The sequence below is a fragment of the Octopus bimaculoides genome, chromosome 21 (assembly GCF_046866305.1).
Source record: "Octopus bimaculoides isolate indiv1 chromosome 21, ASM4686630v1, whole genome shotgun sequence".
Lineage (NCBI taxonomy): Eukaryota > Metazoa > Mollusca > Cephalopoda > Octopoda > Octopodidae > Octopus > Octopus bimaculoides.
This window is the reverse complement of record NC_142948.1, coordinates 31,702,641-31,763,588: the sequence shown is the minus strand read 5'-3', so window position 1 is coordinate 31,763,588 and position 60,948 is coordinate 31,702,641. Positions and strand designations below refer to the sequence as shown.

Here is a 60,948-nt window from a genome sequence, read left to right as displayed (position 1 = left end):
TTTGCCAGCCTGCTGTCTTACTCTGTATATATGTATATTGTTTTCAAATTTTGGTACAAGGCTAACAATTTCAGGGGAATGGACAAAATTACATCAGCCTCAATGCTCAACTGGTACTTATTTTATCAACCCCAAAAGGATGAAAAGCAAATTTAACCTTGGCAGGATTTGAACTCAGAACATGAAGATGGACAAACTGTCGTTAAGCATTTCACCCAGCATGCTAACAATTCTGCCAGCTTGCTGTCCTAGTTTGCATATATTAAAATGAATGAATCATTATCATATAAATGATAAAATAACATAAATCAAGAACAGAATCATTTCCTTGATAGGTTATTTATTATATAGATTTTACAGCGAAAATAATGTACATAAAATCCAGAATATACCATAATCATATTTACATATATGAATATGGTATATTGTTTATTACATATATGAATATGGTATATTGAAATACTTTTGCATGGTTTGTGCATTGATAACAGTTGCAATGATGGTTTATCAGAAAATATTTTTCAGCAATTTACCAACAATGTCAAATGAATGGTCAGCATTTTCTTCCCACTTCTGGAAATATGTTACATGAAATATAAATGAGAATTCTGAGTGAATGCTTCTATTAAAAAAAATTTGCATTGCTAAATTATCTCACCGATGAAGATATAGCTGTGAATGGCATCCCAACGATAGGCTGTGCCAGTCACATGATGAGGAATTTAATTTTGGGAAGTTGTTAACACATTGTTATATTTTCATAACTATGTAAATACATTTATGATCTTAACAGATACAAGTGGGGTGCTGAAAAGTTCCTGGTTTTGGGTAAAAGAAAATACAGAAGGATCAGTTAATTATGATTTTATTCAACATATTCCTGTCTCAGATTCACTCACTTATTGCAGTGGTCCTTCAGTTTTTCTTAGCCCTGTAAAAGAACTTGGAAGGTTGGGCCTCCAACCATGCCTTTTTGTGATACCTTGAAAGCCAGGAACTTTCCAGCACCCCCTCGTATGTATATATATATATGCACACACATAAATATATATATGAAAAAAACTTGCTATGCTGATAGTTATTTTCGTAAAGAATACTTAGGTATGTAGTTTCACGATTTTTTTAAAGAAAATTATTTTCCAAGACAATTGTAGCGTGGAAGGTGTTTATAAGCCATTTAAAATAACACACAAAAATCGTTAGATTCAATATCAATTATATGGCTTCTCTCCTGTATGTACATACTTGTGTCTCGTTAAGTTACCAGTGAGAGAGAATGATTTGCCACAGATATCACAGAGATATGGCTTCTCTCCTGTATGAGTACGTTTGTGTTTAATTACATGATGATTTTGAGTGAATGATTTGCCACAGATATCACAGTGATATGGCTTCTCTCCTGTATGAATGCGAATGTGAGTAATTAATTCACTATTTCGAGAGAATGCTTTATCACAGATATCACAGTCATATGGTTTCTCTCCTGTGTGAATGCGTACATGAGAAGTTAATTCACCATTTCTAGAAAATGATTTACCACAAATATCACATTCATACGGCTTCTCTCGTGTATGAATATGTCTGTGTTTAGTTAAGTCACAATTTCCAGAGAAAGATTTACCACAGATATCACAACAATAAGGTTTTTCCCCTGTATGAATGCGTATATGAGCAGTTAAGTTACTACTTTCAGAAAACGATTTATCACAGATATCACAGTGATATGGCCTTTCTCCAGTATGAATTCGTTTGTGTTTAGTTAAATTACAATTTTGTGAGAATGATTTACCACAGATATTACAGTGATATGGCTTCTCTCCTGTATGAATGCGTTTGTGTTTAGTTAAGACCCACATCTGAGAGAAGGATTTATCACAAATATTACAGTAATATGGTTTCTCTCCTGTATGGATCCGTTTGTGTTTAGTCAAGACCCCACTTTGAGTGAAGGATTTACCACAAATGTCACAGTTATATGGCTTTTCTCCTGTGTGAATACGTTTGTGAGTAGTTAGGTTACCATTTTGAGAAAATGACTTTTTACAGATATCACAGTGGTATAATGTTTTTCCTATCTCTTTGAATGTCTCATCAGGAAAATCAATCGTTTTAGATTCTGTTTTATACTTCACCTTCTCATTTATTTCATTTGCCATAATTTTTCTTCTCTCACCACATTATACAGATGATATTCCCTTTTACTTATTTTATATTTTTTGTTCCTAAAAAATATTCTTACGGCTATGTTTCCATTGTCTATGATCCTTGTTCATACCTGAAGGTGTAAGTTTGTCCAAAGGATGTAAAATCATCTTGTATATATTCCAGACAATGAAGCTGAAACACCTTGTAAATAATCTCACTTGAGAGGAAAATATTTCACAGTAACTCTACTCCTGATTTATATAAGCAGGGTTATATCTCTTCTGCATAATCTCCCTTTTGTGTTCCAAAGATGATAAATATTGATAATGCATCTCAAAAGTGATTTTTATGCCAATGACATTTGAGATTCTGAAATAAAAGTGAAATAATAAAGATATAGAGAATACTTAAAAAGTAGGAATTTAATAGTAGAAACTTTACTACATTTCTATACTGACAGACTTGAGAAAAACTGTTACAACTGAATTTTAGTTTTCTTAATTTACTAAAATTATATCAATCAAACTTGTGTGATATTTACGTATTCACAGACAGCATCTTCAGATTGAGCAAGATTATAAATGTCAAATAACAGAATGGTACATAATAATATTCTTTCCTCGAGATTTGTTATTATCCAGTCGTTGGCTGGCTCTAAAACAATCCTCACTGAGCAGATAAACAATCAACGGTATTCCAGCCATGATCAACCATACTCCTTTCAAGCACTACACACCTCTGATTATATTATTCAATATACGCCTCGAATTCATGATGAGAGAGTCAAGTTTCACGAAAACTTGGTTGTATTTTCTAGCAAGTCTGAGCTCCCCGAGTAGTTTATTATTACTTTAAAATTAACGTTTATGAAATGTTGTAGCTTCCTTATGTGCAGCTACTTAAGGGACACGTAGAGGTAAGGTGTGAAAGTGAAATATACTTCCCTAAAGAGGAAAATATTATAAGTAAAAGGAGAGTATTGTTTGTAAAGAATTAAAAGTTTTGAATGGTACAACAATGCACTATAATACAAAAAAATGGACTATATACCTGTTGTAATTTAATTATCTATAGTCCGATGATATTTCGGAATACAATTCCTTCTTCAGATATACTTAGATTGAGTCGTTGCAAACAGATTGCATGGAATGAAGTAAGCAATATAGACCTTCGAGTAATCATCGTACTTTGGATCTTTTCTGTTTAATTCACTGAGCCATTTTAAAAACAAAATCTACACAGATGTAGTTTTGATTGCTAATTACGAAAAACCTCGTTCTTTTCATACCTATAGGTTTGATCAAATAAGTACCAGCCTAGTAATGATGTGACCTCGTGTAAATGTTTGAAATTTCGTTTATATACTCAGGTAAAATTCGACCAAATGTTTACAGTCGACACAGCCTTTCGATCCATGGTTTTCAAAAATAACAGATCATAATTCCAGTTTGATAGTAGATCCTGTATGTAAACATCAACATGACGAGATACCTTTCGCCTAATGTTATTTACATGTTTCACTTTCGTTTAATTACTCTATCCTCGAACAGAAACATAATTCTGATTTACACAATTACAACCTTAAAGCAAATCTTCATCAACTTACCGAGTTGAGATGTAAACAGTGAACTAGAACTAGTTTAGTGTTTTACCTTTTTACCAAACCATCTCCTCGCTAAATTGAGATTTTCAGAGGTTTTAACAACTTTACACTTTGATATCAAGGTTTAAAGAATTTCAGATTTATTTCTTGTCAGGATGAAACAGTAAAGCTGGTATTATATCTTCAGCCTCAGTTTCGCTGACGAAATAATATGTGTGTATATGTAAAATACTAATTATCTCAAACAGTGCCCCACGACTGTTTTTTTTTGCATCAATTTCATGAAATACAATTTTTTCACGGACCAGGAGATCACGCAGAAAATAAAACACAATAACGTGCAAAATAGGCATATCTAAACAAATGGGCTTCTCCCGATTTTGTTTCCTCATAACTTTCAGAAAAAATTATATTTATATTTATATTTTTTAATGAAATTTTCTACAAATACTTTTCAGATGATGTAGAATACAATTATATCGGAATTTAATATGAAAAATAGAAAAAAAGGTGGACGCGCACAAATGTTTTCCACAATTTCAAGTTTCGTTTCATAGATATATAATGTTAGTGAGTATGTATGTGTGCGCGCCCACAAACTATTTTTTACACATTAAATTCCGATATAATCGTATTCTGCACCACCTGAAGCGTATATGTAGAAAATTTAATTAAAAAACATCCATTTTTCTGAAAATTATGAGGCAACAAAGTCGGGGATGGGAGCACAATTCTGTAGGTATGCCGCATAATATATAATATAATTATTGCTTATATAATTCAGTTCGCCACCTTACATTGCAATGTAATAATAGTAGAATTAAAGTGCAAAACATACAAGGTCTTAATTACTTGATATTGAGATGGTACGTCTGTAACAAGAAGGGCCCCTCAAACCAAAGAAATTAAACTATTGAAATCAAATCCTCAATACCGAAAATGCTTGTATTTGTTTTGCCAGTGGTCAAAACAATACTGTAACAGTTAGGGACTTAACCTCATTTAGAGATACCCCAGCAGTAGTTTAAAGTTGAGTATGAAGTGAGCACTCCAACTAAACGTGTCAAGATTCTTGGAAACTAGCTTAACTTGTCTACATTGGTTCCTGAGAAAGTCGCCTGATTAAACTAACAAAGCTTCTGTGGACTTGGTGTCACATCATTCTACTTCCATCAATCAAGACAAATTGAAATATACAGTTAGATTTTTAAAAAGATATATCCTGAGATATTACTATATTGACTAACTAGGTCATTAATGTTGTTCTTTTAATATTGTACTTATGAGGTTGTGTGGGAGAATCTTTAAGGGCATGGGAGAGGAGAATATAATGAGGGGGTGCTGAAAAGTTCCTGGCCTTGGGTAAAAGAAAACACAGGAGGATTAGTTGATTATGATGTGATTCAACATATTCCCCTTTCAGATTCACACATCTGTTGCAACACTCCTTCAGTTTTTCTAAGCCTTGTAAAAGAACTTGAAAGGTTGGACCTCCAACTAGGCCTTTTGTGATACCCTTAAAACCAAGAACTCTTTAGCACCCCCTCATATTTCATGTTATAATGACAATAAAAATAGCTGAATCATCAAGAGATTCTGATAATTTTATAACTCCTAAGTTCTGGGTTCAAACCTCACAGGAGACATCTTTACCTTTCACTCTACCAAGGTCAGTAAGTATCAGTCATGTACTGGGGTCGAATTAATATACTTAAAATGAAAGAAGCAGGCCTCACATTTTGACTGTACTCAGGACTAGAAAATATATTTCCTTAAGTTGGAATAATATAGTTCTTGCTTTACAGACTGGATTGTTATAGCTGCAACATCTTTTATAATACACATTCTCAATCAGGACTGCTAACTTGTTAAACAATATCAAAAACAACTCAGCCATGTCTCTTATATAGTTATGGTTTTTCATTTTGGTACAAGGCCTGAGATTAGTAATATAAAAACCTACATTTCCAACACTAGTCTGAACAGCTCAAACTGATAAAAACAATTGTTTCACTCTCTCTAATTTTGGACGTGTAATTAAACGCTCAAGGTTTCCACAAATACTAGGCATCACATTATCTAATCTTTCTTGACAATTCCACACATAGCTAAAACTTTTATTTCAAAGTCAGACAATAGTGAACCTCTAAGTAGTTGCTGACCTTTTACTATGTTGAAATTAGACTTCCAATGAATAGTCTGCTGCACAAAAAACAAGAGTGCATCCAACTGGTTGGGAAATACTCAGCAACAACTACAACAATTGGTTTACAGCTAAGCTGTCTTTTTATCTCTTCCTATTCTACCAATACTATATTGCCTCTGTTCTAATGATCACAATATATTACTGACACTTATTCCCCATACACACAATGAGAATGGAAGGCCAAGCTGATTCTGGTAGGACAATATTCTATAAAGTTTTTAATCATTCACAGCAAGAGATACCTAGTCAGACACAGATCAATGATATCATATCATATTGTAAAATTAGACATGTATGTCAGTAATACATCAGTGAATGTATTACTGTATTTATATATTTGGGTCCCATAGCCTATATTTTGATTCATGATGTGCATCATAGTTGGTTTTGTATCGTCTATAAAAATTAAGATAGTTTTCTTTCATTAGTTGAGGTTTGTTTAAACATTAGCTTTGTTTTCTGTGGTAAATCTAATTTTTGCTTCCCTCCTTGCTAAATATACTAGGTATCTAACTTCTCTTTCAGTTGTTTGATATTATTCCTTGCTCCTCTCTTTCTTCCATTCTTTCCCAAGCCTGTCTTCACTTACTATAGCTTTGTCTATTATACAACGCCAACGCTATATCAGCTTCTGCTTGACCATCTATAGATTTGAGATTTGGTCAACGGCACACATCAGGATGTCATGTAAAAATTCCCAGCAGGTCTTTTTCTCCTTCTCATACACATTACTTATACTTCTCTGAATCGAGATCTAGTTCTTACTCTAAATAAATCACTAGAATATGTTGAGTGATGTTCTTCATTGTAGAAGGTTTTAGTATCCACAAACATCCATCTAATTTTATGGTAAGGTGATCGGGGAATTGGCCAGTTTCCTCAAGTTAGTATTGCAAAACTTTAAGTCAACTGAACCATAGAACCCCAAGAAACTTAATCACTCTTGATTATATTTCTATAGTCATAACCTCCTTGGTCATTGGGAGAGCCATCATGGTGTTGCTAAACATTTCCATTAAAGTTGCAAAGCATGATTATGTGGTTATTGTCATCTATTATTGTGCTGTCTATAAGAAAGCCTTCTAGGAAGGTTTTTTTCCTCTTGTTCATCTATCAGTTCTGACTGTGGTGCATATGTGAAAATTACTATTGCTTATGACTGGTCTAAACCCAATAACTCTGAATGCATCAATTACTTTATCTACCTGTCTCTCTCTACCAACAATATATCTATGCTACAGTGATGTTACCCAGCCAGAATAATATGCATCTGTGTTTCTTCCTAACAAGAAGATTGACTGAAATTCATCTCCACTTTACCTCTTGTGTCTAGCATACATCAACTCACCACAGCACAAGAATCTCTACAATATTTCCAGACTGACTCTTAATTGTGCCAAAACTGATGATGTCAACCCCTAAAAATTTGCTTCTGAAAAGAAGAAGGGAGATTCTGAGGGTGCTTGAGTTGTTTCATGTCTATTTTCTATCTCTGAAAGGAAGAGAGATGGTGCAACCTTTTGATAAGAGTTGAGGAAATTTCACACATTGCCAGATGTTCACACCAAGCCACCATCCACTTTGCATTTATACACAACCAACTAAAACATAAAGAATCATGCTTCAAAAAAAAAATTATATAAAACTTAGCAATAGCAGAAACAGCTTTAATGGGATACACACACAGATAATCACACTATAATGTATACAAATGGATGCATATAACATCCAGGTTATATATAAGATAGAGTATTATTATGTTAAGATGAAATATTTTCTTTTATAGTTATATCTTTCTTCCATTTCATAATAGTGTTAGGAGTTTGTTATCACACAGTTATATCTCCTTCCTTGTATGAACAATTTACCACAGATATCAGTTATATGGCTTTTCTCTTTAGACAATGCATTTATGTCTACTGAAGCTACCTGCCTGAGAGAATGATTTACCACAGATATGACAGTAATATGGCTTCTCTCCTGTATGAATACGTTTGTGTTCAGTTAAAACTCCACTTCGAGAGAAAGACTTACCACAGATATTACAGTGATATGGCTTCTCTCCAGTATGAATCCGCTTGTGTTTAGTTAAGTCATCATTTCCAGAGAATGATTTACCACAGATATCACAGTGATAAGGCTTCTCTCCTGTATGAATGCGTTTGTGTTTAGTTAAAACCCCACTTTGAGAGAATGATCTATCACAAATATTACATTGATATGGTTTCTCACCAGTATGAATGCGTTTGTGTTCGGTTACATCACCACTTTGAGAGAATGATTTGCCACAGATATCACAGGGATATGGTTTCTCTCCTGTATGAATTCGTATGTGTCTAGTTAAGTCGCTTGTTTTAGCAAATGATTTACTACAAATATTACAAAGATAAGGCTTTTCTCCAGTATGAATGCGTTTATGTATAGTCAATTGGCTACTTACAGACAAGGATTTACCACAGATATCACAGTGATATGGCTTCTCTCCTGTATGAATACGTTTGTGTTTGGTTAAGTCGCTATTTCCAGAGAATGATTTACCACAAAAATCACAGTGATATCGTTTTTCACCTGTATGAATACGTTTGTGAGAAGTGAGGTTACCTTTTTGAGAGAATGACTTTTTACAGATTATACAGTGGTATAATGTTTTTCCTATACCTTTCAGTCTCTCATCAGAAAAATCAATCTTTTTAGACTCTACTTTAACCTCATTCTCATCTAAATCATTTTCCATAATTTTTCTTTTCTCACCATAATATTTGACTACACTCGTTTCTGTTTTGTCTTTTATTCTTAACAAATATTTCTGTTGCTATATATTCCCATGTACTGTTATAAATTTGATGAATTATCATAAATTATAAGTTAAATGGAGAATACTAAATCCTTTTGTACACATTCCAGACAATGAAATAGTGAAATTTTGCTATTAATTTCAGTTCATATGAAATATTTCACGGTAATTCTATGAGATTTATATAAACAGGGTTATATCTGTTCTGTATAATATTTTCCTTTCGTTTCTGGAAGACATAAATATTATTGATGACGCACGTGATGTTGAAACTCTTTCATGCCAATGTCATGGGATATTCTGAAACAAGAGAGAAACAACACAAGATGTAGGCAATACTTGAAAAGAAGAGATTCAATAGAGGAAATTCTACAATTTTATAATGAGAAAATATAGATGTAACCTTCAACTGAACAATCGAATTTCAGTTTTTAATCATTAAATTACATTATACAACCTTTAGTGGAGCTCATAATTTGCAGATTACAAATAATCGTTGAAATTGTTTGAAATTCTGTTAAAAGACACAACAGTGGATACTAAATTTCTTCTCTTTTCAAAAACGTCATTTGTCACTGCTCTGATGCTGTTCTTGTACTTTAGCCCAATCTTGACTGAGTGGAACTACAACCAACGTCATTCTAGCCAAGACCATTTCTTCCATCTGTCAGACAGTGTATATCTATGAATATATTATTCTATATATATCTCCCTTTTCAAAACGGCAAAGCATAGATTAAAGGGAATATGGCAGCTATTTCTAGCAGATAAACAACTACATAGGTGGTTTGCTAGTGATTAGTTCTATGACAGCCCCGACTGAGCAAACCTATGATCAAAAGCTGGTTGTTTTTCAAAGGTACTACGAATATTATGACATCAAACAAAAAGAAACGTTGATGAATAAAGAAAAGACAAGTGAATGAAAAAGCATTAACAAAAAAAGTCTACAAATGGCAGTTGAATTGATAGAAAAATGCCTTCATCTTATATAACCTTACAATTTCTTTACATGTAATCATTGTAGGCAGAAGTAATGCTAAAGGTATACCTGTCTGGTAAGACAGTTGCTCCCTAACCACATGGTTCGAGGAGTAGTCCCACTGTGTGGCACTTTGGGCAAGAAACCGATAAAAAGTATCAGGCTTCAAAAATAAATAAGTACTAGAATCGATTCATTCGACAAAATGTTTTCTAAGGTGGTGCCCCAGTGTGGCCAAAGTCTAATGATTGAAACAAGTAAAAGATAAAAGATTTAACAATTCTATTTTCCTGCTCCAATAATGACACAATTTCTTATATTTATTTACAATGCGAGTTATTCTTTGGGAATTACGAAGATTATAGACACACTTAAGACTATTTATATTATACATTTAAGACTTTACATTCATAAAAAATGTTACGAGCCTAGACATTACAATATAACAAATAAACATTTGAGTTCGATCGTTTTATCTTACGCTTAAATCTCATTAGATGTCTCAGCACAAGCATTGCTGTGTTTTCACTCCTATACAATTACTGTATCCTCGAATAGAGACCATGATTCTATAATTTACATCAATTATTTCGAGTTTGAAGCAAATTTTTGAAATCTTACTGTTTTCGGATGTAAACAGTGAATCAATGTTTTTCGTTTTTTAACAGACAACGTATGAAGTGACTTCGTTGTTAGGAAAAGGGTTTTCATCATCAATGCTCACGCAGCTTCTTCTGTATTCCATTACAAATTTGCATCCTGTCAGGATGAAGCAGTGAAGCTGACTTTTTGTTATTGGCCACAGTTTCGATACGTAATATTTGCTTCATATTGGAGCATTACAATCACTCCGCGCGTGCGGTCGTATGTGTGAGAGAGAGAGAGAGAGAGTGTGTGTGTGTATGCACTCCTTGTTTCCCAACAAGGAAACATTCCTCATAGTTGAACTTTTTTTTCACGAGACTAAAGAGAAAAAAATGATAGTGACACTTATTTAGAACTATCACATAGTGTTAAGTCAAGAGGATACAACTATCTCCATGTGCCTATACACACATACGTATGTATGAATGTATGTACGTACGTAGGTGTGAGTGTGTGCTGTGCATATATATACATATATATATATATATATATATATATATATATATATATATATATATATATATATATATATATACAAGAACACAGTGGGGTTCAAAATTCACAGCAGCTGTTTCAGCAGCATTATATTGATACATTCTTAGATAATATCATGGCAAAAACATGTCCGACGACGTCCTCGGGGAGGCTCTGGGATTCGATGGGAACCAGCTAGTTAACCTGTTCGGAAGGACATTCGGACCGACGTATCTGGATAACTTCCAGAAATCCTTGGCTTGGCTGTACTATCGATCGGCCTTACCAGTTCGAAAGAGTCACGGGTTTGACCCCATCCCCACATGCCATTCAGTAACAACTGTACACCTAAAACATAGATAGAACAACCATTTTTCGCTGCTTCCCTTGTTGAAGACCCTTTGCAGAATTCATAAAGCATGCAGTGTTTGATCTGGGTCTGATCCAAACTCATTTTAACTCAGGTTAAAAAGCAATACATATTAAGCAACTATGGTATAAAAGTAACCAGCAAAGAAAGAAGAAAAAACACGAGAATGAAAATTAATGCTTATTTTACCATAAATATTGGAAAAGTAACCACAGTGATTATGTCTGATATGTGACTGGAATTTCTTTACCAACCCAATACATGTACAGGGTTTGGACAAAATAATGGAAACACCTTAAAATTTCAAACAAATTTATTTTAATATGGGGTAGGACCGCCTTTGGCAGTAAATACAGCTTGAATTCTATGAGGTATGGACTCATACAAAGTTTGAATCGTTTCCAAAGGAATTTTAATCCATTCTTCAGCTAAAACAGTCTCCAGTTCTTGTAGTGATGATGGTGGAGGATATCGATTCCTTACTTGTTTTTCTAAAATGCACCATAAATATTCAATAATATTGAGATCTCAGGACTGTGGTGGCCAGATAAGATGTTCAACTTCACTAGAGTGTTCCTCATGCCAATCAGTAACAGCTTTAGTTGTGTGAATTGGTGCATTATCATCCTGAAAGATTATGTTGCCCTCCAGAAACAGTTCCACAACCATAGGATGAATTTGATCAGATAAAATGCTTAAAGACTCGACTATTAATTCTGCCATGAAGGGAAACCATTGGGCCGGCGGATTTCCAAGATATAGCCTCCCAGATCATCACAGATCCTCCTCCACGTTTAACAGTTGGAAGAAGGCAGTCTGGGTCAAATGCTTCTTTTGGCTTTCTCCACACGTATACTCAGCCAGTGGTGGGAAATAAGGTAAAGGATGACTAGTCTGAGAAAATAACATTCTTCCACTGTTCTAGGGACCAATTCTGTAGGTTTTTGCTCCACTCCAAATGCTTTGCAACGTTTGTTTTTTAAAAGTAGTGGTTTTCTGATTACATTTCAGAAAATGTACTAGAAAAGCTCACAGATAACTTTGAAGGTAAACATACTCGTTAGATCCAAAAATAACAACTTTTCTACATCCTCTAAAAAGATTCCTGAAGCTGTAGCACAGGCAATAAAATCCATGGAGTCAAATAGTATGACGGACGCAGTTGATGAATCAACTTGATTGGGTTAATAACCTGGTAGTTATGAAGAAACAAGATATAAGACTACACAAATATATCGATGCAATAGATTTTAACAAATCTGTTACGTACACACTATTGTCCACCTACAACTGAGAAGGCGACTGTCAAATTACTATTTGTTAAGTATTACACAGGCTTTTACCAAATAAATCTGTCCGAAGAGTGTAGTTGTTGTTGTTGGCACTCCGTCGCTTACGACGTCGAGGGGTTCCAGTTGATCCGATCAACGGAACAGCCTGATCGTGAAATTAACGTGCAAGTGGCTGAGCACTCCACAGACACGTGTACCCTTAACGTAGTTCTCGGGGAGATTCAGCGTGACACAGTGTGACAAGGCTGACCCTTTGAATTACAGGTACAACAGAAACAGGAAGAAAGAGTGGTAGTGAAAGAGTACAGCAGCGTCCGCCACCATCCCCTGCCGGAGCCTCGTAGAGCTGTAGGTGTTTTCGCTCAATAAACACTCACAACGCCCGGTCTGGGAACCGAAACCGCGAGTCCGCTGCCCTAACCACTGGACCATTGCGCCTCCACTTGAAGAGGGTAGTAAACTAATTACAATCCACAATCCTTTCTCATATAGGAAGAAGGGCTGGAATTGGTTGACAGGGTTTGTCAATTACTCAATTACATTGGCCCTGGTATTTTGACTGGCACTTTGTTTTATTGACTCCGAAAGTATGAAAGGCAATGAATTTGAACCCAGAATGTAAAGCTGACAATTCTATTAGTTTATCACCTTAACCATATTCCATTAAAAAATTTTCAAAATATTTACAAAAAAAAAAAAAGTCTGAAATTGAATCCTTAGAAAACAGTGTTGCTGAGTCTAATGAGGTCCCTGATCCTGGAAATTTTGTAACACAAAAAATGCGAGTCAATAACCTCTAAACCACCAGCTTGCTACTGAAACATCACATCGAACAGAACTAGTGAGTGAAACATTACTTTACCTGCCTCTAAACAGACACGCAACAGAACTGGCGAGTCAACAAATATTAATCCATCAGTTATGAAAACAGCAACACAGTGAAAGAATTAATCATAAGCCATTGTTTTCTAAACCGTGCAATGGAGCGGATATACTGTAAAAAGGGATGTAATGAGAGTTACTTTTCCTTACGCATGTTCGGACGTCACTTTTTTTTTCTTTTTTTTTTAAGTTGGTATGGATCTTCTAAGGATTGACAGAGAACATGTTTAATTATGACAAGCTGTTTTAAAATAATTTAACCTTGATCATCATTTTCACATCAGTAATGTGAAAAGGGACTAATATTTAAGAATTTTTTTTTTCTGTAGTATATGTACATGTGCATGGAGGCGCAATGGCCCAGACCGGGCGTTGTGAGTGTTTATTGAGCAAAAACACCTAAAGCTTCACGAGGCTCCGGCAGGGGATGGTGGCGAACCCTGTTGTACTCTTTCGCCACAACTTTCTCTCACTCTTACTTCCTGTTTCTGTTGTGCCTGTAATTCAAAGGGTCAGCCTTGTCACACTGTGTCACGCTGAATCTCCTCGAGAACTACGTTAAGGGTACACGTGTCTGTGGAGTGCTCAGCCACTTGCACGTTAATTTCACGAGCAGGCTGTTCCATTGATCGGATCAACTGGAACTCACGACGTCGTAAGCGACGGAGTGCCAACAACAAGTACATGTGCAACAAGCATATTATGTGCTTGTCTTGAGATCAAACTAGTGTGATTCTTGATAATCAGGCTTGCCAGTTTAGATAATTTCTTTCTAGCACATAATGGTTAATGAAATCAGTAAGCAAAACATCTATAAATCTAGTTAATTTCTAAAGTAATCCAGAAAATTTTAGCCAATTTTTCATTGTTCATATTTTTAAACAACCTAATCGCAGTCTCTGGTAAAATGACTGGCAAATTTAAGGGCTCACTACATTTTCCAATTTCGGAATGGCTATAATTGGTGTCAGTTACATTGTAGAAGAGCTATTTTAGTAATCTAATGCACACATGCTATCATATTGTTTTATTTTTATTTTTAAGGTCTCAGTATTTCTACTGCACCACTGACACCATCATCATCAGCATAATCTAACATACGTTTTTTACACGCTTGCATGATTCAGATGGACTTTGTTGAGCCAGTTTTTCTATGACCAGACACCCTTCTTGTTACCAACCCTCATCTTCTCCCAAGCAAGATATCATTCCCCATAGCCAGACATATTTGTTGTAGAAGACTGGAATACTTGTATGGTGATGATGGTTGTCAAAGACCATCTTCTGATGTGATGACAAGGCCACACATAAAATTATAAAGGCCTTACCAACAGAATCATTCACTCAATAAACTTTATCCCAGAAAATACATAAGATAGATAAATGAATAAATATGAGATAAAGAAGATATATATATAAGCTATCATACATGTGCCCTATCATAGCATGATGGGATATTTTCTTTATGGTTTGTATATTTACTTTTAGCTTACTTGCACTGTGACATTAATGATTGATGGGAACATATTTCTCAAAGATTCACCCACAATATCAAATACATCAAAAGTATATTTTCTTCCTTTTGGAATTATGTTAGACGGAATATATATTATATCAATAATAATAATAATAATAATAAAACACTTTCAATACAGTAAACATAAGAGCACCACAGCAAACCACAGCACATACCCAAGGCGCACAGAGCTGCGCTCGGTAGTGAAGTGAAAGCACGTTATAAAAATAAAACTACTGAACAATAATAATAATAATAATAATAATAATAATAATAACAATAAAAAAAAAAATAATAAAAATAGTCAAGACGAAGAGTGCAATTCGATTGAATAGATATTTTATTCGTTACTCTCGTTCATATGGATTTATGCAACAATCAACAAAGATAAAATACAAACAAGACATCTTACATCTTTAACAGTATTACAAGGGCGTGCTGAAAAGTTTTTGGCTTTAAGTAAAAGAAAATACAAGAGGATCAGTTAATTATGATTTTATTCAACATATTCTCCTCTCATATTCACACACTTATTGCAGCAATCCTTCAGTTTTTCTAAGCCCTGTAAAAGAACTTGGAAGGCTGTGCCTCCAACCAGGCCTTTCACAATACTTTTAAAGCCAGAAACTTTACAGCACCTCCTTGTAGAGATTAGTAAGTATATTTTGCTTGTTCTGCTTCTCAAATAACTGGCTAGATTACAAGATTACTAGATAACTATGTCATTATCATTTAATACACAAATTACACCTTTATTTCTTATTCACTGTATAATAATCTCCAATATCTAGAATTTAACTTCAAATTTTATTAAATTAGATAACTTCAATGTAAAAGATTTAATGAATAAGAGTTGGGTGAATGTGAAACTTTTACTAGACATTGATCAACTTTGGGAATTCTAGAGATAGAGATGCTGATGGGGTTAGCACATATTTAATTAGATATTCTTATTTCTTTATTGCCCACAAGGGGCTAAACATAGAGGGGACAAACAAGGACAGACAAATGGATTAAGTTGATTACATCGACCCCAGTGTGTAACTAGTACTTATTTTATCGACCCTGAAAGGATGAAAGGCAAAGTTGACTTCGGCGGAATTTGAACTCAGAATATAACGGCAGACGAAATACTGCAAAGCATTTTGCCTAGCACGCTAACGTTTCTGCCAGCTCGCCACCTTAATTAGATATTCTACATATAAAATGATATGAGAGTAATTTAAGTGGAAACCAGCTTTATTTAAATTTCAAGTTATGAATTTCCACAAAGTGTGGTGAGATCAGAACTGTAAACACTGGACTTCACAGATGAGATGATAAAAGATTGAACAAAACAAAGTGGTATCTTGTTGAGAGAAATGTTCAATCAATATCCCTTTAGCATTTAAACTGACCATGTCCGGCCCAAATATTCAGATTGTTTTATGGTGAAACTGACCAGATCTGGCCTCTCTCACTCCTATTCTACAATGTCATACTAAAAATAAACAATCACATCATTGAAATCTCAAAGCTATGAGATAATGTATGATTAATTTAAAACAATTTGAATAAATAAATATGACATTTGACAGAATAATATGAATGCTAAAGGGATGTACTATAACGCAGAATGGAGATTTAACTATTTATTATGATGATGATGCTGACAACAATGATTACAACATATTATATCACTCATTTAGAATTTATATTAAGTTTAAGGTTTCAAAGATGCTTGTAAATTAACATTCAGCTTAATCGCCAAGTCATAAATTATTTTATAAATGAAAAATATATATAAAATCTGACAGTATCATCCATTTCATAGAATTTCAAACAGAATATGCATAAGATACATGGAAGAACATATATCAGACCGAGTGTGTGTGTGTGTCCCCTAGTTATTGTATGTCGGAACTCCTGTCTTTAAATGGTTTGTGTATTTGCTCCTCACATAATAACTGTACAATGATGTAATTCATAATTTATGATAATAATATGTAAATATATTTTTGAGCATTTATACAAAATGTCAAATACGTCATAGAATGTGTAATGGAAAATGTATGAGTATTCAGAAAGCATCCAAAGTTTCCTCACCACTGCAGAGAGAGTCGTTGTCATACAAAATATAATGTTGAGAAGTTTTTATCACATCATTATATAATTTTGTTATGTAAATTTAATTATGGTTATACAAGATAGGAATGAATAAATATCTAGTTCAGAGACTTTTTGAGAGAATGAATCACAGCTGTCAATTATACGGTTTTTCTCCTAAAGAAATGCACTTGTGCCTACTTAAACTACCTGTCTGAGAGAATGATTTACCACAGATATTGCAGTGATATGGTTTCTCTCCTGTATGAATGCGTTTATGAGTAGTTAACTGACCTGTTACAGAGAATGATTTACCACAGATATCACAATGATAAGGCTTCTCTCCTGTGTGAATGAAATTATGAGTAGTTAGGTGACTTTTTTGAGAAAAAGATCTGTCACAGATATCACAGTGATATGGTTTTTCTCTTGAATGGATACGTCTGTGTTTTGTCAAGTTACCACTTATAGAGAAAGACTTACTACAAATATCACAATGATAAGGCTTTTCTCCTGTATGAATGCGTTTATGTATAGTTAAATCACTTGCTTTAGCAAATGATTTACCACAAATATCACAGTGATATGGCTTCTCCCCTGTATGAATGCGTCTGTGTGTAGTTAAGTCACCACATCCAGAGAATGATTTACCACAGATATCACAGTGATATGGCTTCTCTCCTGTATGACTGCGTCTGTGTACAGTTAAGTCACTTGTTTTAGAGAATGATATGCCACATATATCACAATGATAGGGCTTCTCTCCTGTATGAATACGCTTATGAAATGTTAAGTTACCTGTTGCTGAGAACGATTTACCACAAATGTCACAGTGATATGGCTTTTCTCCTGTATGAATACGGTTGTGAGTAGTTAAGTGACTTCTTGTAGAGAATGATCTACCACAGACATCACAGTGATATGGTTTCTCCCCTGTATGAATATGTCTGTGTTTAGTTAAGCTTGATCCTTGAGAGAATGATATACCACAAATATCACATCGATGTGGTTTCTCCCCTGTGTGAATGTATTTGTGAGTAGTTAAATGACCTTTTCGTGAGAAAGACTCACCACAGATATCACAGTGAAAAGGTTTTTCTCCTGTATGAATGCGTTTATGAATAATCAAGTGACTTCTTTGAGAGAATGACTTGTTACAGACATCACATTGGTAAGATGCCTTTGCTTTCTTTCTCAGCATCCCATCAGGAAAACAAATCATTTTAGGCTGTGTTTTACATTTAACCCGATTCTCATGTAATTCATTTTCCATAATTTTTCTTCTTTCACCACAATATATGGATATTTTTTTTCTCTTCGTTTTAATATTTTATTTCTAACAAATACTTCAGTGATGTATTTCCATTATTTGTGCAGTCTCTGCCAATATCTGAAGACGCTTGAAGTTTCATGAACATCTCCTCATTGAAGTTTGATTAAGAATTTAATTTATCTCACAGTAACTTGATCACAGAATCATATTGTGGGTTCATTCAGTATAACATTTTACAGTTTTTAATAGATAACAATAGAATTCATTGGTGCATCTTAAGTAAGAACTCCTTTATTGCAATATCACATGGTATTCTGAAATAATAAATAAATTTGTTTAAAATATAGAGGATACTTTAAAAAATATGGAAGTAATAAACAAAATCTTACTACATACATGGAGAGTTGGTAAGCTGTAGCTATTAACTTTAACAAGTAATGGAACTTCACTTTTTAATTTGTAACTAAAAGTGCATCATACAACCTTTTAAGAAGTTTACATGTTTGTAGATTACAGACATCTTCTAGGCATGGTTATATGGTAAGAAGTTTGCATCCTAACTACATGTTTCTGGGTTCAGTCCCACTGTGTGGCACCTTGGGCAAGTGTCTTCTACTATAGCCTCAGAATGACCAAGACCTTGTGAGTGGATTTGTTAGACGGAAACTGATAGAAGCCTATGATATGTGTGTGTTTGTGTGTCCCATCACCACTTAACAACTGGTGTTGGTGTGTTGACATCCCCCTGACTTAACAGATCAGCAAAAGAGACTGACATAATAAGTACTAGTCTGAATAAAAAATACTGGAGTCAATAAGTTTGACACAAAATTCTTCAAGGCATTGCCCTAGTGTGGCCGCAGTGTAATGACTGAAACAAGTAAAAGATAAAAGATTAGTGGCTAAAAAGATTCTTCCCAGTCCAGAAAGGTAATTCTTTGTTGACTTATTATTTTAGCACTCAAAACTCAGTTGCACTTTTCATTTGACAACGAATATTTCTACTCTTCTCTCTCCTATCATTTTACAACCACATGCAAGAGAAACTTGACAAGCTAACACAGCCTCAATATGCAAGAAATTGCAACTAAATCTTCAAAAAAGATTTCCCAGCATTGGATAATGCTGTCTAACATATCAGAAGAAAACAAGATGGTTATTGCTGGAATATTTAACTTAGTTCTTAACTTCAACAACAACACACAAAAAAGACACTTTAGTTTTAGTTACAAAAGAAATTTTGTAACCAAAACTAAAGGTGAAATAAGGACTCCTGATCTGAGGTATTCTTAAGTTGAGGATGAGCATTTAAAAAATTTTCAATAAAAGCCTTAAAAAACTAAATGACCCATTTGAAAATCTTTGGAAGTGACTCTAGTAGAATGTGATTAAAATTTCAAATCTTTAATTATGAAAATTCATAAATCAAGTTATGTTAGAAATATATGGCTGTGTGCTTAAGAAACATGTTTTGTAGCCACATGGTTCTGGCTTCACCCCATTGTATGGTACTTTGGACAAGTGCCTTCTACTATAGCCCTGAGCTGTGAAACAAAAACTATGTAGAATTCCAACATGTATTCTGTATTTTACTGTCTCCTTACCATGACATTGTGCGATAGTTATAAGTGAATGTTACTGCTCTTTGCTTCCAATCTTCCACGGAAACATGTCTGAGCATATTGGAATATTATCTTACTTGGAAACAGGTGAAGGTTGGCATCAGGAAGGGCATCCAGCCATACAAGATCTGTCTAATCCATATGAACATGGAAAAATGTGCGGGCGTGTGTGTCTGTACATATGTATGTATAAATCATGTGGACAATACTAGAATTACGTAAGGAAAAAAATCTGTCCAGAAATTAGTTAGTGAGGGCGACCAACAGAGAGCAGGTCAACCAGTTCGAAATACCGTCTCGACAGAACATCATAAAGGGACAGCTATGGAATTCATCAACGATACAGTTGTTCCGTCCACCACTCTCTTACTTTCGACCAACATCACTTGATCTATTGACTTACGGCTGCTAGAACGACAGGGAATAGATAAGTCTAATGCTATTTGCACTTTTACAAGAAAATATAACTCTCGTTATCTCGTATGCTTTCCCACTGATTCTATACACGCCTACACGTCGTGGTTTGACTTTAATTACATGTAATGGAGAAATAAACGTGTTATCTACAACTTCGGGCACTGTCTTCCTTTCATTGAATCAACATCATCTTCACCTTCTACATACACAACAACCATTACATTCTGGTAACCACTCCATTACATATTTAATGGTGGAGGCGCAATGGCCCAGTGGTTAGGGCAGCGGACTCGCGGTTTCGATTCCCAGACCGGGCGTTGTGAGTGTTTATTGAGCGAAAACACCTAAAGTTCCACGAGGCTCCGGCAGGGGATGGTGGCGAACCCTGCTGTACTCTTCCACCACAACTTTCTCTCGCTCTTACTTCCTGTTTCTGTTGTACCTGTAATTCAAAGGGTCAGCCTTGTCACACTGAATATCCCCGAGAACTACGTTAAGGGTACACGTGTCTGTGGAGTGCTCAGCCACTTGCACGTTAATTTCACCAGCAGGCTGTTCCGTTGATCGGATCAACCGGAACCCTCGAAGTCGTAAGCGACGGAGTGCCAACAACAACATATTTAATGAAACTATTTGACACAAACTAGTTTTCCGAATATGAACTGAGAGAACCATCAGTTCTTGTATGGATAATAATCTAACCATTTTGAATTTTAAAAAAAAAATCATTCTCGCTCCCATTGCAACATTCCTTCATTTTTTTTTTTTTTCCTTTTCCAAATTTTGTAGTTTTGACGTAATGTAAATGTTTAAATTGCGAATATACAAAACCTGATCATGAATCATTAACAAAGAAGACTTAAAATATTCAGATCGATAATATGAATTAAGGTAAGAAAAATATATTCATACAATAAGTCGATGACGATGTGAAGGACGTTTTAGCTGTTGCAGCGGACGGAACATTTAATCACAATAACATACACTTTAGACACATCAAGTTGGTTTCGATTACTTATAGCAGCATATTGTCCCGTGGATGAAGTCACGATCACTACATTCTTCTGTTTGCTTTCCAAAAGTAGCCCTCGGAAGTATCTCTCATTTGTTCAAAATTGTTACAGCTATATTTCTGTTTACACGCTCTTTCATGTAACCCCACTTTGTATCGAGCTCGATTTTTTCGTAAATCGTCAGCGGTTTAATACCGAAACGATTATTATCAAAATGTTTTAGAGGCATTTCGTCTGTATTTATATTTCTGAATTGAAATTCCGCTAACGTGGACCTTTCGGGGTCGATGAAATAAGTACCAATTAAGCACTGAGATCGATGCAATCAACAAGCACCTTTCCTCAAAATTTTAGGCCTTGTACCGATAGTAGAAAAGATTATCATCATAATTTATTTATATTATTTTCCATAAACTCCTTAATTACTGAGTATAATTGTGTAAGAAAAACGTAGGACATGAACATGTTTCCCAATGTTGTTTAGAGTTTTCACATCTAAGTTTATATAATTAGTACACGCCCCGAAGAAGCAGACATTTCAATTACTTACACATGCACAATAATACAACGTTAATGCAAATCTTGGCTAACTTACCATATTTAGATTGAAACAATGAATGCCTGTGTTCTGTTTTCACATAAAACAACGAAAAAAGATTAAAATAGAGTTTTTTTTTTTCAGGTTCCTCCTTTACGTGAAATGAAAGATAAATAAGACTATTGCAAGTCTTCCATATTCAGCGGTAATTTCGTAGTAAAGCAATAAAGATGACTAATGTTATTTAGCCGCAGTTTCGACACGAAATAACTGCGTTAATATATTAGCTTATTTCTAGCACACACACATTAATGTTTGTTTTTATGTTAAGTCATATGTAAAAAGAAACACTATTAAACCTTGGGAGAGGCATTATGCCGGTAAGAAACACACGCACTGGTTCGGTCCTTTATTTATAAACAGTATTTAGTTTTTTTTTGTTTTGTTTTGTTAAATCATTTCATTGCACTCTTGCAATCTCTTCAGTAACCCGTCTCTCCACAAGAATCTTCAACACCAAATAAAAAGAAACAATTTGACATTAAAGTGAAGGATTACTCAACACTTTTAGTACAGTACTCGTTTAATTAATAACTTTTACAAAGGAAAGGTTAACAGCGACGTCAGTTTCGGCTTCTTTTATCGTGCGTGTGTGAATGTGCATATGTAGGAATATCTTTTATCTTTTACCGTTTCATTCATTTGATTACGGCCATGCTGGTGCACCATCTTGAAGAGTTTTAGCCGAACAAATCGACCTCAGACTTATTCTATCGGTCTCTTTGCTGAGCCAAAAACATATGCCCACGACTGTCCTCTTATATAGTTTTAAGACAAAATGCTTGTCTTTTTTTTGTCAGGCAATAGTTTGGACAGTTTGACAAGCTTTGATGTCTACAGATTGCATCGAGCTCCTATATCTGCCTTGGCATGGTTTTTTTATGGTTGGATGCCCTTCCTAATGTCAACCACTTTATAGCATAGACATGGGTGCTTTTTTTGATGTCATCTACATTATTGAGGTTGCCATGTAACATTATGCCCTCGTAGATATTACATAAAAACTTATGATTGCTGAATCTGGTCCTGAAGTGATTCCTTGTGCACCCACATAATTTCCACACACCATCTGCCCTACAGGGATTCTTTGATATAAACTCTACCTGAAACACAAGTTTCTCACTGCACTGGTTATTTAGTGGGCATTTTATGTTACACCTGAATGAACAACCTCCCTCTGTTCTCATCATTCCATAAAGTCCTTGCTCTAAACATCTTGCTGAATACTTTATTCAGTCACTCAACACCATCAGGATGTCAATATCACCAGGTGTCCCTTATGAACCCAAAATTTTCCACTGAAACTAATTGTGGTGTGACAGGCCATTAGGATAATATCAATTTCTTTCCTAGTGAAGTCCAAGTCTACCTGAGCAAAAATAAGAGCCTTATCGAGCAGGACAAGTGAGACAGTGGAATAATACTTATTGATATCGACTTGTATAAATTTACATTTATCTTCATAGAATAATGGTCGAAACTAGTGGAAAAGCTTCTTAATATTAGTCCACAGGTGTAGTGGAATTTTAGAACAGAGGTAGCATACTATTCTACCTAAAATTACATATTCAACCTATATCTGAGCTAGCAGGGCATACGAGATGAATAGAAGGGTTGGCAACAGAATTAACTTTGCAGTCCTTTAAGTTAATATGTGGTGATCAATGTTCAAAAGGTTCAGTCTGGTCCTCTAGTCCACAGCCCCTAATTGACAGCTCTTCCAGTTGATTTCCATTAAAGTGAAATCTGGTACAATTTTATAATTTTTATGTAGCTGCTTTATGAGACTCCAATAAATATTCAGTGGTAAAATGTAAAGGCTGCCTGTTTTGTTTGCAGAAACTAAGATTCCAGTTGTATTGATTTAGTCTTCTAATAAAGTCGTTAATCTTCCTTAGATGTAGGTTTAGTGTGCTGAATTTCAGCTTAAATTTAACTTTTTAATCATCTTAAAGTCCTTTTCAAAATTCTCATCATTTTGATTACTTAGGTGGCAGTGGTGGTGGAGGTATTCCTTCAAGATCAAAATGCAAGAGAAATTAGGAAGGTTACAATTCTCAGGTCTGACATGGATTTTTAAAAATAAGTTTTCCATCTCACTTGGCTAATTAGCTCATTTGTAATGTATATTAGCAAATTCATATACACCTTTTTTTTTACCTGGTAATGCGATATCCACGAGCAACAAATTCAACCTTAATTTTTCCATTCTGAAGATTTCTATACTGTTAGCATTCACAAGTGCATGAACAAAACAGTTATAGAGCAGCACAACCCAAAAAGATCCTGGTACAGGAAGTTAGTAAACATCATGCTTGTACACAGCTTGCATAGACAACAAAAAGCAGTGTTATGCAAGGCATAGCCTTTATTTACCTTTTCCATTCCTTACAATCTTTGATACATAAAATTCAGAATATCAAAAAATCATACATATATCCATTGAAAGTGTTATAAAATGTTTACATGGTTTGTGTTCACCCAAAATCTATGGTCAATTATGAGAATACATTTCTCTAGCTATTCACCCATGATGTCAAATCAATTGTATCTTTCCTCCCTTCTGGAAATAGATTATATAGAATATATATGGATGTTCTTAAAGAATGCCTTTATTAAAAATATCATTGTATGTCTTAGTTCATTTTTGCACCTGATTTTCCATGATATCCTGGGTTTTGGACGGAGATTTATTGGGATAGTTGCCAAGCCTTACTTGTACTTTAAGAAAGAAATTTTTTTTTGGTATTTCATTTCAACTTTTCCTCAAAGACACAGAGTTACAGGATGTCTTGTATAGGGAAGAGCTAAACAGGACTCACCATATTTCTCTCAAATTGTATCAAGAAAAGACACACTGAATGTAAACATTTATATGTGCATGTGCAAACACACACACACACATAAACCAGCTTCCATCTACCAATTACACTCACAAGGCATTGGTCGTCCCAAGGCTGTAACAGAAGACACTTGCCCATGGTGCCACACAATGAGATAGAACCTGAATCCATGTGCTTCAAAGCAAAATTCATATTCACACAGCCACGGCTGTAGTTGTTATATAAAGTTGTTATGTAAAAATGAAATTTTTGGGAGTGAGGATTCATTAGACATAAATAAAATTATATAAAAAAAAATGCGTTCCTTGATATGACAGAAATTTTTTTTTTAGCAACACTGCATCTGTCCAATGTAATGCAAGTGTTTCAGAGACATCAAGCCATTTTGAATTATAAACAATTTGGTTGCTAAGGCGTTGTCAACATCATATCTCCATAAGTAATTATTGTCAGAGAATGAATATTGAGAGATACAGCTACTCTACAATATCAACAGATTATGAATAGATAAGTGACATTTTTTGAAAGAATGATATAATACATATATTACATGATTTTTCTTTTTCGTCAAGAGTGAATATACCCATCTAGTTCAGGGGTCAGCAAACTGGGGGTAAATTACAAGTGGTGTAAAAATGAAATTCTTGGGAGTGAGGATTCATTAGACATAAATAAAATTATATAAAAAAAATGTGTTCCTTGATATGACAGAAATTTTTTTTTTTAGCAACACTGCATCTGTCCAATGTAATGCAAGTGTTTCAGAGACATCAAGCCATTTTGAATTACAAACAATTTGGTTGCTAAGGCGTTGTCAACATCATATCTCCATAACCTGAAGTGAAAAAGTTTCTAGAAAATCCCTTTTGTTTCAAAATCAGGATATTTTATCACATTTGTTTCATACTTTTTATATTTATAATTCTATTCTCTCCATATAAATAGAGTCAATAAACCTTCTGAATCCAAAGAATCTATGATTTTCTTCTTTTCAAATCAAAGGGGTAACGTTGGCATAAAGAAAATATGTTTTGGGGTAATTGGTTAAAAAAAGTTCTTGTCAAATACTTCTTTGATAAAATGAACTATCACAGACGTTACACTCGTGTGGTTTCTCTTCTTTCACAGAATGATTTATCACAGATATCACAGCAATACAGTTACTCTCTTGTATGAATATGTCTGTGTTTAGTTAAGTAACTAATTTTAGAAAAGGATTTACCACAGATACTACAATGATATGGTTTTTCTGAACTGTGAATGTACCTATGTTTATTTAAGACACTTCCATCAGAGAATGATTTGCCACAGATATCACAGTCATATGGTTTCTCTCCTGTATGAATACGCTTGTGAACAGTCAATGAACTACTCTGAGAAAAAGATTTGCCACAGATATCACAGTGATATGGTTTTTCTCCAGTATGAACACGCTTGTGAGTAATTAAAGTACTTCCATGAGAGAATGATTTTCCACAGACATCACAGTGATATGGTTGTTCACCTGTATGAATACGCTTGTGTTTATAAAAGTTACCAGTTTCAGAGAAAGACTTACCACAGATATCACAGTTATATGGCTTTTCTCCAGTATGAATGCGCTTGTGTGTAGTTAAGCTACTACTTACGGAGAATGATTTTCCACAAATATCACAGTCATATGGTTTTTCTCCTGTATGAATACGTTTGTGAACAGTTAGATTACCTTTTTGAGTGAATAATATACCACATATATCACAGTAATAAGGTCTCTCTCCTGTGTGAATACGTTTGTGAGTAGTTAAGTGAGTTGTTTCGGAAAATGATTTACCACAAGTATCACAATGATATGGCTTCTCTCCTGTATGAATTCTTTTGTGAGTAGTCAAGTCATTACTTTGAGAAAATGATTTACCACAGATACCACAATGATATGGTTTTTCTCCTGTATGAATACGCATGTGAGTAGTTAGGTTACCCTTTTGAGTGAATGATATACCACAAATATCACAATCATATGGCTTCTTTCCTATGTGAATATCCCTGTGTCGAGAAAAGCAACTTTTTTGAGAGAAAGATTTACCACATATATCACAGTAATATGGCTTGACTCCTGAATGAATATGTTTGTGAGTAGTTAGGTTACTTTTCTGATTGAATGACTTTTTACAGATATCACAGTGGTATGATGTTTTTCCTATCTTACTGGAGAAGTTCATCTTCTTATACTGTCTTTTACAATTTACTTTCTTTTCAGATAATTGATTTTCCATAATTCTTTTTAACTTACAACATGAAGATATTCTCTTCTCTTTGATGTACGTTGTCTTCTCGACAAATATCTCTTCTGCTACACTCCCATCAGATGTTCCGTTTGTGATATCCGAAAAGAGTGCAAACTCATTTGCAATTTAAGTTTAGTTAAATTGCAAAATTGCCTTGTATATATTTTAGCAAGCTTTATGGAGAAATGTTGCTATTAATCTCAACTTGTTGGAAATATTTCGCAGTAATTCCACCATACAGTATTATACCTATGGTGTATAACATCTTCCTTTAGTCTTTAAACAATGGTAAATAGCACTGATGCAGCTGAAGTAAAAATTCTTTCATGTCAATATCATCCATTATTCTGAAATAGAAAAACAGAGTAAGAGATTGAGAATACTTCATACTTACAAAGCAGCAATTCAACACAAGAAATTTTATTAACTCTACATATTACAAATTACAGGAGTATTTTAAACCTTCTTCATTTTCTTATTTGGTTTTCAAGATTCTTGATGTAAATTCCCGCGTTGGGACAAATTTTATGTAAAAAGTCGGATCGTGTGAATATGCCGAAACTCCTTTCCCCCACCCTCCACCCTCTCGGAAAAATTCTTTCCCATAAATCCCTATATATCTGAATCCACAGCATCTAAGAGGTATTTGTTGAAAATTTCGTTAAGAAATATCCATATTCTGGAAATTATGAGGCGACTAAGTCGGGTGGGGGGGGGGGGCACATTTGTAATTATGCCAGAAAAATTTATTTATTCTCTCACCACGAACATTTTCTTAAGAAACAATTTCCCAAAAAATTCCGAAAAACAAATAAAATTAAATAGAAAATTATTTCTAAATCTCTGAATGATAAACATTCAGTAACAGGGTACTACTAAAGCAGAGTGGTCCCGAACGCGCAGACGCGCGTCCACGCTAGCTAGTCGTGAGTGATCGATCCTAACCCTAAACACATGTATTCATTTGCACACGCGCACTTTTTGTAGGATCGACCACTCACGACTAGCTAGCGCGGACGCGCGACCGCGCGTTCGGGACCACTCTGCTTTAGTAGTACCCAGTAACAGTACTCTAGAGTAAAGATTATTTATCGACATAATGTGGCAGCCCTGATTAGGACGAATGTTACTGTTATTTAGCCCCAGGAAACATCGTCTCCAGCTGGCCATCGACGCACGATCTGTATCCTTATATTTTCGAACGAGGGTGTTTAGCTAAGTGGGGACGCTAAACTTCCTTGTTCGAAAATATAAGGACACAGATACTGCATCGATAGTCAGCTGGAAATACAATTAAGTTATGCGGAAACGTTGCTTATTCCGAAACTTTACCCGTTTTGCACGTTATGCTGAAATTTTAATTTGAAGACGGATATGTCATAACTGGAAGACATTTCATTATACGTTTCTTAAACAGGATTGCAACATGTTAAATGATATTTATTTTGAATTATACCATGTTGAAATAATACTTATAGATTTTATTATTTTGATGATCTGTCAGCATCAGTTTGTGTTGAAAGAATATTTTCGGCGCATGCGTAAAATCCAAAATGGATCGGGGCGTCGTTTCGGACAGCGAAGTACGGGATACATTTTACAAGTTATTTCCTTGATTTATTTTCATTTTTGCTATAAAGGCTGAAGCAAAAAGTTAAATATAAATTATAGGGAACGGTGTAAACTTGATCCTAGCAAGTTGTTGAGCTATTTGGTTACTTTATCTAGCAGGTCGAAAGACCTAGCTTTTGTAAATGTGCATAAGGCGAAAGAATATTTAAAAAGTCGAAATTGTCAAACGGAAAGCGAAACGGGATGATTAATCCAAGATTATCAGTAGAAATAGGTTTCACTTCATTTATAAATGTAAATAGTAAAAACACATATACGTTTCCATCAAATGATAAAAATCAGGGAGCCCTCTACAGGGTCGCTTGACCTGCAAAATAAAAATTAAAAATAGCAACTATATTTCCCTCAAATCATACACTACCGTCTTAAGGTAAAGATATGTTGAATAATATTGCTCTAAAAACTTCTGAAGAAGGTGCTAGAATGTCTTTGATCAGAGATCTGCTTAATAGCAACAACATATAGGAAGATTTTGTTCATCACCTTCTTTCAATAGCACGTGGAAATCATTGTGTTTTTAACAAATTTCGGGAAAAACTTAAACCAATACAAATCGTAAAATGGACTTTTAGAAATAGAATTACGTTAAATTTAGGTGGATTTTGAGACTGCTGGTGCCCTAGTATAATTACAACCTATAACATCAGATGTGAGGGAGGGGACACGAAATTCCAGGCAGAGTGAAGAAAAGGCGATAAAGTTTGCTTTGGTGTTATAAAATACATGCAAGTTCACGATTATGTAAAATGAGTGTTCAATGATCATTTTATCTTACCTGTCGTGGTGCATAAATCATCGTCTTCTACGGAATAAGTTTAGTTTTTAATGAAGTCTGATTACTTTCAACAAGCGATCAACTTTGAATGGAGCGGGAAATTCTAAATAATATTTCAATGATGCGTATTAATACCTTTTGCATCTCTATTAGGCACTTTACGCAAAAGATGTTATAAAGGGGGGTAACTTGAGAAGTGTGCGCAAGTTTCAATGACAATTCTTTTAGTTTTGTGAAAAAAATATAATCATATCGATATTCTTTTCCTTTAATACACTTGAGGCTACCTATATCGATGCACTGAAATTTCAATTCAAATTTTTGACAGAAAGATAATATAAAATTTTAACATATCTTGTTTGTCTGGTTATTTTAAAACAAAAAGACAATATATTCTGGTAAGAAATATTGTCGCGAAACCGTTACCATCATCATTATCATTTAACGTCCCTTGTTGATTCTGGCATGGGTTGGACGGTCTGACCAGGGTTGGGAGGATGCACCAGACTCCAGTCTGATTTGGCATGGTTTCTTCGGTTGGATGCCCTTCCAAACTCCAGCCACTTCAAGAGTGCAATGGATACTTTCACATGCCACCAGCAGGGGTGCTATTTGTGTGACACCATTATCTGCCATGATTGCAATTTTACTTGGTTTGATGGGTCTTCTTCTCAAGCACAGCATAATACCAAAACTCTGTTATTCATCATTGCTTCCATGAAGCCCAACACTCAAAAGGTGCTTTTCACATGCCACTAGCATTGGTCACCTTGCCTCTGTAAGGCCCAAAGCTCAAAAGGTGATTTTCATATGCTACTGATATGGGTACCAGTTACATGACACCAGCAGCGGCCACGACTATGATTTCATTTGACTTGTTGGGTCTTCTCAAGCACAGCATATTACCAAAGGTCTCGGTCATTAGTCATTGCCCCAGTGAGGCCCAAAGTTTGGAGATCATACTTCATCACCTCATTCTATGTCTTCCTGAGTTTACCTCTACCACAGGTTCTTTCCACAATTAGAGATCAGCTGTTCTCATCACATATTGAAAGAATATTTTTAATGATGTCTGTTAACTGCATTTCTCCACATATTTGAACACAATTTCTCCTAAGTGTAGTTTAATGAGTTCCATTATCTATTTTCGTATGGTTTTTTTCAGCTGGATGCCCTTCCTAATGCAACCACTTTACAGAGTGTCCATGGCAGCAGTACCATCACCAAGTACCTTGAAAGATAAAATCCCCTCAACTGGGTGGTGGGAGTAGTACTGAGAGGGGGTGTCCTTCATATGTCCTTGATGAAATTAGGAAAATTACTTTATTCAAATGTATACTACAATGTTAAAATAGATTGCTCCTTTCCAGATAATCGGTTTGCAGCAATTCCTTCTCAAACATCTCTTCTTTATGCTTCTAATATCAATTTCCATATTGCTTTTACAATTTATGCAGACCTCTGTTAAAAGCAACAAAAAGTGTTCTTGTAACCACTTTATGTGGCAAAGTTTGGTTATACAGATTTCAGTAACTAATTGACGGTAATTTATAGTTAATAAAAGTGTATGGCCTTTACAAATTTTTATTTTACGAAGTCACAAAGTAATTTCATACACAAGTGTATATTCTAGTCAAAGACAAATAATTTTAATAGGTAAACACATACTCATAAAATAAAATATAAGCGCATATATCATATCTTTATTGGCATCCACATTCTTTTCTACTCTAGGCACAAGGCCTGAAATTTTTGGGGGAAAGGGCCAGTCGATTAGATTGACCCCAGTATGCAACAGGTACTTAATTTATCGACCCCAAAAGGATGAAAGGCAAAATGGACCGCGGCGGAATTTTAACCAAGAACATAAACAATGACGAAATACCACTAAGCATTTTGCCTGGCATGCTAATGTTTCTTATTTCTTTATTGCCCACAAGGGGCTAAACATAGAGGGGACAAACAAGGACAGACAAAGGGATTAAGTTAATTACATCAACCCCAGTACGTAATTGGTACTTAATTTATCGACCCCAAAAGGATGAAAGGCAAAGTCGACCGCGGCGGAATTTGAACTCAGAACGTAACGGCAGATGAAATACCGCTTAGCATTTCGACCAGATTAGGACATGTATATGTGTGTAGGTCTGCTACTGTGTATGTGAGTCTGTGTGTGTATGTCCTACCATGGCCATATCATCTTTTTAAGATTTAGGGTTACATTATTTAATGCATTCTCTCCTTATTATAACAGTATTTGGCTGCTATTTCTAGCAGTGACCACAGAGAATCCCTTATATTGGTCTGTAGACAGCAGCTGTTCACATGAAATATATAAAATACAAAAGTGAAGTAGAGTATTCTAAACTGATATCAAAGTCAATCTGGTTTATATACTAGCACCAAAAGAAAAATAACATCATCACCACAAAATATTAGTGCTCAATAAATGTATATATGTATGAGAATGTATGCATGTGCATCCATCTGTGTACCCATATATCTGTATTAATTTAATGGTATTCCACTTTGAATTCTACAACTTAGGGTTGTGTCAGAAAGATGGTTAACATATAGAATAAAATAGTTTAAGAGTAAATTAGTTTTAATGTAAAACTCATACAAGCATGTGGAATGAATATCAAAACATTGATAGTGGTGATGATGATGATTGTCAAATTACAGCAACTATTTTCATTATTTTTCAAGATTACACTAACACATGCAAATTAACATTAGACTTCATAATCAAGTCATGAAATAAAATAGACCAATAAAACTACATAGTAATATATTTTATAAATATGGAATTATTCCTTTATTGGACTTATTTGTGTTTCTTTAATTTGTCTCTCATATCACAGCAATATGGTTTCATCCCTGTATGAATTCATCTCTTAAATTAGAATAACGATTCACCACAGATAATTCATGACATAATTTCTCACCTGCAAACATATGCCTGTACTGTTGCATAAAGACATTTACAGAATGTTTTTCTATATTGAAATGGTTCATTTCCTGTATCAAGGTGTTCATGAGTAATTAAGTTACTTCTTAAAGAGATTTAAATGCATATGAACTTTTTCTTGAATGAACGCAGATATGTACAGTTAAGTCACTTGATTTCAACAATATTTTACTGCAGATCTCATAGTATATATCTCTCCTGTATGAATACATTTGTGATTTCGTAAGGGTCCTCTATGAGAGAATGATTTACCACACGCATGACAGTGATATGGCTTCTCTCCTGTATGAATGCGTTTGTGAGTAGTTAAATTTCCATTTTGAGAGAATGATTTACCACAAATATCACAGTAATATGGCTTCTCTCTTGTATGGACACGTTTGTGTAGAGTTAGGGTATTACTTTCAGAGAATGATTTCCCACAGACATCACAATGGTAAGGTGCTTCTCCTGTATGAAGTCGTTTGTGTTTAATTAAGTTAGCATTGCGAGAGAATGATTTACCACAGATATCACAATGAAATTGTTTTTCTCCTGTATGAATATGTTTATGCACATTTAAGTATGTTTTCTGAGAAAATGATTTACCACAAACATCACAGAAATATGGCTTCTTTCTAGTATGTAGGCCTTTGTGTTTCGTTAAGTTAGAATTTACAGAGAACGATTTACCACAGATATCACAATGAAATGGCTTCTCTCCTGTATGACTGCGTTTGTGAGAAGTTAGACAACTATTTTGAGAGAAAGCTTTACCACAGATATCACAATGATATGGTTTCTCTCCTGTATGAGTACGTTTATGAATGGTTAAATTATCATTGAGAGAGAATGATTTACCACAGATATCACAATGATATGGTTTCTCTCCAGTATGAGTACGTTTATGAATGGTTAAGGAATTTTTTTGAGAGAACGATTTACCACAGATATCACAGCAATATGGCTTCTCTCTTGTATGAACACGTTTGTGTACAGTTAAGCTATTACTTTCAGAGAATGATTTACCACAGATATCACAATGATATGGCTTCTCTCCTGTATGAAGTCGTTTGTGTTTCATTAGGTTACCATTGTGAGAGAATGATTTACCACAGATATCACAATGAAATGGTTTTTCTCCTGTATGAACACGCTTATGCCGATTTAAGTATGTTTTCTGAGAAAATGATTTACCACAAACACCACAGCAATATGGCTCCTTTCTTGTATGTATGTCTTTGTGTTTTGTTAAGTCAGAACTTACAGAGAATGATTTATCACAGATATCACAATGATATGGTTCCTCTCCTTTATGAGTGCGTTTATGAATTGTTAAATAATCATTTACAGAGAATGATTTACCACAGATATCACAGCAAAATGGCTTCTCTCTTGTATGAAGCCGTTTGTGTCTAGTTAAGTTACTGCTTACAGAGAATGATTTACCACAGACATCACAGTGATAGGGTGTCTCTCCTGTATGGATACGTTTGTGTCTAATTAAGTATTTACTATTGGAGAAGCATATACCACAGACATCACAGTGATATGGCTTCTCTCTTGTATGGACACGTTTGTGTAGAGTTAGGGTATTACTTTCAGAGAATGATTTCCCACAGACATCACAATGGTAAGGTGCTTCTCCTGTATGAAGTCGTTTGTGTTTAATTAAGTTAGCATTGCGATAGAATGATTTACCACAGATATCACAATGAAATGGTTTTTCTCCTGTATGAATATGTTTATGCACATTTAAGTATGTTTTCTGAGAAAATGATTTACCACAAACATCACAGAAATATGGCTTCTTTCTAGTATGTAGGCCTTTGTGTTTCGTTAAGTTAGAATTTACAGAGAACGATTTACCACAGATATCACAATGAAATGGCTTCTCTCCTGTATGACTGCGTTTGTGAGAAGTTAGACAACTATTTTGAGAGAAAGCTTTACCACAGATATCACAATGATATGGTTTCTCTCCTGTATGAGTACGTTTATGAATGGTTAAATTATCATTGAGAGAGAATGATTTACCACAGATATCACAATGATATGGTTTCTCTCCAGTATGAGTACGTTTATGAATGGTTAAGGAATTTTTTTGAGAGAACGATTTACCACAGATATCACAGCAATATGGCTTCTCTCTTGTATGAACACGTTTGTGTACAGTTAAGCTATTACTTTCAGAGAATGATTTACCACAGATATCACAATGATATGGCTTCTCTCCTGTATGAAGTCGTTTGTGTTTCATTAGGTTACCATTGTGAGAGAATGATTTACCACAGATATCACAATGAAATGGTTTTTCTCCTGTATGAACACGCTTATGCCGATTTAGGTATGTTTTCTGAGAAAATGATTTACCACAAACACCACAGCAATATGGCTCCTTTCTTGTATGTATGTCTTTGTGTTTTGTTAAGTCAGAACTTACAGAGAATGATTTATCACAGATATCACAATGATATGGTTCCTCTCCTTTATGAGTGCGTTTATGAATTGTTAAATAATCATTTACAGAGAATGATTTACCACAGATATCACAGCAAAATGGCTTCTCTCTTGTATGAAGCCGTTTGTGTCTAGTTAAGTTACTGCTTACAGAGAATGATTTACCACAGACATCACAGTGATAGGGTGTCTCTCTTGTATGGATACGTTTGTGTCTAATTAAGTATTTACTATTGGAGAAGCATATACCACAGACATCACAGTGATATGGCTTCTCTCCTGTGTGAATGCTTTTGTGTACAGTTAAGTTAAATCTTACAGAGAATGATTTACCACAGATATCACAGAAATACAGTTTTCCTCTTCTATGGAAGCATTTCTTCCTAGATAAGTTACTACTGCCTAAAGATGATTTATACATTTCAATGTGTCTGCGTGACTTTGAGAGTGATATGATGTTGTGTGTGTTGCTTGCAGTATCTCGTGCGAAAAACCAAACTTTTTATATTATATTTTGTATTTAAACTGCTTACACAGAATTAATTTTCCACTATACTTCTCTCTTCCAAATAAAGTTTTCTCCATTAATTTTGTGTTTTATTTCCAACAAATATTTCTCCTACTATATTTCCATCAACAGTTATCGGTTAGGCATCTGAAGATGCTGTAAACGCTTTTACAAACGTGTCCAAGTTTCATTACATTCCAAATTCATCTTGTCCATATTCCAGAGAGCAAAGTAGAAAAGTGCCACAAATAATTTCACTCAGATGAAATATTTCAGAGAAACTTTTACCACAGATTTCTACAAAACGGGTTCTATCTATTCGGTGTAGCAGCTTCTTTTATTCTTTTTAAAAGATGATAAATATTGATGATGCATGTGAAGTAAAAAGCCTCTTTAATTACCAATGTCATCTGACTTGCTGCAATAAATAAATAAGAACAATAGCATAAGATATCAAGAATACTTAAAAAGCAGATATTTAACAGTTTCAGTTTTACATTTTTATAAAGATAATCTGTAGATATAAACCTTTACTAGAACAACTGAACTTTACCTTATAATTTTTTCATTAAAATTACAGAACAGCCACTACACCTTCAGATTATATAACATTATAATAATGAATTACATAAATTCCTCTCTCCACAGAAAAGTTATTCACTTTGCCTAAAACACAGATAGTGCTGAGCAGATCTATCATCAAAATCATTCCAAGTACGGCCAACACATTATTTTATATATCAAGGATTATATTATTCAAAGTGTCCTTTGTTTTTTTTAAGATGATAGGGTATGATCTGAGGGAACTTGAAGTGACTACAATGGGTCCAAACAGAATATATCTCTCTACAAATTTCTCAAGTCATACAGATTTTAACTAATTTTCTCATTACAAAAGAAAATATCTTTGCAAGATTTCAGTCCAGACTTGGTCAGATGGCAATATAGTGAATGTGAAATGAATTACATCTCATTGATGGATTTGATTCTGTAGAAACCATAGTGGTTATCACAAACAAGACTTACTGCAAGAAATAAGGGAGCTTCTTATTTACAACAGGTCCCATAACTTTTGAGATTATTCAAGTCATATTTATAGCACAGAAGGGTCAGAGAGGCTGGCAAATAAGATATTATTGGCATGGGAAATATTGAAGTTCTTTCAGTTGAGATTAGATTACAGTGAAGTGGGAAAGTCTGATGGGTTCTCTCCTAATATTCTTCTAATTATATCCCTAGCTTAGCGATTAGAGTAATCGGTTCACGATTGCAAGGTCGTGAATTCAATTCTCAATGGTGTGTTGTTTCCTTGAGCAAGACACTTTATTTCACTTTGTTCCACTCCAACCCAGCTAGCAAAAATGAGTTGTATCTAATTCAACATAAATAACGTATTTTTCTGCAATATATGGATAATTTATCCTGATCACGCTATTTTCCATTCTCTTCTGTTTCTATTGGAAAATCGGTGAAGGTGAAGCACATGTACACCACCCATTTCCAGTGTTTTTGGTTTTTTGGGGGGGATTTTTTTTTTTCAGAATTTCTTCGGATTTCTAAGTTTTCGATATACAGGAGAATATGAATTCCTAATTTTTAACTTTTTTTCGATTTTTTTTTATCCATGTACAAAAATACAAAGATTATGAATCTGGGATTTTTTTTTTTTTATTTTAATTTTTCTTAAAGATACATTCAATTTCCAGATTCGTAATCTCTACGAGAATAAAAAAAAAATTACAAAATAAGAGACTGGGGTGGAGGAAAACGTGATTTTCGGGCAAAATTGTACCCTCCCATATCGAAAACATACCAATCCCCGGAAAATTTTGAAATTTTTTTAATGTGGTGGGGGCGTGATTTAAGGTGTATTTAGCTGCTATTTTTAGCACAACTCACGACCAGCGTACAAGCAACTGTTTTCACCATTCTTGAAATCCCAGAAATAAGACGAATAGGTTGATAGTTTGATGACTCAGTTTTTCTGCTTTTTTGGAATGGTATATACAGTGTTGTGTATGTACAGATCAAGATAGATATCTGTAGAAAGAGATCTACTGAACAGATTGATGAGGATAGGAGCTAGTACTTGCATGCTTAGTTAGAGGATAAGGGAAGATACATTGCCAGAACTGTTAGCTTCTGAGAAAGGATGGTGTTTTCACACTTGGAAAAGTTTTGTTAAGTGTGAGAATTAAAAGTTAAACAAAAAAAAAAATGTGTAAAATTTCTCCTCAATTGTACTATTTGTAGATCCATCTTAGTTGAGGAGCTGCGTAAAAGAAATCTTCAAATTTAGTACAGATTCAATTGGCAACAGATCAATAATACCTGCTAACATTTCAGAAACTACCAACAGTTAGCAAACATTGCAACAGTTCAGCTATGCTAATGTAGAGAATGTAATATCTTCTATAAAATTTATGTGTTGACATATTTTGTTTTAGTTATCACAAATGACAAAGTGTGACAAATGTAGGCTTATTTAGTATAATTTATAACATAACACGGATTAAAATAAAAACATTGGCTATCACATTCTAACAGTATTAGTATTCAGTATCAAATAATGTCAACAGATTTTATAACTCTGGGTTAAAGATAAATCTGGAGAACTGTGTAATTTATACCATACACAGATCAAGTCAAGGAATTCTACAACTTAGGGTTGTGTCAGAAAGATGGTTAACATATAGAGTAAATTAGTTTTAATTTAAAACCCATACAAGCATGTGGAATGGATATTAAAACAGTGATAGTGGTAATGATAATGATGATTGTCAAATTACAGCAACTATTTTCATTATTTTTCAAGATTACACTAACACATGCAAATTAACATTAGACTTCATAATCAAGTCATGAAATAAAATAGACCAGTAAAACTACATAGTAATATATTTTATAAATATGGAATTATCCCTTTATTGGACTTATTTGTGTTTCTTTAATTTGTCTCTCATATCACAGCAATATGGTTTCATCCCTGTATGAATTCATCTCTTGAATTAGAATAACGATTTACCACAGATAATTCATGACATAATTTCTCACCTGCAAACATATGCCTGTACTGTTGCATAAAGACATTTACAGAATGTTTTACTATATTGAAATGGTTCATTTCCTGTATCAAGGTGTTCATGAGTAATTAAGTTACTTCTTAAAGAGATTTAGAATGCATATGAACTTTTTCTTGAATGAACGCAGATATGTACAGTTAAGTCACTTGATTTCAATAATATTTTACTGCAGATCTCACAGTATATATATTTCTTATATGAATACATTTGTGATAATCTAACAGTCCCCTTCGAGAGGGTGATTTACCAGTTATCACGGTGATAATGGTTCTATTTCTGTATGAGTGCGTTTGTGAATATTTAAGCAATGATTCTGAGAGAATGATTTACCACAGATATGACAGCAATATGGCTTTTCTCCTGTATGAACACGTTTATGCACAGTTAAGTTTCCATTTTGAGAGAATGATTTACCACAAACATCACAGCGATATGGTTTCTCTCTTGTATGGACACGTTTGTGTACAGTTAAATTGTTACTTTCAGTGAATGATTTACCACAGACATCACAATGATAAGGTGTTTCTCCTGTATGTAGGCGTTTGTGGTTAATTAAGATACCATTGTAAGAGAATGATTTACCACAGATGTCACAGCTATAGGGTCTCTCTCCTGTATGCAGACGTTTATGTATAGCTAAGGTACCACTTTCAGCGAATGATCTACCACAAATATCACAATGATATGGCTTTTCCCCTGAATGAATGCGTTTGTGAACAGTTACTTTAGCTTTCCGAAGGAACGATTTACCACAGATATTACAGTGGTATGGTTTTTCTCCTGTATGAACACGTTTATGCACATTTAAGTATCTTTTCTGAGCAAATGATTTACCACAAACATCACAGTAATATGGCTCCATTCTAATATGTATGTCTTTGTGTTTTGTTAAGTTAGAATTTACTGAGAACGATTTACCACAGATATCACAATGATATGGTTTCTCTCCTGTATGAGTATATTTGTGAATAGTTAAGTAACTATTCTGAGAGAATGATTTACCACACACATTACAATGATATGGTTTCTCTCCTGTATGAGTGCGTTTGTGAACAGGTAAATAACCATTTACAGAGAATGATTTACCACAGATATCACAATGATATGGTTTCTCTCCTGTATGAGTGCGTTTATGAGAAGTTAAGTAACTACTTCGAGCGAATGATGTACCACAGATATCACAATGATATGGTTTCTCTCCTGAATGAGTGCGTTTGTGAATAGTTAAATAGCCAGTTAGAGAAAAGGATTTACCACAGATATCACAAGGATATGGTTTCTCTCCTGTATGAGTGTATTTGTGAGTAGTTAAAGAAACTTTTTGAGAGAATGACTGACCACAGATATCACAATGATATGGTTTCTCTCCTGTATGAGTGCGTTTGTGAGTAATTAAGTTACTGCTTACAGAGAATGATTTACCACAGACATCACAGTGATAGGGCATCTCTCCTGTATGGAGATGTTTGTGTCTAATTAAGTTACTATTTCTGGAGAAGGATATGCCACATATATCGCAATGATATGGCTTTCCTCCTGTGTGAATGCGTTTGTGTTCAGTTAAGGTGACACCTACAGAGAATGATTTACCACAGATATTGCAGAGACAAGGTTTTTCTCTTCTATGAAAGCGTTTCTTCCTAGGCAAGTTACTACTGCCTAAAAATGATTTATACATTTCTCTTGTATGAATGCGTTTGTGTGCATTTAATGCAATTGCTCAAGAGAATGATTTACCACAGATGTCGAAATGCTATGACCTTTCTGCTCTATGAATATGTTTGTGTTTAGTTAAGTTACTGCTTCGAAGAAACAACTTACCACAAATATTTGACTGAAATGGTGTTTTTCTCCTGTATGAATAAATTTGCAAGTAGTTAGGCTACTCTTTGAAGAAAATAGCCTTCAAGGTTAATATGAGGTTGTATGTGTTTCTTACAGTATCTCATGCAAAAAGCCAAGCTTTTTATATTATATTTTGTCTTTAAACTGTTTACACAGAATTAATTTTCCACTATACTTCTTCTCTCTTCCCAATAAAGTTTTCTTCATTAATTTTGTATTTCATTTCCAACAGATATTTCTCCTGCTATATTTCCATCAACTGTTAACAGTGAGGCATCTGAGGATGCTGCAAACTCCTTTACAAACTTGTCCAAGTTTCATTAGACTACAAATTCATCTTCTCCACATTCCAGAGAGCAAAGTAAAAAAGTGTCACAAATAATCTCACTCAGATGAAATATTTCAGAGAAACTTATACCACAGATTTCTACAAAACGGGTTCTATCTGTTCGGTGTAGCAGCTTCTTTTACTCTTTTTAAAAGATGATAAATATTGATGATGCATGTGAAGTAAAAAGACTCTTTAATTACCAATGCCATCTGACGTTCTGAAATAAAAAAAAAACAACATATCAAGAATACTTAAAAAGCAGATATTTAACAGTTTCAATTTTACATATCTATATAGATAATCTATATAGAACTGAACTTTACCATATAATTTTTCCATTAAAATTATATCATACAACGTCTATAAAGTTTTAGACAACAGCCACTACACCTTCAGGTTGTATAACATTATAGTAATAAATTACAGAATAATGAACAATAAAATTCCTCTCTCCACAGAAATGTTATTTCACACTGCTTTGAATCCCAGACAGGACAGAGCAGATTTATGATTAAAATTATTCCAAATCAGGCCAACAGTGTCCTTTGTTTTTTAAAATGATAGGGTATGATCTGAGTGAACTTGAAGTTAATATAATGGGTCCAATGGAATAGATCTCTGCATAAATTTCTCAAGACATATAGATTTTAACCAATTTCCCATTACAAAAGGAAATATCTTAAGAAGTTTCCACGTTAGAGATGGACTATATGTAATCTGAACCTTTCCCCCCCCCCCTTATTTATTAATTTTTTTTTACGGAATCCCACGTTTTAGGCTATGGAGATTCCGATTCTGAAAAAAAAATTTTTGAAAAATTTCAATTCCCCCCCCCCCCCCCACCAAGCAGGCTATTTACATGCTAGAAATAACAGCCAAATCTCACAAAACTAGTGTTAGGGTTAGGGTTTGAGCTTGGGTTAGGTTTACCCTGTGGATCTATATAAAAACCGGGGGGGGGGGTCGAAATTTTGAAATTGAGATTTTTGAAAATTTTTTTCCAGAATCGGATTCTCCATGGTCTGAAACATAGGATTCCGTAAAAAAAAAAAAATTTTAAAGGGGGGGGGGTATACCCAGATTACATATACTCCATCTCCACCGGAAAGGGAAATACTGAAGTTCTCTCAGATTAGATTATAGTGAAGCGGTAAAGTCTGATGTTGTATTCAATACTAGCCAGAAAAATATAAAACGAAATAACATGGGCTTTCCACTAATATTTTAAAGATTTGTTTCTAGTAAGCGCTCACTTCTGTATAATCGAAGAGAAACATAATTCTATTTACACATTTACAGTTTCAAAGAAAATCGTCAACTTACCGTTTTGAGGTGTAAACAATGAATCGTTGTGTTGTGCTTCCTTACTAAACGATGAAAGAAATGATTTCGTTGTTACGGTGCTGTTTCCAAAGATTTTAGCATCATTATTCTAAAGCAAAAACTGCGACTGAAATGGAACACACAATTCTTTTGTCTGAATAAGCAACAAAGCTGGCTCTCTGTTTATAGCCGCAGTTTCTGCACGAAATACACACACACACGCACAAATGCATGCACAAACGCAATCTTGAAATAAAACTGAACAATGATATACATAGTGATTGCTCCATCTTCACACATGATTGCTGTCTTCTTGTGTTTCCTCGTTGGCAATAGCACGTGAGCGAGGGGAAGAGGTAAACCTTGTACATGTAGAGTGAGAGATACATGGTAGTAGAGAAAAAGAGATAATTTGGTGCAGTGAAGGGTGATCGTTATAAAATAATTGCGGAGAGGGACAATATTTAAAATTAAGGAGAGATGACGAGTGATGTGATTCTGAACAGTGAGAATGATAACTGGTTTCACAGAAGAATACGACGAAATACTTAGTTCTACTTTCATTTAATTCCAATTACAACAGCAGAATATTAAAGTAATAGTAGTAGGGCTAGTGATAGGAAGATGGTAGGTGGTGAGGGAAAGCTTAAAAAAGTAATTGGTTGAAAGCGCAATTTTGTATGTGTACACGCACTCTCTCTCTCTCACACACACATTGTATTTCCAGGATCTGTTTCGTCAAGACTGGCTAGTCTTCTTGATTAATGCATATCCAAGTCCTTTGATATCTCTTCCATGAGGTTCAAAGTCCTAAGATCAGCCTTCACTTCTTTGTTCCATGTCTTCCTGGATCTCTTCCACAAGCTCCACCCAACTTAAGTGATCAGCACTTTATACACCTCTTCTCATCTATACGCATCAGATGTATAGACCCGTGAAGTTTTCTTCCTTGCACTCTACATCTGGTTCCTCTTACGCCTAATTTTTCTTTCAATGTATTCGTGTCTTGTCGTTCATGTACACTTACGTTGCACATTCAACAGAACATGCTCGCTTCTTGTCTTTCTAGCCTTCTCAAGTCCTCCGCATTCAGGGCCTATGTCTAAATACCATATACCATTGCTCTTCGTACATAAGCTTCATACAATGTCTTTCACTTTGAGAGAGACACCAGGGAAACAGCCTTGCTCAGAATGTAAGACAAAAATACAATGCACCCGATGCAAACTATGGATATACAAGAGGTGCAATGGAATCGTAGGTTTATAACAGAGAAATTAGTGTCCGTATGTGGAAGATGTTCAGGAGCAATAAAGAGTAAGGATGTACGGGAAATAGGCTTTCCCAAGCATGCAGGAAGATCTCAAGAGGTAGTAAATAGTTTCTGTTACCTAGGTGATCTAATTAGCAGTGAAATAGAATCTTCTGAAAGGATAGATGTTTAGTTAGAGTGTAGTGTCACTTATCTATTGTATGTAAGTTGGTAAAAGGAAAAATATGAGAAGGCAATTTTTATACGTGTGTGTGCGCGTGCGTTTATATAGGTTGATCATCTTGTAGAAGCTGTACACTTTCAAAGCTTTCTTCTGGCACAAAATCAAAGTGACATAAAAAATATATATCGCCATTACATACTATCTTCTCATTTAAATATAAATAAATGCGAGCGTAGTAGAGAACCCATTCCTTGTCCATCACGTGACTGATCATTATTCGAATCGGCACCTTCTTCGAACCGTTCCCGCCAGAACGCAAACTGACCAATCACGGCCCCTAATAAGGTCACGTGATAGAGTATATTTCTACCATCTGGTGAGCCAATAGTTTGTTATAAATAGCTTTAACTCGGCAGCCAAATTCGTCTCGGTCCAGTTTCTCTTTGAGAACTGTTCCGTGTACCACACGACAGCAGCAGCAGCCAGCGACCACTTCAGCAGCTTCGTCCAGCCACGATGACCTCCGCCGTCGCCACATCAGCAACAAGAGTCTACTACTACTATCCAGCATCATCATCATGACCAACACGAATCTACGATTACTACTAACCAGCGTCAACACGAATTACTATGTACACCAAACCAAACCTCCGCGGCACATCTCTCTCTTCGATTCTGTTAGGTGACTCAGCTTCACCACGGTAAATAAACAGACAAGAGTTCTTAAACAGACAAGAAATTCTCAGCCAGCGATGAACATCTGTATAACAAGAATCACGGCCCTGGCATCGAAGCCAAAACACAACTAGTGATAAGCTCTGCCACACTCAGCCAACTCACTTTCACATACAGAACTTTTCCTATAGTGTACTAACGATCTGGTATAATTGCTCACGTGTTATTGACTCTCTTTCTATCTGCTGTAAACACTCATACACACATGTATCACTCACATACATACTTTACTTTGTATGACGGCCTGTCTTTGATTATGTTCTTATATGTCGCATTCACACTCACACACAGACATACATCTTTAACGCCATAATAAATATCTCTGTTATTCATCTAATACGGTTGTGATCTTTCATTACTGGTCATCTATGTTATCGTCGCATAACATATTATGTATATCATCCATTGATATATATATTTGTATGTTCGACCGTGTGACTCGTGTAAATAAAAGGAGTCCTCTGTTTTTCCATTCGTCACCATTTCTCCTTTTATGAGTTCGCACGGTCGTCCCTTACATATATATATAATGGAGCAAAAACTTGAAATTAAGCAACACGTTATTAAATTTCTCAACAAACTTTTGAAAGTAGCCGACTAAAGTGATATGACACTACACTGAAATGTGTTGTATTCACTGCTACACCTTCTCCTAGACTTACGACCGAATCCCATTCCTACTGACAGGTCGTAAGTCGATCCCTGGTCCTATGCCGGATTTATATTTTTCAACACCATTTTCATTCACACGCAACTGGTGCTTGAAAGCATCTGAGTGAGCGACAGTGGCAGGCAGTGGATGCCTGGGTCTGAAGGAGGCCTGTCTTGCCAGATGCTGCCATAGTTACCTTACACACTGCTACCCAACATCCGAAATCCGATTTTTAAATGTTTTTATTTTTTAGTGGTCGTAAGTCGAGGAAAAGGTGCATTCTTGTTTGTTTGTTTTTTCGAATGTATGTCTTTTTATAAATATATTTTACTCTTTTAAAACGGCGGGCTAGCAGAATCGTTAACACGCCGGGCCAAATGCTTAGCATCATTTCGTCCATCCTTTACGTTCTGAGTTGAAATCCTACCGAGGTCGGCTTTGTCTTTCATTAATTCGGGGTCGATAAAATAAATACCAGTTCAGCACTGGGGTCAATGTAATCAACTTACCCCCAACCTCGAAATTGCTGGCCTTGTCCCAAAAGTTGAAACCAATATATTTCACTATTTTATTTACAAAGGTGGACTCCGTTTATCGAAAATCTAACTTCGTTAACCAAAAAGTTAACTTCGATAACCATCAATCAGTTCTTTAAAAATGTAACGGAATTTATCGATAAACCGTTAAAGTTAATTTTCATTACAGCAAAAAACAAAATCAGTTTTTGCTCTAAAACCACCTAAAAATACCTTTAAAAAGTGCCCAAACTATAAAATCCGTTAACTTCAAATTAATTGAAGTTAAATCAAGTTAGCTTGAATTAACGGAAGTTAATTAGTCCGATAATGATTTCCAAAGTTAACTTAGAAGTTAAATCGTTGATTAACGGATGCGCGCACGCACATACATATATACATAAATACATAAGCGAGTGAATGGATAAACGAAAGGAAGGAAGTAGCACTCAATTCATTTGGTGAGAGTTACATATACACCATAACAATGACTCAGTTCTCCGTAGACTTAGGCGTAGACGACGTTCACATGATGATGTGGACGTGTACAACGCCCACGAAACTTCAAGTAATGTCGAGCTGAGTCAAACTCCACTTAATGATTTTATATATATATATATATATATATATATATATATATATATATATATATGTATATATATATATATATATGTATGTATGTATGATTACGATACTTGACCGGCATAATGGCTGATAATTATTATCGAAACTGCGGCTGGAATCATGAAGTCAGCTTCGTTGTTTCTGTCTGTTAAGACGTAAATTTACCTTTATACACGAAGAAGTTTTAATAACTACACGAAGCAGAACAACATTGAAAAACCCAATCTAGCAAGGAGATCATTTTCCTTTGTCGATGTTTCTTAAAAGTGGTAAGTTTACGGAAATTTCTGTGAATAATAGAATTATGTTGCCTTCGAAGATGCTGTGATTATAGAGAAGTGAAATCCCATAACACTTAGAAGAAATATCTATATGTCCTAACTTTTTTGTGTAGGATGTTACTTTTTGAAAATTCGAGATGACTGTTACATGTGATATATAACAAGATATAGATACGGCACCAAGAGCAGACTGTCCACTGTACATAGTTTCGAATTTTACTCTTTTAGGGTAATTTCTAACATTCGCACCAGGACTTATATTTTGGGAAGTGCGAAGTGAATTAAATATACTTCAGTGGATTAGTATTTCTTTGATCAAATCCAGAAGTATGAAATTTATATATAATCTTACTGATAACAGAACTTATAATGGTCAAACTAAAGCGTTAACATAGGCATGTAACAAAATACCAATTCTGTTATCCACCACCCCTGTCAATGCAAACATGTACACACATCCCATAAATAGTAGAGAGTACTTCAGTGGGATCTTTTTTAAAACGGGGGCCACATTTTTCATTAACGAAACACTTTGAAACTTGGAACACTGGTAGAATGTGTCATATAAAACATCTTTTTCTCTTAGTCTTCTTAAAAAAAAAAAAAGAAATCCATAAATTATTCCATGTTAAAGTTGTCGTATTTCTGTAATTTCAACCAATCACTGACGTCCATTCAGCCGATATACATTAAGTGCCGACTACATAAACAAACGATTCTGAAACAATTAATCCTAACCCTAGGGTTAGGGTTAAAGCAAATTTAAAATGAAAAAAGCAAATAAAACGAAGAATCGTTTGTTTATGTAGTCGGCACTTAATGTATATCGGCTGAGTGGACGTCAGTGATTGGTTGAAATTATCGAAATAAGACAATTTTTTACATGAAATAAATTCGAATACAAAAATATTTTTCTGTTCTATAACACAAAATAGATAAATATACGAAGTTTGAAAGTCTTTCTGTACCAAAAACACTACGTAAAACATTAATGAAAAATGTGGCCCCCGTTTTAAAAAAGATCCCTTCAGTGTATAAAGCGAAAAGTCCCGTTATCTTTGTTCCTCTACACGCAGATGATGTATTGGCACAGCTGTAATCTATTGAACTGAATATACTAAATATTTTAGGCAGACAAACAATGGGATAAATTGTAATATCGAAGCTGACTGGCAGGATTTGAACTCTGATCATTAATAAACGAAATTAATTACTACTCGGCGCGTTAGCATCCGTGAATAAATTGTGTCAAGATAATCCTTTCTACTAAAAGCACAAGGCCTGAAATTTGGAGGAGGGGTAAGTCGATTACATCGACCCTAGTATTCAACTGGTACTTACTTTGTCGACTCCGCTAGCTAGTCGTGACTAGTCGATCCTACGACTAACTAGCGCGTCATGCGCAAAACATGCATGAGGGTTTTTCTAAACAAAGTAAATAATTTTTTTAAAACAAAATAAATAAATTATACACTACCTGTTTTTGGTAAAGGATCCATTAAAAAGTCGGTCTTTCAAAATCTACTGTTGTTCAATAGTATCAGTACATGAAGGACATTACAAGTAATTATCTTTTGCGTAACTCCTACCAAATTGGTGGACTTGGGCACATCGTAGAAATAGATGAATCCATGATGTGCAAGCGCAAATACAACGGAGGATGGGATAGAGAGGATAAAAATAGGTTCTTCTGAAAAACCAAAATACACCCTGGAAGAACGTAAAACGACGTTTTAAGAGTAAGATGGGGAAGATTCAACAAAAAAATATTATTTACTTTGTTATAAAAAAAAAAACCCTCTACATGTTTTGCGCATTCACGCTAGAAAGTCATTGTAAGATCAACTAGTCACGATTAGTTAGCGCGGATACGCGAGTGCGCACACCGGGACCACTCTTCTTGAATAGTACCAAGTAAAGTTGACCCTGGTGGAATTCGAAATCAGAACGTAAAAACGAATGCAATGCCACTAAGCATTTTGTCCAACGTGCTAACGGTTCTGCTAGTTCGCCGCCAGAACACGGCCAATAATTTTACGGAGAGAAGGAGCTTTATGCTAGTTGAGTGTTAAAATATAAAGGAAAGGGCTAAAGCAGAACAGGTTTCTTATTGTAGAGGAGCTACATGGTTTCTCACATTTTAGAAGAGAGAGTGGGGATGATCAGGATACAGCTGGGAAGAGACAAAAAATAGTGGTGTTGAGATGTGTAGGGGGACCCACAAGGCACAAGGTGAGTAGAAGTGAGTGGGGACAGAGAAACTGGGAGTGTGGTTGAGTAGAGAGTGCAAGCGAATAGGGGAGTGATGTGTGTGTGTGAATGTAATAAATGAAGAATATGGGTGGAGAGGACAGCATAAGGATGAAGGAAGGACATCAAGTAAAATGGTTCTGAGCAATGAGAAAGATTAGGTTAGTGGTGTCAAAGAAAAGCTACAGTTAGAAAGATATGATGTGTAGAGGATGTCTTGAAGAGGAAACTGGTTATGCATATATATATTTATATATATGCACAGCATATGGAGTTGATACCTACTCTATTGTACAGTTCATAAGTCTTCTCAGTAAGGATTAGTTTAGAACTAAAAAATAACTGATCTTCCTAGCAAGATCAGTTGCTCAGTCAGCTAGAAATAACAATCATGTATATTGTAGTTCTAGAGGTTCACAACTTGAGAGAAGGACAAGATGATCATGGCTGAAGACTTCATGGTAAAGGTTTACATCTACTGTTCACCAGTATAGAAATGTAGTGAAATTTCCTCTGTTTAATCAATGTTTTTTTAAAGTTCTATCTATATCTAATACTGTTTCTTTATTATTTCAGAATATCGGATGACTTTGACATAAGTTTTTACATGAGATGCATCATCAATGTTTATCATCTTTTAAAGACTTGAGGAAGTTGTTATACAAAACAGATATAACCCATTTTTATATAAATCTGTAGAAGAATCAGTTTGGAAAACTTCTGCAGGTTGGAATTATTACCGATATTCTTTTACCTCACCGTCTTGAATGGACATAAGATAATTAAATATAAACATAGTTACAAAACATCAGCATCTTCTGGTATCAACAAAATATCACAGTTGATTGAAATATAGCAGAAATACTAAAAATTGAAAAAAAGAAATATATCTATGTATTGTGGTGAAAATAAGAAAAATTATGGAAAATGAATCCTGAAAGGATTGATTCTGATGGGATGCTGAAAGTAGATGGGGAAACATTATACAACTGTGATGTCTGTAAAAAGTCATTCTCTCAGAAGGATAACCTGACTTCTCATAAATGTATTCATAGAGGAGAAAAACCAAATCACCGTGGTAACTCACTCTCTCAAGTAACTACGAACAAAAGTATTTATGCAGAAGAGAAATCATATCCCTGTGATGAGTCATTCTCTCAAAGATCTAGTTTATCTAGTCACAAATATATTCATACAGAAGAAAGACCATTTCACTGTGATATCTGTGGTAAATCATTCTCTCAAACACGAAGATTAACAACTCACAAACGCATTCATACAGGAGAAAGACCATATAATTGTAATATCTGTGATAAATCATTCTCTCAAACAAGTAACTTGACTACTCACATACGCATTCATACAGGTGAGAAACCATTTTACTGTGATATCTGTGGTAAATCATTCTCTGCGAAATGTATCTTAACTAAACACAGGCGTATTCATACAGGAGAGAAGCCCTATCACTGTAATATCTGCGGTAAATCCTTCTCTACAAGTAGTGACCTAACTAAACACATACGCATTCATACAGGGGAGAAACCATATCACTGTGATATCTGTGGTAAATCATTCAGTGAAACAGGTCACTTAACTACTCACAAATTTATTCATACAGGAGAAAAACCATATCAGTGTGATATCTGTAATAAATCATTCTCTGAAAAATATAAATTAACTCGACACAAGAATATTCACACTGGAGAGAAGACTTATCCATGTGATATCTGTGGTAAATCATTCATTCTAAGAAGTCATTTGACTACTCACAAACGCATTCATACAGGAGAGAAGCCCTTTCACTGTGATATCTGTGGTAAAGCATTCTCTCAAATAAGTGAATTATCTTCTCACAAACGTATCCATACAGGAGAGAAGCCATATCACTGTGATATCTGTGGTAATTCATTCTCTCATGGACATACTTTAACTAACCACAAACGCATTCACACCGGAGATAAACCATACCATTGTGATGTCTGTGGTACTTCCTTCTCTCAAACTGGTAACTTAACAAGACACAAACGCATTCATACAGGAGAGAAACTATACAATTGTGATATCTGTAGTAAATCATTCTCCCATGTAACTTCATTGACTAACCACAGGCATATTCATACAGCAGAGAAAGATTAACTACAAATATCAATGATATTTATGGTTAATCTTTCTGAGAAATGTTACTTGTCTATATATGTCTGCATTATATAAACATTATATACTTCCAGAAAGTAAAAAAGATATTTATTTGGAGTTATGGGTAAATAACTGAGAAATGTATTATTGTCATAAATTAAGCATATCATTGTACAGTTATTTTGCTAGAAATATAAATAAAAGAAGGGATAGGTTGCAGGCTTAATTGTACTGGTGTCAGACATCAAATAAATGTTCCCTAAAACAATCAGATTGCTGCCAGCCATTTTCATCAATATATATATATAATACTCTGTTTAATGCAATAGATGATGTTTTATTGAGTACAGGTAAAGTAACCAGTAACCTGGAAGTTTACGCTAAGTCTATGGAAGGTGGTGATGTTCTACAAAAGGAACAGATGTTGCTGTAGGAGTACACAGAGGGTTCAAGTTAAGTATGCAAAAGGATAAAGGAGCTGGGAATTAGAGGGTTATGCAGATTTGTCATTCTGTTTGAAAAGAGGAAGAGAGGGCATTCAGTAAAAGTGCAGAAAGTGATGGGATCAGGTTGAAAGAGACAAGTTCTGTAAGATAGTATGCTAAATGATGTGGAAGGTAGTTGGTTGTAGGGCAGAGGCACAGAAAGGAGCAACAGTATGCAACCTCAGAAGCTGGTTGAAGATAACCATGTAGAACGTAGTGAACTATGTGGGGTCATCAAGCATCAAAGGTGGGAAGGCAGAATCATTGTAAGGATGGAGTGAAGTGAAATCAAGGTAAGAGTGGGTATTGAGGTTGTAAAAGATAAAATTGGACAAGTTGGAGGTGGCAATAGAAAAGATTCAATAAGTTATCAGGTGGGAGAGATGAAGAAAGTAAAAACTAGAGCAGAGTGGAAGGGGTTAAAAGCAACGAAGATGAGTTGTTCATGGGTAAAGGAGTTGGCTCTGATGCCATTGTCATTTTTGTATGTTGTTTGGGGTTGAACATGTCTCTTGTAAAGAATATTAATACATTTCTCAAATCTTTTGTGATCTCAATGGCATGGTACTAATTTCAGAGGTGAAGAATTTAGCCAAAGTCATTTGCCATTTAGAGCTCTCATATTTCTAAATGTGGCCCAGTATAGTGACTGAGTTAATTATACTCGGCCTAAACTGTTTTATAGTCTCTGCATTGGCCTCCTTCAGCAAATATATACCTTCTGCCTTACACCAATATTCTACTAGAGGCTCTTCACGCCACAGCTATTGGAGTAGGACAAAGAGCTTTTGCAGACGATTGCTATATTTATAAACTTTATATGAGACACCATCACCTCCTGGGGCACTCTTAGCTCTAGCTTTCCTTACGAAATCATTCACCTCTCACTCCCTTCAATATCAGGTTCTGAGAGATGATTTAGCCAATGTAGAGGTGGCAGTGTGGATCACTGTAGGTTTTTTTGATATGAGCATCCAATTCTTTTGTGCACGATAAAGAGCCACTCTTCAGTCCAGTGAACAGCTTCTTAGTAAACCCATACGGGTCCTTCAGAAACTGCCCCCCGAGTCCTTTTATTCTCTTATTGGCGGATATGTCGTTGCACATAACAACATTTCCTTTTCAAATCGTTATACAGCAGCAGCGAGGCCAGGTTTTTCATCTTTTGCAGCACATTTCCATCGCTTTCTTAGGTTGGTCTTTTCCTTCCTCAACTGTTTCATTTTCCTGATCCTCCTGCTTGGTCCACACTTTCCTTTCACTAATTCAATATTCTCTTTCACTCCAAATAATTCCTTTCCTGTATCGTAAATTGAGCTTGTTAATTTTCCCAGTTTCTCCACTGTAGATCCTGTCATTTTATAAAGAGCTCGACATACCTTGTTTTCAAACTCTTTATATTTTCCTTTCTCATTAGCAGTAGGCCACAAGACCTCAGTTTCCTCCGAGTACAATCTGATGCACCAGTTTCATAACTTGCAGTTTCCTGACGGGAAGAGGTCTTTGCTGTAACATCTATCAATCCACTGTGGTTTGAGTCCGGGGATAATTTGCCACATGTTTTACAATCAGATGATCCACACTGCTCTGTCTTCTTCTCACAAGTCTTTCCCTGATGTATCTTCAAGCCTCTCACAGTTGCAAAGTGTCGAACTTCTTCCAGTAGTTTGTAAAAATAAGTTTATCTCCACCTTCAATTGCTTTCATAAATTGTTAGACATGCTTTTAAGCTTCTTTGTGTAGAACAGTACAGTTAGTGGGAGCAGTATGAATCTAATTTTCTATGTATTCTAAGAAACCATCACTAAGGATTGAACCTATGCTGCTACACCTTTGTAGGTAAAGAAATGAAGTACTAATGTATCATGATCAGTTTGTTCAGACGATTATCAATTAAGAACAAAGAATGATTTGTATTTTCAGTAAGGTAAAAACTATTTTAAGGGGCAGGGTATGACCTGGAACAATAATCTTTTCTACTCTAGGCACAAGGCCCGAAATTTTTAGGGAGGGAGCCAGTCGATTAGATCAACCCCAGTACACAACTAGTACTTAAATTATCGACTCTGAAAGGATAAATGGCGAAGTCAACCTTGGCAGAATTTGAACTCAGAGCATAAAGACAGACGAAATACTGCTGGGCATTTCACCTGACATGCTAACGTTTCTGCTAGCTCGTCACTTTGGTACCTGGAACAATAATGAGAAAATATTTTATGTGATTCTTACTCTTTCACTGAAAGTGGAGGCTGCCTTGAGATTTCTGGACACTTTCCAGGTTTTAGCATCCAGAGGCTGCCACAAGATTTTTTTTTTGTAGTGCACTTGGACACTGTACAAAACAAGTTTATTATTATTTTATATATATCAATAATTATACAATATTGCTATATATACACATCATCTTCTTTCACTAATAAGAGGTCCCACCTACTGGATTGCTTACCTAGTACTCAATCTTAATTTTTTCAACCTGGGATCAATTCCATTAAAAATGTGGAGTTATGCCATAGAGGCAACCAGGCATCATACCTCTACATCTCTTCTCTAACCAGGTTTCATCATAACCTTTCAACCATATCCAATGGCTGGCTCTCTTAACTGTTAACTAAATCTCTTTCAAAACAGTTAACTTGACGATGATTCACACCAATTTATAACAACCATCCTCTAATTCTAATTACAATACAATCCTTACATCCAAATACAACAAGAATGTGTTCTGCACTCCAACTAATATCTTTACAAATTTCTAGTAGCATTCTATAACACTCATCTTTCCTAAACAGTGCAACAATCAATATTGTCCTCGTGTGGAACAGTTAAATCAACAAAATGCACTCTAGATCAAAATGCTATATCAGAATTCTCATTGTTGGTTTTGGAAAGAGGCGTTCACATTCTGAAAGATCTGCTGCCTCCTTCCAAACCCCATCTCAGTTCTAGTCGTTGAGAGCTTTCACTTTCTGTTTTGGGTAACCATCTTGACCCTGTCGCACATGTGTCATAAACCATTTACTGCCATTCTTCTTCAGCTTCTTGCTGCCATTGATCATTTCCATCTACTTCTTAGCAGCACTATAAAGAATTTTGAGAACTTCAAGGTGTCTCCATGTATACCTTTCTGCTATGATGGAGTGATGCTAGAGCTGTGAAATATTGCATGCATTAATCGACACTTATTGTTTCTTTCCAGGTAAACTGACGTCTGACTGTTTAAAGGAAGACTTCAAAAGTAACTAGACTTCTCTTGGAAATCGACATTTGGTATCATGATCATATCAAGTACCTGCAGAAAAAGGGTTTTGCCCCCTAGGTCATTTCATGTTGACATGGTTGCTACATTAGGAGATGATGCACCAGATTTATCAACATGAAAACGTGGGCATCTGAATTTAGGAGAAGGGTGAGTTTTGAAGATGACCCAAGGACTGGACGGCCTGCAACTGCCACCATTGATCGTGTTCACCACGTGGTGACGGATGACAGACGATTGACTATAAATCAAATGCCAGTGTTATTAGCATATCCCCGTGAGAGAGTTGAGAATATTCTGCACAGTGAACATGGCATGACGAAGGTCTCTCTTCGGTGAGCGCCACGTCTTCCGACACCTGAACAAAAGCGCTCCATTACGGGAAAATCTGATATTGTTTGAATTAGATCCGGCTGGTTTCCTTGGACGTTTCCTAACCCATGTTGAGTGTTGGATTCATCATTTCGCTCCGATTTATTGCTATTTGCTCAATAATCATTTTCTACTCGACCGAGTGGTGGTGGAGCATGATTGTGTATTTAGAATACAAACGTACAATGCAAAGTATAGAAAATAAATAGGTGAAGTAACCACCGGATGGGGGTGGTCACGGTACAAAAACTCAGCCGTCAGACAAAGAAAACGTAGTAAACAGATATTTCTTTCCAAAATTCACACTTAACTAAAATTTGAATATATCTCGCGATGAACCCTACGTTCTGCGTTTTAAAACCATGTACCAATTCGAATATCTTAAAATAATAACGGGCTCTGTAGTAACAGATAGTTTACTTAGCCACATAACAAAATACAATAAACTGTAGACGATAATTCATCGAAAGAATAGGGGATGTAATGAAAGTTATTTTTCCTTACATATGTGATTTTAAATACGCATGTTCAACAAGCGTGTCTTCCGTTTCCGTTTTGAATCCATCTTGATGTTTTAGCTCGAATTATTTCTGTCATCTCCCACACACAAACAAAAACGTATCAAAGTACTTTAGAAAACATTTCTGTAAGTATTAAAGATCGACATTATTCAGTCACGAAAAAAAAAAGCACTCTTATGCATGTGAGTCCAGTTTCGAAACAAAATGAATAGATTCGTTTTTCGTTTCACAACCAACAATTTCGCTTTTTCAGACTTCATATTTTTAATAACAAAAACCTTCAACAAATGTTATAAGGTTTCGTTACTTCTGTTTCTTTTAACATTTATAAAGAAAAAAAGTCGAAACGAGTTATTGAAATAACTTTTAAAGGCTAAGGTTATGTATAAACAGTAAAATTACTTAGATCCTTGCCTTACTTCTGGAATTTTGGAAAAGCTCTATTTTATCTTTATATTTATGGATCTGTTTTGGGCATAACTACAGGGTTTTACCCCCCAGACTTTGGGAGGTCATAACTTTCAGAAAAATGAATATTTTTAAATGAAATTTTCTATGCATATAGTATTTACTATGTAGAATCCGAATATACAAAAATGGGGGTGGGGGACAATTTTCGGAAATTCCAACAGAGTCCACTTAAATTCTTCTTAACTTCCAGGAAAATTAATATTTTTTCGTGAAATTTTCTACAAATATACCTTGATGTATGTACATTTCGAGCATGTAGGAATTTTGAAGGAAACAACTGCAGGTTATTTTTGAGAAGCGTTCCCCACTCAGTGGTGTTTCGGAGCAAGTCGTCCATATTTGTTTCATTTTTCTCTATTATGTGCGTATGTGCATCCGTAGATTTCTAGACAGTGAAGAGAAGCCGTCATAAGAAAACTTTCGTTAAAAATAACATGCACACGATTTTTTTTCCTCAATAGAAGTAAATTCCAAAGTAAACGTTTCTAGTAGAGAAGTAGAAGAGAACAGGAGCAAAAATAGGAATATACACGCACGGTAAAATATAGAAACTATAGTGTCGCTTCCCGAAGAATTTTAAAATGTTAGCTTTCCTAAACTTTTTTTCAATCTTGCAAAAACACGAAGATTAAGAATAAACAGAAAAAGTACACAAATATATTTTACACACCTGTCGTATACGTCGGTTTTGTTTTTTTTTCACTTTAAAGGTGGTTATGTTATTTTGTTGGGATATTTCACGAAAAAATATTAATTTTCCTGGAAGTTAAGAAGAATTTAAGTGGACTCTGTTGGAATTTCCGAAAATTGTCCCCCACCCCCATTCCAAAACACTTTCACCGGAAATTTTTCTATATTCGGATTCTACATAGTAAATACTATATGCATAGAAAATTTCATTAAAAAATATTCATTTTTTCTGTAAGTTATGACCTCCCAAAGTCTGGGGGGTAAAACCCTGTAGTTATGCCCTGTTTTGCAAGATTCTTGATGTGAAATCGTGTGTTAAAACCGATATTGCTATATTTCGGGATGGTCATTTTTTTGTTTTCTTGTCAAATAAACACACGCTCTATATATTCGTTCTTCACACGTTTATTATTGTTCTTAATTTATCTTATTTGCATTGTTTGGAAATCTTTCATCACACATCTGTGACCTCTTCAGCGACCCTTTCCATCCACGTGTGTCCTCCTGCTCCACCAGTCCATTCTCAGAGAATGGAAGAGAAGAACAATAATAACTGAGTATTTTGTTGCATCTTTTATCTCTTGAATCAATAGCTTCCTATTAGTTTGCATCCTTGTGGCATATGTTGACAGAACTGTTTCTGTCCTACAGTGCCCCAGGATTCAGTTTTCTCCTCCAGTCTCATCCCCCTATACATTAATGACTTAATTGCAGCCGTATCTAACAATGCCCATTAAATAATACTACCCTTCATTCCTCCCTAATCTTCTGCAACCATGCACTGTCCATGTACAACTTAGACATCACATGCCTTTAAGATCATCCTACAGTGGAGCCATGCCAATTTTGTCAATTTTAGCAGTAAAAAACCTCAAGCACTTCTCCCATTAATAAGACACTATGATACCATGCATCCCCTAAACATGAATGACTCAGTTAGAGCCCCCATAGTCACTCCAACTGTTGGGCCTTGCTATCACTGAGGATCTCTCATGATGATAGTAGATTTTCAACACAGCTAAGACTGTATCCCAAAGACTGCCATTTCTCTTCGGAGCTAGAAAATATTTCACCTCCCAATAAATTTCTAACACCCTACAAAGCACAAATGAGGCCCACAATGGTGTATTGCTCCCATATCCTGGACTGCATCCAAAAGGGGGACATTCTGTAAATAAGTAGATTTCATAAGGCTTGTCTAATATAATTTTTATAACAAACTGAAAAAAAGTTCAGTTGTTCAACTAAAGCCTGATATCTACAGTTTAGTAATATAGGAACATTGTAAAATTTCCAATGCTGAATCTCTACTTTTTAAGCATTTTCTATATCTTACATTGTTTCTTTATCATTTCAGAATATCGAATGATACTGACACCAAAGAATTTTTACTTCAGATGCATCAATAATGTTTATCATCTTTTTAAACTAAAGAAAAATGTTCTACAGAACAGATCTAGTCCAGTTGACACAAATCTATCGTAAAATACTCTGAAATATTTCTTTTGATTGCATCTCTTAATATCTTTCTATTTTACTGTTTGGAATATATCCAAAATGATTTTTACAGAGAAGTTTGCAGCATCCTCTCATATTGACAAAGATAATAATTGATGGAAATATAGTAACAGATAAAGTTATTACTTATAAAATATATATTAGTAATAATATACATGTATAATATATATATATATATATATATATATATTTTGTGAAAGAAGAAAAAAAACTATGTAAAATTAAATATGTGAGATTATAGTTAAATGTAAAACACAGTCTAAAAGGATTGATTTTCTTGATCAGATGCCAAGAGAAATAGGAAAAACATCATACCACTGTGACATCTGTAAAAAATCATTCTCTCAGAAAGGTAATCTCACTACTCACAAACGCATTCACACAGGAGAGAAACCATATCACTGTGATGTCTGTGGCAAATCATTCATTGGAAGTGGTGACTTAACTAAACACAAACGCATTCATACAGGAGAAAAACCATATCACTGTGACATTTGTGGTAAATCATTCTCTGAAGGAAGTATCTTAACTAAACACAAACGGACTCATACAGGAGAAAAACCATATCACTGTGATATTTGTGGTAAATCATTCTCTCAAAATGGTGTCTTAACTAAACACAAACGGACTCATACAGGAGATAAACCATATCACTGTGACATCTGTGGTAAATCATTTCCTCAAAGTGGTGATTTAAGTACTCACAAACGTATTCATACAGGAGAGAAGCCATATCACTGTGATATCTGTGGCAAATCATTTTCTGCAAAGAGTAACTTAATTACTCATAAACGTATTCATACAGGAGAAAAGCCATATCCTTGTAATATCTGTGGTAAAGCATTTTCTCAAACAAGTGAACTAACAACTCACAAACGCATTCATACAGGAGAGAAACCATATCACTGTGATATTTGTGGTATATCATTCTCTCAGATAATTACCTTAACTAACCACAGACACATCCACACTGGAGAGAAGCCATATCACTGTGATATCTGTGGTAAATCATTTTCTACTAAAAGTAACTTAACTACTCACAAACGTATTCATCAGGAGAGAAACTCTATCACTGTGATCTCTGTAGTAAATCATTCTTTGTAATGTTAACATCACTTTTTACAAAAACACTTGCTCAAGAGAAAATATATAAGTATTAATATCTTTAGTAAATCAATCTCTCAAAAGTCTGGTCTAACTACACACATGGAAGAGTAACCATATTAATGTCAAAATTCATTCTATGAATAAAACAATATGACCATCATCTTATTTACAAAGGAATGACTATAAAGCAGTACTTACACCTCATCAGTCATATAGCATGGAAAAAGATATGCTAAATGATGATGATGATGATGATATCTACATTGATGAAATAACTTATCTATATTCTTATGGAAGCATTCTTTTAGAAAAGTCGTGTGTGTATCGGACTTTTTTTCCCTTCTCTGGACCCTTCCTTTCTCCTATTTCTGACAAAGAGCTATGCTCTAAACATTAAAAATCTACTCTTTTTGCCACCTTTAGAGAGTGTCAGTCAATACATTCCATGTGTATGTCCTTTTGTTGTTTTTTATTTACTTTTAATGTTCAATTTGACTAATATATATATATATAAATAATAATAGTAAAAATAACAAGGATTATTACAAAGTAGCATAGCATTACTTTTAATTCCTTTATATATATAGTTATAAAATCTCTAGAAGAGATAGAGAAATGGATCTTAGCTATCACTCCATGGCTGATGTGAGGCAAATAGCTCGTAACTGGCTAGTTCCATGATCCTGTCAGCTGCTGGGGAATAGTAAGCGTTCGCTCCCCCCTGCTAGCGATACACCAGCACAATTCTTTATTTATTGGTCATGGGAAGCTGTGCCATGGCCTTTGCAGAGCTTATGAATGTCATAAGATCAGTTCAGTTAATGATGCTATTGAATAGCTTTAGTCGTAAGTTGCAAGACAAACATTTTAGAAAATTCCAGAAAGCTAGAAAGGAAAAATTATTAGACTTTTGTAGTTAAATTGGAGAGGGTGGGGGTATGGTAGATCTGGTGAATGAGTCAGGAGTGCCTTAAACTAACCAGTTGTGAAGAGAAGAGGCTACTGAAAGGGTGGAGAAAGAAGACATCACATTTGTGGGCCAGGTGAGTGTCTTGATGTCAATCGGTCAAATAGCCTTGTTTAGGATGTCTGTATGCAGCATAATCCCAGTACTTGATTGTGGACTTTACTTGAGATTTGTAGAGGAGTTAATAGTTGATTGGCAGAAGTATTTTCTCTTTGAAGAAGAATGCCAGTTTCTGTGATGCAATCCTTTGTATGTTGGAACACCACCAGTGTTGATAATGAGAGCTCCAGTGTATGTTCCACAATTTGTTGACTAGTCACTAACCCAAGAGTCAAGAGATGAACAGAATATAAGGCCAGGCAGTTTGTGCGACAAGGTTCTTTTTTATTAACTCTGAGTCCCAGATCCACAGCACTTGCTTGTAAGGTCAAGCTTGCCAGATCAATAACATCAAAAGTAGCAAAAGTTTTCAAAAAAATAGCAAATTTAAATAGAAAAGTATTCTTCGTAAGTCAGTTTTAATTCATCTTATTTGATAATTTAATATGATCAGTCACGTAGTTCAGGAAGGTGTCATATCCAGCTGCAACAGAAAAAAAGGTAATACCAGATATGTCAAACTGCTGAATCAGGCTATGAAAATTACAGGAAAAATTGAAGCTTGCTTGATTTGAATGAGAATTAATGTAGATGAATGAAGCTCAGTCAAATGTCTGAGAGAAGTATTGATGCCCTTTATAATGAGGAAACTACAAGAGTACCAGGAGTATGAAGAATGTAGTAAAATAATTTTGTCATTATCATTTTGGTGTTCAGAACATATATTAAAATGAAATTTTGATAGAAGGTTTTGATTTAGATCACTTTAGAATAGAAAATTTCAATCATAGAAGCAGGGGTGGTTTTCTCAGGTGGATTGGAATCAAAAGAGTAAATGATATTTAATACAATTTTTACCTTCAAAGATTAATATTTTGATGTAACAAGCAGTCCAAAATGGA

General features: G+C 34.9%; 5 protein-coding genes across 6 annotated transcripts in view; 1 reads left to right on the top strand and 4 right to left on the bottom strand.

The window, feature by feature from the left end:
• Positions 1-334: 334 nt before the first annotated feature.
• On the bottom strand, positions 335-27,153 carry LOC106876938 (uncharacterized). The gene is made up of 5 exons (XM_089339492.1): positions 26,130-27,153; positions 17,296-18,044; positions 7,989-8,571; positions 7,151-7,155; positions 335-2,036 (listed from the first exon to the last, which is right to left on the bottom strand). The coding sequence occupies exons 1-5, from the start codon at positions 27,010-27,012 to the stop codon at positions 1,212-1,214; spliced, it is 3,045 nt and encodes a 1,014-aa protein (XP_089195618.1). The 5' UTR covers positions 27,013-27,153; the 3' UTR covers positions 335-1,211.
• A 5,065-nt stretch (positions 27,154-32,218) lies between these two features.
• LOC128250443 (uncharacterized) lies at positions 32,219-43,430 on the bottom strand. Of its 2 annotated transcripts, XM_089339482.1 has the most exons (3): positions 41,932-43,430; positions 40,254-40,825; positions 32,219-35,767 (listed from the first exon to the last, which is right to left on the bottom strand). In XM_089339482.1, exon 3 carries the CDS (start codon positions 35,260-35,262, stop codon positions 32,560-32,562), a length of 2,703 nt encoding a protein of 900 aa, XP_089195608.1. In that variant the 5' UTR covers positions 35,263-35,767; positions 40,254-40,825; positions 41,932-43,430; the 3' UTR covers positions 32,219-32,559. The 2 variants fall into 2 exon arrangements, with proteins under 2 accessions (XP_089195608.1, XP_089195609.1); XM_089339483.1 differs by lacking the exons at positions 40,254-40,825; positions 41,932-43,430 and adding an exon at positions 38,404-38,521.
• On the bottom strand, positions 38,240-40,110 carry LOC149131552 (uncharacterized). Its single transcript, XM_089339485.1, has one exon. It carries the CDS (start codon positions 40,108-40,110, stop codon positions 38,686-38,688), a length of 1,425 nt encoding a protein of 474 aa, XP_089195611.1. The 3' UTR covers positions 38,240-38,685.
• Positions 43,431-49,220: 5,790 nt separating the features above from the next.
• Positions 49,221-59,175, top strand: LOC106879301 (uncharacterized). The gene is given in 3 exon segments (XM_052975370.2): positions 49,221-50,009; positions 58,226-58,924; positions 58,927-59,175. Coding segments are annotated over 3 exon segments (1,464 nt in total). The 5' UTR covers positions 49,221-49,351; the 3' UTR covers positions 59,034-59,175.
• A 1,141-nt stretch (positions 59,176-60,316) lies between these two features.
• Positions 60,317-60,948, bottom strand: part of LOC106879299 (uncharacterized) — a 9,504-nt gene continuing 8,872 nt past the window's right edge. The window contains exon 3 of the mRNA XM_089339493.1: positions 60,317-60,948. This exon is cut by the window's right edge and continues 2,140 nt beyond it. The gene's annotated coding sequence lies outside the window, so the exon portion shown is untranslated.

Coding starts and splice junctions, on each gene's coding strand:
- LOC149131552 (XM_089339485.1), bottom strand. CDS start 40,110: ATGTATAAATCATTTTTAGGCAGTAGTAACTTGCCTAGGAAGAAACGC.
- LOC106876938 (XM_089339492.1), bottom strand. CDS start 27,012: ATGGAAAATCAATTATCTGAAAAGAAAGTAAATTGTAAAAGACAGTAT. Junction 18,045..26,129: donor CAAATCTTTTTCTCAGAGTA/GTTCATTGACTG, acceptor TCTCACGAAAAG/GTCATTTAACTACTCACAAA. Junction 8,572..17,295: donor TCTGTGGTAAATCATTCTCT/GTAACAGGTCAG, acceptor ATCTGTAAAAAG/TCATTCTCTCAAAAAGGTAA.
- LOC128250443 (XM_089339482.1), bottom strand. CDS start 35,262: ATGTATAAATCATCTTTAGGCAGTAGTAACTTATCTAGGAAGAAATGC.